The sequence below is a fragment of the Lolium rigidum genome, chromosome 5 (genome assembly GCF_022539505.1).
Source record: "Lolium rigidum isolate FL_2022 chromosome 5, APGP_CSIRO_Lrig_0.1, whole genome shotgun sequence".
Taxonomy (NCBI): Eukaryota; Viridiplantae; Streptophyta; class Magnoliopsida; order Poales; family Poaceae; genus Lolium; species Lolium rigidum.
The window spans coordinates 200,525,334-200,597,422 of NC_061512.1; the positions used below are offsets into that span (position 1 = coordinate 200,525,334).

The following is a 72,089-nucleotide window of genomic DNA, read 5'->3' on the forward strand; positions in this document are numbered from 1 at the left end:
CATTATCCACACCTTCGTGACCAGGTATAGGTCAGGTGGCACGCCCTTGCGATAGCATCGGACGTGCGACCAGGAGGCTTTGCGGGCCGTCGCTCCGAGGGATCGGGGCCGGCCGCAACCCTAGTTGTTCCCGGCTCTCTTGTGTTGCCCGTCTCTGCCCGCCAGGGGGTTTCTGACGTCAACACATTCTGGCACGCCCGGTGGGACAACCTTCGACATCCACCACAGCGCCATCTACATCCGAGATGGCGGAAAGCACTCCGGTCAAGTACGAGGATCTGCCCGATGAGCTCAAAAAGAAACATGACGAGATCAAGGAAACCCTCGAAGCCGAACTCATCGGCTCTTTCCACCGAACCCGCTCCCATGGCGTCAGGTGGAAGGGTTTCACACCTGAAGGCGCACTCGATGGAGTGGACCTGTCCGCCCCGTCGGAAGAACGCACCGAGTCGCTGCGGCGAGAGATCAACTACATGGTGGCTCATTCGCTGCACCGCCATTCCGAGAGCCCGGTGAACACTTTGGAGCGTGTCGCTCGCGCGTGGTCCAGAAATCATGAGCCACCGGTATTCTCCGTCGGGACCAGCTCGGGGACTTTCAAAGGAGAGATGCCACTCCGGCCCCAGCCGTTCGCATGGGCAGCACCGGAACCGCCGAACTCATCGGCATACGTCGTCTACAAGATTGGTGGTGATCCTAGTGACTACCAATTCCTACCGAGGCACCCAAGGAGATCCCGCACGGATACGCGTGCGCATACGTACGGACTGCAACACTCGGGCACTCTCGAACCAGGCTGCAACATCGGGGCCTGCGGAACAGCGGGAGGAACGTCAGGAGCCGATCCTGAGAAGCAATCGTGGCTAGCTAAGTACGCCACTCCGACAAACCTCCGCAGCCCAGCTCCTGCAGTTGGCTTAGAACCGGAAAAGCAAGCATGGCTGGTTAAGTATGCCACCCCGGCGAATCTTCAGGGTTCGACACCTTCAGCCATCACGACGGATCAGATTTGTGCAATCCTAAAAGATCGGTTCGGCATGATGCCGAAAAGGAAGACGTTCGGCTACACCAAGCCGTACCCCAACGACTACGAACTGATCCCGCTACCACCCAAATATCGGCTCCCGGACTTCACAAAGTTTAGTGGATCAGATGGTTCCAGCTCCATCGAGCATGTGAGCCGATATTTGGCACAGCTGGGCACAATCTCAGCATCAGACGAGTTGCGTGTGAGGTTCTTCGCACAGTCCCTCACAGGATCGGCTTTCGGGTGGTACACATCGCTGCCACCGAACTCCATCCGGACTTGGAAGCGAGTTGGAAGAGCAGTTCCATGAGCGAGTATCACTCGGAGGCTTCCGATGTTGGTATTGCCGATCTAGCGCAAGTACGACGAAGCGCGGGGAGACAGGTGTCGGAATACGTCCGGCGCTTCGGGACCATTAGGAACCGATGCTTTTCGGCTCATATAAGTGAAAAAGAAGCGATCGAGTTGGCGGTGGTGGGTCTCTCATCATCGATTAAGGACGTGGCCTCCCAAGCGAGACTACCCTTCATTGGCGCACATGGTGCGAGGCGACGAGCATATGAACGGCGCCACCCGGATGTCTACCGGGACAAATTCAAGCGTGCGGTGACCCTGGTTGAGGCGGACGAGGACGAAGGTGCTGCGGGAGATCGAGAGGTAGCGAGTGGCTGAATGGACTCGAGCGACAGGCCCCGTGACCTGCAAATGGGTGAAGCCACAAGGCCCTCCAAAAGGGTTCGACTTCGACGTGACCAAGACGGAGCAGATTTTTGATCTCTTACTCACGGAGAAGCATATAAAGGTACCCGAAGGCCACAAGATCCCCACGATGCAAGAGCTGAACGGAAAGCCATACTGCAAGTGGCATAACACGTTCACCCACACCACCAACGACTGCAGGGTGTGGCGGCAGCAGATCCAAATGGCGATAGAAAATGGACGGTTGATTTTCAACCAATACGCCATGAAGGTCGACACACACCCCTTCCCCGCCGTAAACATGGTGGAGTATACTTACCATGGAGGGTGCCAGCCGGATTTCTCGTACAATATCAACATGGTAGGACCGGGACACCACTCGGTAAGGACGGAGATGAGGGCAGCTGCTCTCATAGCAAAGATACGAGAGGAAGCCGCTCCACGCGATCGGCTCCGCCAAGACGGCAAGCGCTACGTCACAGAGGGAGAGGTGAAAAACATAAGGTATCAACGACCTCTCTCTGATCACCTCCTCAACAAGTATGTGAGTCAGTATGACCAGCGCCGGCGATTCAACGACGATGATGAAGAAGATCGTCTAGCTAGGGACGACAGGAGATGTCGTCGGCATGATCGTGATGAGGAGGAGCACGTGCGCCGTGCCAAGGAAAAGTTGGGGGAGCAAGTCGACGAGGATAGGCACTGGGACTGTCCCTTCTTCGGACACTCGTCGGGATTCGGGAATGAGCCGATTGCCCACAATCGGCAATCGCCCGTAATGCAACCGAAGAGGAAGGAGACAGACCAACGTGTCCGTGTTCAAGCGCCTAGGGCCTCTCCCGCCACAAAGTAAACGCGCTGAGTCCCCTCGGTTGAAAGATCTCGAAGATTCGGAAGACGAGGGAGAAGAAGAAGACGGTACCACCGGCCAAGGTGGTGCCCTGATGGACTCAGCCGTTCCCAGAAGCGCAGGGTTCAGCGATTGCGCGGCTTGGAAGAAGCCGAAAGGTTATACTTGCATACATTGAGGAAGGCAAGGCCTGATCTGGCCGCGAAGGTTCGGCAAACCCTGGATGAAGAGGGTCGTCCACGGAAAATGGAGTGGCGCCCCAAGCAAAGGAAAGCCGATGATGAGACATCGGCTGGCACAAACATGGTGCTCGTTCTTCCGACGAATCTTAGTGCTCCACGATTACACGATGCACTCAAGGTGGACGACAGCAAGCGCACCAACATGATAAAGTCAGAGATTGGGCTGGTTTTATCCACCTGCCTGAACGAGTAGCAAGAGCACGTCAATGAGCAAACGTGGCGAGGCTGATCCTTGTGATCGGCCCCAAAAAAAATTTATGAAGGGACCTCACAAGACCTTCACCGAGCAAGCAACGTGGAGGCCGATTCCAGCAATCGGCCAAAATTATCATCACCATCCATTCTGCCTGGGTTCAACATGTTATCCAACAGAGCCGATACCATCAATTCTCTTGACAGAATCGGCTCGGGGGGCACCCAGGTGGATAAAACACGAGGATATGCAGTAGAAGTGTCTCATCCTTTGGTGATGGGTATTGAAGTATGGGGGCCGATACATAAATCGGCCGAAAAATTCGAAATTTTTTAGGCACAGCCGATGCAGCAGACATCGACTTAAGGATACAAAAGCCGATACATAAATCGGCCGTAAAAAATTCAAAAAGTTTTAAGCACAGCCGATGCAGCAGACATCGACTTAATCAGAGGGTCAATGGAGCAGGAAGTGGGCCACGAAGAGAGACTCTAATGGAAGAACTCCTCAATGGAGTGGTTTAATGGCTCAGATCCTCTCTTCAAGAACAATGCCAAGAGCAGCCTGGACGTGAAGATTAGGTCAAGGATGGATTGTATTAGATCCGCCAAAGGAAAGGAGCCGATCTGGCCGGCAAGGTGCAGGAAGAAGCTCGGGGGGCAGCTCACCCTGAAGGTTCTCTGCTCTGGAGAGCCGATTTTGATGGGAATCGGCTGGCTCTGCATGATAGTTCTCTCAGACATGGCCTAGCCCAGGTCCATCTGTCTGGATGGCATGCCCTCGTATCTGTTCGCCTTGATTGAGACTCGGGGGGCAGCTGGCCTGATGGAGGCCCCATTTTTGAAAGCCGATTGGGTGGCCATCGGCTAGTCCTGCGCAGCGATTTTCGTCAAAGATGGTGATCTGGCGGAACTCAAGTTTATTATTCGAGAAGATGAAGGGTAATTCATGAAGACTTGATGCGTTGACATCGGCTTATTGAGTTTTGACCAAGATTCCGGTCACCCTGTGGTCGAAGAGAGAAAGGGCGGATTACGAGAGACCGATGCGTTGCCATCGGCTCATTGAGAATCGGTTCAAAAGAAATCGGCAAGACCAAATTGGGGAAATTTCTTCATTAATAAACAGGATTTCTTACAAAGGAAGAACTGATTGCTCAAAGAAGGAAGAACAAAAGAAGGGCCTATTGACCAATTTACTACTGCTAGGCCTATACTGGTAGATCCTACTCTACGGGCCATCACTGCCCTCGTCGTCGTCCTCGGAACTCTCATCGGCACTGCTGCCGATGGGCTCCTCGTCGCTACTCCCGTAGCCCTCTACGGGAGCTTCATCCCCGTCTTCATCGTCGCTGCTCGTCGTCGTCCCACCACATGCGGAGGCGTTTCGCCGACGGGTAGCCCTCGAGGGAGTCGTCGTCGTCTTCCTCTTCCTCTTCTTCGAGAGGTGGGGCAGCCGTCCCGGGGGAACCGGTCGTCCTCGCTTTCGACTCCGAGTTCCCCGTCGGCGAGGAACCGAAGATCTTCATCCCCACTCGGTCAAGGACTTGTCGTCCTCGGACCAAATGGAGGAAGCGTGGCTCTCTTCGTCCCATTCTTCTGGGGCACGGATTTCCGGCGGCGTCTCGCGGGATGAGGAGGACCCGTAGGAAAGCTCGGAGGAGGAGGAAGAAGACATGGTGGCACGAGAGGGTTTTTTGGTGCTAAGGCGAGGAGGACGAAGGAGGCGCAAGGCTGTTGAGAACGGTTAAATAAAAGGGATATGAGGGAGATTCAATGCCACGGCGGTTTCCGAGGAGATGTTGCCCAACAGGAAGATTTTGCGGCCACGTGGAGAAGTGGAGGGGGCAAGGCATCATGATGAGGATTCTGCGGCGGTCTTTTGTTCTGCCACGACATGACCCGACGAAAGAAGAGCATAATGATTTTGGAAATGTCATTTCCAAAACCAGGGGGGCATGTGTTATCACCAGAATTTGACCGAGTCAGAGGTGGGCCGCGATCAAGATGGACTCGAAGAATATATATATATGGAAGAGATACGAGAATCGGCCTTTTATACCAAGTTGGGCGTAATTGCCCGTGTATCTGTAACATATTAGATCGCATCTTAGTTTAGAAGTTAGAATCTTACCCGTGCACGGTTTAGTGCACGCCCACACTAGAAAGTCCCCAGGACTATAAATATGTATCTAGCGTTTATGGAATAAACAACAACCAACGTTCAACACAAACAAATCTCGGCGCATCGCCAACTCCTTCGTCTCGAGGGTTTCTCCGGTAAGCACCATGCTGCCTAGATCGCATCTTGCGATCTAGGCAGACAAGCCTGCCCACGTTGTTCATGCGTTGCTCGTGCTTGAAGCCTTTTTGATGGCGAGCAACGTAGTTATCTTAGATGTGTTAGGGTTAGCATTGTTCTTCGAATTACATGCTTTCGTTATGCGACCCTTGCACATCTAGCCGCCCTTACACCTATCTTAGGTGTAGGGGCGGCACCCCGCTTGATCATAGTTTAGTAGATCTGATCCGTTACGGTTGCTCCTTGTTTCATCAAGGATTAGTTTAACATCCGCAATAGTTAGGCCTTACAAAGGGTTGGAGGATCCAGCGGCGTGTAGGGTGATGTTTGCTAGCCCTAGAAAGGATGTTCGGGGATCAACCTCGTGTTGGTTTTTAGGCCCTGTCTAGGATCGGCTTACGGTCACCGTGCGCGAGCGCGAGGCCCAATCGTGAGTAGGATGATCCGATTATGCGGTGAAAACCCTAAACCGTCGTAGATCTCATTAGCTTTATCTTGATCAAGCAGGACCACCATATATTCGGACACCTCGTTCGAATCATGGGTGGATCGGCTCTTTGAGCCGATTCACGGGATAACCCGAGAGCCGATCGAGGCTCGTATTTAATGTTTACGTGTATGCCATGCAGGAAACTAAGCGAGGCATTATCCACACCTTCCCGACCGGGTATAGGTCGGGTGGCACGCCCTTGCGATAGCATCGGACGTGCGACCAGGAGGCTTTGCGGGCCGTCGCTCTGAGGGACTGGGGCCAGCCGCAGCCCTAGTTGTTCCCGGCTCTACTGTGTTGCCCGTCTCTGTCCGCCAGGGGGTTTCTGACGTCAACAAAGATATTATTATCTTTCTTATCAGTTCTTAGCTTAGTATTCTAAAAGTTAAAACTGTTTGTGCTTACAAGTAAGATGCATGATTGTTTCTATCACATGTATATTTGTTTGTTTCCCTCAACTCCTATGCTTGCTATTTAACCTTGCTAGCCAAAGACCATCGTCGAGAGGGAATACTTCTCGTGCATCCAAACCTGAACCCAAACCTATGTCAATTGTGTCCACCATATCTACCCACTCGCATGGTATTTTCTCGCCATTCCAAGTAAATACTTCATGTGCTACCTTTAAACAATTCAAAACTTATTACTTCTTATTTGTGTCAATGTTTTATAGCTCATGAGGAAGTATGTGGTGTTTTATCTTTCAGTCTTGTTAGGCAGCCTCCACTAAAGGACTAGTGGCTTCATCCACTTATCCTATAATTTTGCAATTTCATTAATAATTCTCTTCACATGTTTTGCCCTGATTCAACGGTAAGCAACTTAATTTTGCAATAGACACTCCTCCATGGTATGAGATTGTTGGAAGGCACCCGAGGATTCGGTTAGCCATGGCTTGTGTAAGCAAAGGTTGGGGGGAGTGTCATCCTTAAATAAACTAAAATACATGTGTAAACAAAAGAGAAAAGGGATGATCTACCTTGCTTGGTAGAGATAACGTCCTTCATGGGAGCCGCTCTTTGGAGGTCCGTTTGGCAAGGGGTTAGAGTACCCGCTACCGATCGTTGACAACAACAAACACCTCTCAAAACTTTACTTTTATTCTCTTCATATGATTTCAAAACTGAAAAAGCTCTAGCACATGATTTAATCTCTGCTTCCCTCTGCGAAGGGCCTGTCTTTTACTTTATGTTGAGTCAGTAAACCTATTACCCTCCATCTCAAGCAAGCATTTGAGTTGTTGTGATCAAACTATTATATTGTGATTTGCTTCATCATGTTTTTACTCTTTCTTGTTTAGTACAAGTTTTACCTGAATGAATATAGCTTTGAAAGTCATCAATGATTAATATGATTGAGTATGCAAGTTTACCATAAGCTTTAATACGAGAGCGCTGCTCAATAGATAAGTATAATCATGTTAATTGTTCTCTGACCAAGAACAAAGTTTGTCATCACCAATTATGATTTCTTATGCACCTTTATTTGTGATTACCTTATACTTGTTTCAAGTTGAGTTATATGAGGAAGTTGTTTACTATAATGTCTTGTGTGAATGAATATGATGCTTCTTGTCCGTATTTTGTTTATCGACTCTTCACTCCATAAACATGCGGTCCTGTTTACCGAGTTCGGTTTCGCTTGGGGACAAGCGAAGTCTAAGCTTGGGGGAGTTGATACGTCCAATTTGCATCACTATTTTATATCATAATTTGTCGTTATTCATTGATATATTTCATATTGGGACACAATACTTATGTTATTTCATCTATTTTGCATGTTTCATGATTATTTGGAGATCGAGCACCGGAGCCGGGATTCTGCTGGAAAAAGCACCGTCGGGATGCGATATTTCGGAAGATCAACTCGTGGAAGGAAGTTTTACCAAAAATCCTATTTTTCCGGATGACGGAGGAAGCCGGAAGGGGGAGCCAGCTGGACCCGGGGTGGGCCCACACCATAGGGTGGCGCGGCCCATGGCCCGGCCGCGCCAACATGTGGTGTGGGGCCCCCTCGGCCTCTTTCGCCTCCTTTTCTTCGCGAAACCCTTCGTCCCGAAGACCTAAGCCACGAGAGGAATCCTCACGAAGGGTTACCGCCGCCTCGCGGGGCGGAGAACACCGGAGAGAAAAGAGCTCTCCGGCGGGCCGGAATCCGCCGGGGAAATTCCCTCCCGGAGGGGAAATCGACGCCATCGTCACCGCCATCGAGCTGGACATCATCTCCATCACCATCATCATCATCTCCACCATCATCACCGCCATCTCCACCGCTGGACATCGTCACCGCTGTAGCAATTTGGGTTTGATCTTGATTGTTTGATAGGGGAAAGTCTCCCGATACTGATTTCTGCTTGTTGTTTATGCTATTGAGTGAAACCATTGAACCAAGGTCTATGTTCAGATTGTTATTCATCATCATATCACCTCTGATCATGTTCCATATGATGTCTCGTGAGTAGTTCGTTTAGTTCTTGAGGACATGGGTGAAGTCTAATTGTTAGTAGTGAACTATGGTTGAGTAATATTCAATGTTATGATATTTAAGTTGTGGTGTTATTCTTCTAGTGGTGTCGTGTGAACGTCGACTACATGACACTTCACCATTTATGGGCCTAGGGGAATGCATCTTGTACTCGTTTGCCAATTGCGGGGTTGCCGGAGTGACGAAACCTGAGCCCCGTTGGTATATCGATGCGGGAGGGATCGCAGGATCTCGAGTTTAAGGTTGTGGTTAGATTTATCTTAATTACTTTCTTGTAGTTGCGGATGCTTGCAAGGGGTATAATCACAAGTATGTATTAGTCCTAGGAAGGGCGGTACATTAGCATAGGTTCACCCACACAACACTTATCAAAACAATGAAGATTAATCAGCTGTATGTAGCGAAAGCACTAGACTAAAATCCCGTGTGTCCTCGAGAACGTTTGGTCATTATAAGTAAACAAACCGGCTCGTCCTTTGTGCTAAAAAGGATTGGGCCACTCGCTGCAATTATTTCTCTCGCATTTTACTTACTCGTACTTTATTCATCTGTTACATCAAAACCCCCTGAATACTTGTCACGTGAGCATTTACGAGTGAATCCTTCATCGAAACTGCTTGTCAACACCTTCTGCTCCTCATTGGGATCGACATTCTTACTTATCGAAGATACTACGATACACCCCCTATACTTGTGGGTCATCATGGTGCAACGCACACCTTGTTTGGTTGCAGACATGAACGTGCTCTGGTAACACCTTCCATTTGAGTGGTGAAGTTACCCAACAGTACTGCTAACTGAATAACAACACATTCAACAACATTCAATTCATCAAAAGATGCTGGTAATACACAACAACTAGTTACCGTACTTGGCGCTGCATCATGATTAATGCATCACAGGTTCATCACACGAGCGGTTGGTATATACCACCTCGAATAAGTTCATCATTACATACCGGGGATCAAGTTCAATCAAGTCCTAGCTAATGGAGGGATACGAGAGCACCTCCCAAAATCAGCAGGATCATGAAGAAGGAAGCAGAAGCACTAAGCGGGAAACTGCTTGCATAGCCAGATCCTAAGCTAGGCTGCCCTCTCTGATGCCTCCAGCTAACGGTACTCGACATACTCTTCTTCGTTGTCTGCAATGGAGTTGAGTGCCCTACCAGCAAGTTAGGTTGGTACAGCTGCGCCCTGCTGATAAACCGGGGCGTGAATATCGTTTTCATCTGAGCATAGTTCGTGATCGGGGTGTTGACGTACTCACGATGTCTCGGGTAGCGCTCCAATTCAGAAGGAGCAAGTATTAGTGCGGATGACAATGACTGTTAGATGTATGAAAGAAATCAATGAAGTTTACTACCTTTCCCGTTGCCGCCGGTCGCGTCCCTCTCTCTCCCTTTCCACGAGCAGGATCACGGGGGTACCCCTCGTGGGTGACGATACCCGAGGATGAAGCTTAGCGGGTCGTGAAGTTCGGGGATGGATCGAAAATTCCTCAGAAATACCTGAGAAGTAAACGAGCTATTCGGGAGCTTTCGGAATTTAGTCGTGGGCCGGAAATTCCCCTCCCATCCCCAAAAAATCCTAAGAAGTAAACAAGGCCCGAAGGGTGCTCCTGATGGATTCAAAGCTGTGACGTGGGTTTATGAGGGATTAATTACTGGCAATTTCATATGCAAGCTTTTATGTCGCTCGTATCTGGACTCTGTGGATGAACTTGTAATATATTTCAACATGGTACAAGAGGATGTCCAAATGTGGATGATTTATTTCATTCTTTATAAGGTATGTATGTTTTAACTGCAACTATACTGTATTTCTTGTCTGCTAAATTACTATCCAAACTTTACTCAACGTGACTGCGAATGCAGGTGTTGTATACAACAATTTGGGATGCCTTGGAGAGAGATATGATAATATAGAAGTTGATACTTCTGCTATTTGGAGTATGATGAGCAGGCTGTCCGATTTTGTTCTAGAAATGACTTGTAGTTTATACTGACCAGTTGACGTATAGGTTTAGTCAGCGGATATGATTAGTCTATTTCCGATTTTTTGAAAGTCGGAATGCAATTATACCCAATTTTTGAGGTAGTAACAAATTTTGACAATACACTGTATGTAGAAAATAGGTACATGACAGACTCGATTTATGCATTGTATGTTCCTCATCTTCTCACTGTAAGATTAACTGTAAATGTAACACTTCCTCATGTACAGGAGAATATTTTGAGACCTGTAAGGAAAATATCCAGATGTATTATACATGTATTCTCTGTAGGTGTCTTCTGCAGAAACTACTTAATCATCTGTTTTCTTGGTTCTGAATTAATCATGGGAGACCTGCTTTGAAATAATATGTAAACCTTATCTGTGTGTTTTATTCTATGTTTATTTATCTCATCTTCATCGAAATATGTAGACCTTATCTGTACAAGACAAAGTTGTACTGTACATGGTTTTAAACATATTCATATTCTATGTTTAGCTTGATATCTCTAACTCAAACCCAATTTGGAAAATGATGGACATTTTTTTAGAACACTTAAATAATGGACTTGTTATCTGAACTTAAACCCAATTTGCAAAATACTGGAAAAATAAACTCAAATTCTCTCACCAATGATGGCCGTGCTTCCTGCGCGCCTCACCTCGACCTCCCCAATTTTCCATGGCGGCAGCGGCTGCTCACCTCCTCTCTTCCCCACCCGTCACATCCGGCCTCCCTCCACGGCCTAGCCTATGCCATCACTGCCGCACCGGCACACGCCAGACCGAAGCTACCAGGAGCATATCCTGCCGCGCGACGCTTGGCGCCGATGCCCCCCTGTCCGCGCTCGCCGCCCCCGGATTGGCAGCAGCCACGGGGAGGACGTACCTGCGGGAGCACTCCTGCCTCCTCTTCCCGCCCCCGCGCGGCCGCCGACCGCTTGCCGTCGTCAAGTTTCTCGGCGGCGCCTTCATCGGGGCAGTCCCCGAGGCCACCTACGGGTAAGCGGAGCGGAGTCCATACAACCTCCGGTGCGGGGAAGAACTTTGTATTGATCTGCGTTTGGGCCGCATGGTTTGATTGCAGCTACCTGCTGGAGCTCCTGGCGCAGGAGGGCTTCCTCGTGGTGTGCGTGCCGTACAACGTCACCTTCGACCACGCGGCCGCCGCGCGGGAGGTCTTCCAGAGGTTCCACGGCTGCTACGACGAGCTCCTCGCGTCGGGGCTGCCGGAGGCCGGGCTAAGCGCAATGGACATCGCGGAGCTCCCGCTATACTCCGTTGGTCACAGGTGATCTGAGCACGAAGTAACGCACACAACCTGTTCGGTGCTTTGCCATAGAGGATGTTTGAAGCTTTGTTTCATTGATGGTATTTCTTATGCGAGTTTCAGCAATGGAGCGCTGCTTCAGCTGTTGGTGGGAAGCTACTTCTCGGAAAAGATACCAAAGGTGTGCTCTGGAAAATTCTGTTTCTTTTTGATCATTTGGGTGATTGAGGAGGATTGTTTTAATTCCTATTTTTGTGTATAGTTCCTTGATAACAGTGCTTATTGGTTGATTTTCTTTCATTGTTCAGGCTAATGCCATTGTCTCATTCAACAATAGGCCCGCTTCAGAGGCTGTCCCTTACTTTGAGCAGGTATTTTGGTCTGTGGTTTTTTGCACATTGGATCGTTATTACATTATGGTCAACAGGAGTAATAACTATTCTAATTCCTCCTTTATTGTTGAGCCTAACTGACACAATAACAAAAAATAGAGCCTTTTGTGCCAAGCAAGTTGTGTGCGGTAGGCTAGAGATGAAACCCAACAAAAATCTGTGGCAACCAAAAAGCGAAGTGAGAAAAATTAGTGAAGTATAATAAAACTAAATTGAGGTTCCGACACATGGATAGCTTATAGCTTATTTCAATGCAGTCCTATCAAGTGCCAAATCTGTAGGTACGTCCCAATCCCTCGATAAATAGTACAACTCTAGATATCTTATTTATTCTTGAAGATAGGTACTAATGTATATATCTCTTCATGGGTCTATGGATTGACACAACGCGGCCGCTCGTATCTAGTATATTGCCCCCACAAGTCGACCATGCGAGTATACATACAGCTTCAGCGACTCTGATCGAGTTTGGTTTGCTTTGGTTGGCATGAAACGCCCCACGTTCTAGGCAAAGAAGTTGTGTTGAGCTGACAGCAAGGACCTTCGATAAAAGTAAAGCTGAACAAGTGCCAACCTGACCAAGGATCGTCCCAATATGACGAATGCCAAGGATAGAAAAGGCCCTTTCCCTCCACCACTCAAGTTGAGAAGGAAATCAATGCCCTACACCGAGCTTTTGTGGCCACTTCCCGCGGTCATCATCGCTCCAGTGCAAGCATCGACTAGCAAGGGGTTGCGACATAGTGCCAACCAATGTAGTACATGATCCCTTTCTAATCGATCCTTGCATTAGAGCGATGGTGACCCCGTGAGTGTCGGCGAAAGTCTGGTGTAGGGCGTTGCTTTGCAGTCTGACTTGGGCGGTAGAGGGGCAAAGGCTGCGACCTTTTTCCCATTCATGTTGAATGATCCTTGGTTGGTCCGCCGCTTGATTGGTTTTGTGGATCGGAGGTCTTTCTTGTCAGCGCAAGCCAACTTCTTTCCTTGGGACTTGTTGTGGCTTTCCATGTTGACAAGAGTACACATATTAGCTGGGCACATGATCACAGTCATGAAGCAAGAGATCGTAGAAAGAAAGAAGGCAGGTTGAACAAAGAGAAATAATGTGTGGCATTGAATGGTTGCTCTTCGTTTGTCGTCTTGTGCTCTAGCGTCGATTATCCATGGTTGGGCATAGACGAACAAAGCGAAATAATGTGTAGCATTGATGGTTGCTCTTTGTTTGCCATCTTGTGCTCTGGCGTCGATGACCCGTGGTTGGGTATAGACGTTGCTGGCAACCGATTGCCGTGCCATGTGTTGAGGCTGTCACAGACACCGCTCTCCATCCGGTATTGCGGTCAGATGAGAAATATGCTTTAAAGAGTATGAAGGGTAGCAACAAATAAGATCGGCAAACCTGCTTTGGAAGCTGGAAACAAGGAACCTGTGATTTGTCAGGCCCTATCGCTGAAGAAAAGCTATGAAAGGTTGTGCCATTATTAATCCTCTAGAAACCTAACCGTGGTGAGAATTACAATGGCAAGATCAGAACAGCCAATAGATCATGTACAAGGGTGGCAGTTTGTTTTGGGAAATTTACATGTATCTCTAGGACAAATGTCAAAGATAATCAAAGATGAAAAATTAATTGCTGCCATTGTTCACCAAGTTGAGTCTGACATCCCTCACATGCAAACTCGGCTGAGTAGGAGCATTTGTTCGAACTGATTTTGTACATGGCAAGATCATCAAGTTGAAATACTAGTAAGTTATTCGCATGTGCATGACAATCTCGGATACGACCTCAAGATACTACCACGAGTACTTCATTACTTTCATCTACTTTGACTACTATTGTTACGAGGGCTGCGATAAAACATGTCGTCATCTTCCTGTGTCAAGTACTATACAAAAGCAGAAGCTTGTATACGTGGACCAGCTTGGGAGGCATGCATGCAAAAGCAGATCAAAGATCATCATAACATTGCATGTAGTAGGCTTGGGCCAATGTGGCTATTCTTACATGTTGCCATGCAAAGTCTAGCATGCAATCAAGTGAAGCAAATATAATCAGGCACCAAGCATCATATGGCATGTTGCGTAGTAGGTCCCAGTCTGGGCAATGTGCTCGAGTTAACTTGTACAGGGCCTATCTCGGGCAGGCCGCGGATACCAGCTTCCGACACATGCTTAGTTTGAAGGTGACTCAGAAGATGATGAGACACGATTCGACCATGACTGACTGACACTGATTATGAAGTCGAGACATGCGTGTCTTAATTTGGAGTCGAGCCTTTTTAAGGTCAGTTTGTATGTACACCTATATATATCCCCACCACTAGGGTTTAGATTTGGGTTTTGTTTAGATTATAAGTTCGCCATTGATGCAACTCCATGTACCTCGTTTGTGTCGAACGGCCAGACAAGACAGCTACAGAACCCAGTCTTTCATCTATAATTAATCTATATTCGCAATATCCATATTACATATCATTGTTCTTGCTTGTTCTTTGATTGATTGCAGGAATTAGATCTTTGATACGTAAATTTGTTTTGTGCAGATAGGCCCACTATTTAGTCAACTAATGCCTATGGTGGAGGCATCACCTGTGTACTCCGTGGCAAGAGATGCATCAGGTGATCATTCATTTATGGCTTACCTTATTATATTTACCAATTAATATTCAAGTGTAATGGAAATGTTCTGGCTTGCCTCTAACCTTCCATATCAATCAAATAGCATGAAAGAGCCCAATAAATTAAGATTAATGATAAATTTAATTGTTAATTATGATGTTCTATCTCTGGAATTCTAGTTGCTTCATGGTATTGCATCATTGGTGCTATGCCTCATGACATGCTAGAAATGTCAGTGTCAAAACATTAGTTTGATGCAAGAGTAAGTTAGAAGAAAGATACAAAAAGTTGCTAAAAAACTGTTATGGTGGCTTCACAATAATATGTGGTGTAACTTTGTAGGGGGTGTATGGAAGGCTCTATTTGATTTAGCTGGAGGTTTGATACAAGAGCATGATCGAGATGCTATGGCATCTGTGAGCAAATTTGTCGATCAGTTACCCTCAGTAATGAATCAGGTACTGTATGAATCTAAATTGTTTGATTAGAGAAATGTGCTTCTACAACATGTTCATTTATAAATATCTTTCTAATCCTGAACATATATGCTTCCCATGTTATTTTCAGGTTACAGAAGGTGTATCTGAATTCAAACCAACGCCGCCTGAGAACCGTGAATTCTGCAAGAACTCCTACAGTGTACCGAATACATTATTGGTAGTGTTGACAAACTTACTTTAACCGCGTTCTGTTATAATTTAGTGTTTATTAATTTTCCATGCACGTATTGCAGGTGAAATTCAGCGTTGATGCTATTGATGATACAGACATAATTGAGGACATCTTGCAACCTCGGGTAGAATCAATTGGTGGACAAATAAAGAAGGTCACACTGTCAGGAACACATCTGACTCCATGTATACAGGTACGGCTGGTTATAGTTTTCATCTCACAAGTGTATGATGCATCATATGCAGACTTTTAGAAGTCGGCATATTCGTGTCAGGTTCGTTTTATTAGGAATCTATGTGGTGCTATCACTAGGAAACAAGTGACTACTGTAGTTGAACTACGACCAATTTGTCATTCTCAGAATCACTAGAGCATAGTATCAAGGACTGGTTCTGATGAGGGACAGAATATAAAATAAAATAAAAATAAAACATAAGTAATATCCAGTACTAGCTTCTACACACTTCCACTATATTCTAGGTAATATGGTCCTCTAGTTATGTGTGTTGTAGTGGTTTCTGGAGTATTCTAGTATAAGTTGTAACTAGGATATTTGTAGTTCTTTCTCTAGCTTATGTAGTGTTCTCTAGAACACTCCGTTGTAAGTAGAGCTAAGTAGTGAAGGCTCATGCAGCCTATAAATAAAGGTCCAACCTCTACCTATGTAATCGGAACATGTACCCCTATTTATCAAATAAATGGAACCTTGTGTTCTGTCTTAAGATCTTGGACTAGATCTTGTGTGTTGAGAGTTTTGGATTGAACTCTTGACAGCCCCGCCCCTAGAGCGATATCTAGCCTACGCTCCTAGAGCGATATCTAGCACAACACGTTGAAGCGGTTCCTTCAACAATTGTGTTGTCCACGTTGTAGCAACACGGTGGAGTTGTTCCTCCACAACCTTGTGCTGCTTCAGGTGGTATCAGAGCCTTGCTGATCCGATCCAGCTGTTGGTCTCCTCATTGAGAGCTGCACCAAGCAATGGAGGAATTGGGAAAAAGAGTGGATGTTGTAGATCAACAAATCCAAGCGCTCCGTGAAGAACTTAACCGCAGATTTGATCAGCTAGTTGAGATGGTAAGAAAGGGTGTTCCTCCTCTTGCCAATGAAGAATCATCAAAGGAGGCAGATGATAGGCGTCGAAGAATGGGAGGTCGTATTGAAGCAAAAACACCTCATTCACGTGTTGTTCAGCGTACTTCAAGGAGGCCAATGTATGCGGAAGCTTCCGAAGGTGACGAATATGACGAGGGCCTTGAAGAACCTGATCTCCATACATATCTGAGAGTACACTGCTCTACATATGCGAGGGATACATACAAGGTGAGAGCTGAGATCCCCACTTTTAATGGAAATGTTGATATTGAGGGTGCCTTGATTGGTTGTATGAGGTGGAGATTTTCTTTGAGGTTATGGATATTCCGGAAGATCGTAGAGTTTCTTTGGTTGCATACAAGCTAAAAGGAGGAGCTGGTGCATGGTGGCATCGCCTTCAAGAAGATCGCAGGCTAAGAGGAGAACCTCGTGTGAGATCTTGGCGGCAGATGAAGAATCTTTTGAAAGGGAGATTTTTGCTCGCAGATTACGATCAGATCCTATTTATTCAGTTTCAGAATTGTGCTCAAGGAAATAGGACCATTTCAGAATACACGGAGGAGTTCCTAAGGCTACAAGTGAGGTGCCACCTTGGTGAAACTGAAGATCAACAAGTTGCAAGATACATCAATGGTCTCAATGATGCTATCCAGGACCGTTTGATGATGCAGCAAATTTGGTCCCTTGATCAAGCACAAGCTCTAGCATTAAAGGCAGAGAGATTGGTAAAGGCAAGAAAGGCAAGTAAGGCTCCATATTCTCATATGGAAGACTCGTCTAGGAGTCATTCCCACGGAATGGAAGAAGAGACCACTCAACCCGATGCAAAAGAAACTGTCCCAAAGCAAGCCAGAGGTAAGAGTAGGGCAAAGCCTGTGATAAAATGCTATAAATATGGTGAAGAGGGACATGTATCTAGCAATTGCCCATTGAGGAAATTTGTCAACATAACAATCCATGATGGCAAAGATGGCGAAGAATATGAATCTGAAGATGTAGAAGGACAAGATATTTGTGAAGAGGGAGAAGAGGTGGTATGCGTGATTCAACACCCCTTGTGCTCAACACCGCAGCCCGACAACACACAAAAAAAGAAAACATTTGAGAGCAAATGCACGGTGAATGGCAAGGTATGCAAATTAGTGATTGATAGTTGTAGCTGTGAAAATCTTATCTCTCAGAATTTGGTGAACCATTTAAAGCTTGAGACACATGATCATCCAAACCCCTACACTATTGGGTGGATCAAGAAAGGAGTGAATATGAGGGTCACCAAACAATGCGACCTGCCACTCTCTTTGGGCAAGCATTATCACGCAAATGTGTTATGTGATGTTGTTGATATGGATGCCATCCATGTTCTTCTTGGGCGACCTTGGCAATATGATGTGAATACAACACACAAAGGGAAGGAAAATTCTTACTCTTTCACTTGGAACAAGCGGAAGATCATCATTCTACCAAATCAATCAAATCGTAATTGCTCCAAGGAGAATGAGAAAAGTGACCGCAAACGGAGACTAAAATCATTCCAGGTTGGTGATAAGGTGATGGTATACCTCCGGAAAGAAGGACCACCGTTAGACATCAAAGAGAAACTTAGATGGTGGAAATACGGACCCTTCTCTATTCTAAGGAAGATAAATGATAATGTCTACATGATAGATCTTCCAGCTGAGATGGGAATATCCAACATATTCAACGTGGCAGACTTGGCTCTTTATCATCCAGAACAAGCACTCTATGAAGATAACTCGAGGTCGAGTTCTAAACAACCAGGGGAGAATGATGAGGGACAGAATATAAAATAAAATAAAAATAAAACATAAGTAATATCCAGTACTAGCTTCTACACACTTCCACTATATTCTAGGTAATATGGTCCTCTAGTTATGTGTGTTGTAGTGGTTTCCGGAGTATTCTAGTATAAGTTGTAACTAGGATATTTGTAGTTCTTTCTCTAGCTTATGTAGTGTTCTCTAGAACACTCTAGTTGTAAGTAGAGCTAAATAGTGAAGGCTCATGCAGCCTATAAATAGAGGTCCAACCTCTACCTATGTAATCGGAACATGTACCCCTATTTATCAAATAAATGGAACCTTGTGTTCTGTCTTAAGATCTTGGACTAGATCTTGTGTGTTGAGAGTTTTGGATTGAACTCTTGACAGCCCCGCCCCTAGAGCGATATCTAGCCTACGCCCCTAGAGCGATATCTAGCACAGCACGTTGAAGCGGTTCTTTCAACAATTGTGCTGTCCACGTTGTAGCAACACGGTGGAGTTGTTCCTCCACAACCTTGTGCTGCTTCAGTTTCTCTGTTTATGTGTAATATCATTTATGTACACGACATTGATATTCATGTGTACCAGGCATTAACTATAGCTATACTACAGGATGTTAAATGGCAGGCTGGTTCACAATACACTCCAGCAGATGCTCTGGCCCAGGGTTTAAAATCTTTGGCTCTCAATGAGACCAGGGTCCTCTCAAGAACTATCGCTGATTGGTTCAGATCCATTTAGAAGCTTAGATTCTTAATTATTGCATGACCATTGAAGTTCAGAATGCTGCTTACGGAGGTATGCAATACTACTGTACCTAGAATCCATATATAGCCTGTCAATTTACAACCATTCATGGGCTTTGACACTGCCGTGGAACTTATGTGGTGTAAAAAACTAGGATCATTGCTTGCGTTACTCACGCAGTTACCATATCGGAGATCCTTTCACACTTCAGATCCAGAACTGCAGAAACATCTGTAGAATCTATAGCACTGTACGGTCTCCATTCAGTTAACTTTGGATCATGCATCAGAAACATTTTATTGGTTCCTGCAGAATTGGCTGGGTTTGGAGGTTGCCAACTTGCCATTGTAATAGTACTAAAAACTAATACCTGATCAAGATTTGGAGGTTGGGGCCAAGTGTTGGGATTCCGTCAGACAATACAATGCATTTGATCCAGATACCAGGAGAACAGTGATCTAATCTCAGGTATGGCACCAACAAGGCTGAGTCGGCCGTATACACCTTGCAGCAGGCAGGCAACCCTGTCCATGCTCGGCCTTCTGGTGGTTGGCAATTTATGTGCAAAGTGCAATACAATATTTTTCTGTATAGGTGTTACATTTGGGACAATTTTGGTGTACCTTGATTAATTGTGAGGATGCTTGTAGTGAGCACCTGATGTAAACCAAAGCTGTCTAGCATTTTCTGGTTCTCCAGAATATATACTGAATGCATATGGTGTAGAACGATCTACACCAGACAAGAATATTGAAAATGCAGCAACTGTAAGTTATTGATCATTGAATGGTGCCATTGGATTAAGCTCAGTTAAATGGTGCCGGTGTACCGAGGCGCCCTGAGCCCACCAAGGCACCGATTCTCTAGTGAACATCTTCGCAGTTCAGGATTCGCTGGGACTGCTATCTCCAGGCTCTGGTCAGAATGAAGATGCATATATTGTTTTTGAGCAAATGTTGTGCAACTTTTCTTCTGCCTTGAGTGGTGAAGTAAAAACATATAGTACTCCCTCAGTTTATCTATCTAGAAGCATTTTAGTAATTAGACAATTCTATAACACTTATTTCCAAACAGAGGAAGTATGTCTTTGATCACATAACTGTGAGTTTGTTGTCTAGGCGGTGTATATCATGTGTTCTTTTAGGGGAACTCTACTGTATACGTGTTGGATGGCTAATGTGGTGGGGACGTCGAGGTGGCATAGCTACATGTTAAAAGAAATATGATTATCGATCTCTTTGATTTGAAAAAATAAAGTAAAATAATTGAAATTCTAAAAACAAAATCATTCGAGATGTGGATCCAAGATCCCCAGTTCTGGATCTAGCCATGGAGCCTCATCCTACAAATGTTTGTTTGATAATCCTAAGTTTCCTACTCTTATTTTCGTGAGCTTTGTTCCTTTGGTTTGCAAAATTCTCCGCCCCTCTCCTATTTCTCTCTTCAGTGGTTGGGACCACGCTGACGCCCCTGTCGCTACCTGATCCCCTACCCGCCGACCTTCCCTTCTCGCTGGAGAAGGTGAATGGGGCAATGCCATGCACGCCGTCACGGTTCCCTGCGCCAACGGAGTGCTGGGACGAGGCTGCATCTGCTACAGTTTCAACTTTATTTTGCAGTTCAGGGCCTACCCAAGTCATGTTCCCGTTTATTACTCAATATTTAAGCGATACATTGCACATGAATACTTGTCACGGTGAATTCAGCTTGCGCATCTTGGCAGATGCTATGCTCGCTGTCCTTCTCTGCTGCAACGTTGTTCACGTCAGACATGAATGGACAACCTAACGGCATGGTGATGCTCACGAATCTGAGATACATGTGACACTGAAGCTGCACACCAGTTGTCCCAGCAAGCCTAAGGTACATGCTTCGATTAGGAGTAGCAAGGGACCTTTCGTTGAGATGTGATCCGTTCCTCTTTTCCTTTACTTAACGTCTGGTAAAAATCAAGAATTTAACCTCTGGTTTGAGATCGATGTTTATTTATGCAACAGCTTCGGTGTAGACTATGGCAATTGCTTCAGATTCTTATAATTTTCTTTAGCTGACCAAGTGTGTAAATAATAACACTTCTCTGCATGGGAATCTCTCATACAAAATCACTCCCAGTTTGCATATGAAATGGACTGTTAACTGAACTTGCAGAGTAGCTGATTCTACCTTAGTAGCACATAAGGTTCAGGTCTGAGTCCCACCTCTGACCATACAGGAGCTAGCAATGCAAACCATGTTACACATATCTAGCTTAGGCTACGAGCAACTTCAGTTACACATATCTGATATCTGAGAATACAATAAGCACGTCCTGGAAAGCTGGAACTAACACTTTACTTGATTATTTATTCTAGGGAAGTAGCTCATTCCTGTAAATAATATGTGTGTTTATGCCAGGAAGACTGGCAAGTTCGTGTTGTCACTAATCATGGTTTGGCTAAAGGATCATTTTACAAAAAAATGTTGAACCTTGACAATCGCATGTACCTATTGGATTTAGTGATCGATAGTGTTTTTACTGGGAGACTTTTAGCTTATGTTTCGTCCCCGATCGCTGGTGCCAGCAGGTTCCGCAACAAAAACTAGATCCGGTCGTGTTCACGTACAAAAACATCAGCCCAGCCCAGTTCACGTAGAACGGCCCAGAAACTTGCACCTCTTGTGCAATTTAGGGAGATTGATGTACTGGAGAAACCGAGCTGTTATTCGTACGAAATATACTCATGTTTTAGTCCCACCTTGCTCCCTCTCACTAAGTTCTACTGGTTTATAATTTTATATACATCCGTGAGTTGCTTGGACACAAGGTGACTTAGAAAGCGACATATAGCAGCAAAACGATGGATTGTGGGCTAGATGCCACATGCATGGTGCATTTCAGTATTAAACGAAGTCCCGTGTGGAGGAGAAGGATGGAGAGGAAAGAAAAAGATCCCTGAAGCCTAGCGCCGTTGAACAATTGAGAGGAAGCAAGCAACCCAGAGGTGGCTGTCGCTAAACAAATTAGCAATTACTGGGGTAACCAGAACTGGCCGTCTTCAAGAGCTGGTGTCGTTGCGGCCGATTGCGAGCGCAGGTGTACTTGTCCTAAAATTGCTCGTGGCACGTGCGTGAATTCTTCTTCGTATAATGTTTTTTACTTCAATGGAAATTAATTTGTTATGATGGTAACGAGTGCAATCATGGCAATACACATGATTTTTTTGAACGCCACATGCAATACGAAACGTGCTTCACTGGGTTATAAATTTGGCATCCCTTCAAAGAAGAGGGCTTGAAGAAAATGAATATGCATGGACACACTACAGCTCCTCTTCGTCTCGCCTACTACCTCACTCGCAAAAGGGCTAGCCGGTGTGTGGTCCCTTTCAAATAACGGGTCAGGCCGGAGGCAACCTCGGGATGTGAGTAGCCCGGGACGAAAGGGAGGCCTCGTAGTAACCGACCTAGGGTGGCAGCGCAGGGTGACGGCCACTGGTTCATCGAAGCATGACGATGCGTGTTGAATTTCACTGGGCCCCGAGATAGGTGGCACGAGGTGAAGGCCACGGTTCCCCTAAGTTGGATGACACGGGGTGAAGGACGTCATGCCCGATCCAGGGATGCACATGGGTGAATAGGAGGGAAGGGTGGCACGATATAGCAGAATGATGAGAAGGGGAGGTTGTTGACCAAGAAAAGAGGCGTGAATAGAAACATGGGTGGAGGCATCCACTTGTGGAAGATGGAGGATAAATTTGTCAACGTTGCATGTGCAAGTGATGATTGACTTTGAAATCCATAGCATCGCACGGGCACTTGTGCTAGTAATTGAAATTCTAAAAATAAAATCATTCGAGATGGATGATTATGTGTTAGGAAAATTTATAAACATTAATTTTGATATATTATGCAAAATGACGCCATCTTTCGGCAAAACGGTTTTTCTGGTTGCATAAGTCCTGCTGAAAAAGCTTTTTATATGAAAATGTATCTACGGAAAATTTTACATCCAATTTCAATGGCCAAAATTTACCGACCTTTTATATTCCTCAAAATCATAAATGAAATAGGAGTTTTCTGAGGTTTGAGATTTTGATGAATTTTTTTAAACTTTTTTACAGTCGGCGTACAACCATATTAGTGTGCCGGCGGTAACCTAGCCTATGTATTGAAAACCGTTCGGCTCACCTTCTCCTTCTCTTCCACTTCTCCCTTATCCTCTTTCATTTCTCCTCCTCCTCCTTCTCCTCTTTCTTCCTCTGGCTACCTTCTCTTCTCCTCCCCTTTCCCTTCTCCCTTCTCCTCCTCCTCTTCCTCCCTCTAGCCACCTTCTCTTCTCTTCTCCTCCCCTTTCGCTTCTCCCTCCTCCTCCTCCTCTTCCACCTTCATACCCCTCCTCCCTCATCACCCTCCCTCTGGCGAGCACCTCATCAACGGTGACCATCTCCTCGACCTCCCTCCGACAATGGATGCCTCCGGTCGACCTCCCTCCGGCGAGCTCTTTGTTGTGATTGCTAGATAGACAAAGTATGTAACGAGAGATTTATGATGACAAGATATATTTTCTCATTTTTTACATAGACCAAAACATATTGGTTTTTCGTGAAACTTGACGAACGCACATGTATTGTGGAGATGTAGATGTAGATTCTTTTGTCAAATTTTTCGACACTTCAAAAAATATATTTTTGGGTAGAGAAAGCATATTCACCCGAGGGCCGAATTGAATTTCTGAAATAATATCATGTATGATCATCAATAAACATGGCTCGGTCGAATGCAAAAATGCAAATGTAGTGGCTAACTATTTTCACATGTGCTACACTGGCTAAAAAGTTTAAGGTATTTCATCAAAACTTTGTTAAATTACAGTCAAGATATGTTATATTTTGTCAAGATGTGATGCGTAAACACGTAATTTTGTCATATTCCTGCTGCTGCCGGCAAGGCGCCGATAAAGTAAGTGTGTTCTTTTAGGTAAAAATTTCTTTCACCGTCCCTGCGTGATCTGGTCTCTCATCTTTTTATCCCTACATGGGGAAATAGGGGCCCGGAAAAATAAAATAAAGATATCTCCGTGGAAACATAACGTGTAAACACGTTCACATGGGTTCCATCTTCCATAGTGATCAGAGACATCATATAGCCCACACGGAGTACTACTTTGTGTCATATAGTTCCAAAAAGTTCACAAACATGAGCTTTTTCTAACTTATACATAATCTCTACGAATGTCGAAGCAGATAATATCAGTGTCCAAAGTATCTAAAGAAGTTAAAGGTGAATCTTTTCTCAACTAAGCAATGCTGAAACTAAGATAATGTAGCTCACAAATGTGAACACACGTTTTCAAAAGCTCGCTACTGCAGAACCTGACGGAACCCGATTAAACTTGCTCTGCCACTAAGTTTCATAGTTACCCGGCCACTAAGTTACAAATTTTTTTAGGAGGGAGAAGTTTCCTTTAGACAGTTCATCTGAAACTTGTTATTTTTAACAAAGCTAAATACTTCCAAATTTTGGTATGAAAAAGGCACGCACTTAAATACGTGCATCCTCTACATGCAAAAAAAGTGATTTTTTTGAAATCTGGAAATACAGATTTTCAGTCCACACAGTAAACGGTTTCTGTTGGACCCAGGTGTCACTGTGTATTTCTATCACAAATGTAAGATCCCAGAGATTAATTTGTTCACATTACAAATATAATAAGATGAATGTTAAAGCTCAACCAAGCTGATAATAATCATGACATAATCTCGCACTCCCTCCGTCCCACCGAAAATATTTCAACTTTAGATACATTCAAGTTTTGATAAAGTTGAGACGTTTTTTGGTGGGACGGAGAAAGTATATTGTTTGAAGCAGACATAATGCATGCCCTTTTATGTGGTCTTCGTCCAGTTCTCCTCGGTTAACTGCGCAACGCTAAGCCTCCTCTGCTTGGGCTCAACCCGCCTCCTCCGCTTGGCCTACCTCCTCCGCTCACGGACCATTCTTGGTATTTCCTTCCATGTCTTTGGATTAAATGCCATTACTGCATGTATCACAAATGATGTAAGAACAAACTTGTACAAAATATTGTAGTACTAACATGAAAATTTACGCCACATGGCATTACAAATGGAGATCTTAGGCAAAACCAGAAAGAACAATTGTTGTTCGTTCGTATTGGATTGTAACATGCCATATCTCGAGCTAACTCATTTAGTAAACACTCTGTTGCTGCTACTTGAGAAATAAATACCCTCTACTGCTACGTCCATTATTACAACTTCTTATGTGATCTGCGTTTATAAAATTTAGTACTCCCTTTGATTTAAAATAATTGCCTAAAAATAATATATCTAAGTTGCTTTTGCATTTTGGATTCATAGGGGGACATATACTTAGTGTCTATTTGTGGTGATTTGACCTTTAGAGCAAGTACAACAAGTTTTATTCAGCTGGCTACAAGGATTAAAATAACATATTTGTGTCTAGTTGGAGGGGAGAGAAGAGGAGAGAGAATGTAAGTGGACTCTTATGCAAGTAGTTTCATTCTTATAACCATCTATTATACTTGTTGGCTACATGTTAACTATAGATATGTTAACTATAGATGACATGGCATCTTTGCTTATAGTCAACAACCGGCTATACTATTGGAGTTGCTCTTGTACAAGTTTGTTCTTACATGTGTTATGTGGCGTCCGTGTTCCCTATTGTACTCCCTACACTTGGTGGCCATCTAGTGCTCACCTATGAGCGAAAAGTTTGTGTTCCCTATTATACTCTTTACACTGCCAGCATGTATTCAAATACTGTTCCCTATAGTAGTAAGTGAGTGTCTGACGATAGCATAATCAATGATATTAGTAAGTTAATAACTCAACCAGTGGCCCTTTTCGCAAAAAAATTATACAATAGTAACTCAAAGAAAGAAAATATAGCCAGAAGTTTCAAAGAACCGGAAATATGCATGCACGTAAGCTAGGTAGGCACACACATACATGTTAAATTTGGTGCAAAAATATGATAACTTTTGAGGAAGAGAGGAGATCACAAATTAAATTAATGTAAAACAAGCTGAAACAATGTGAAGCAAAAGTTACAGTACGTTACAGTTCAGGGATGATCGATTCGCTACACCAAATTTTGCATACATGTGTTTCTACCTGATCTATTCATGTATGAATGTTTTCACTAGTTTCTAAAACTTACAGATGTAATGTTTCACTGAGAGGCAAATATCATAATAGTAATCACGTAACATTGCGGTCAGATTGCTACTTCTTGACTTGAAACAACACAATGATAATGCAGACGGAAGCTGACGTATTGACGTAGCACATGGGATGTATGCTTGTATTTGTTGGTGAAATATGGCAAAGAGAGAAAGAAATAGTACATGCGTACCTTCATATTGAGCATCCAGACGTTTGAACACTTTAATGCTGCCTAGTTGCTGCCGCAGGCATCTAGGGAGCTTCTTTATGGCACGACAGTATGTAATGGAAAGCCTTTGCAGAGACATGTATGCATGCGGCTCATTTGGTAGGGATGCCAGGGTACTGCAGGCATGAAGCAGAAGGTATTTGAACGATGGGGGCTCTCCCCCCAGAGGCTCCAACGATGTGAACCCACTGTTTGTAATGCTCAGGTCCGTGAGGGACTTGGGCAGGCAGAGAATCCCGCCCAACATGTCACAGGACGATATTTGTAGAGTTGTGAGATAAGGAGGGAGTGAATGCTCTCTAGTTTCTGCTGATGGCTCTAGTGCATTTATGGAAGCACTGACTTGTGATCTTGGAGGACCATCCAGCTGACATGACAGGACTTGAATACTTCTGCACTCCCAAATAGTTATGGTCTTTAAGGATGGTGGAAGATTCAGAACCGTTGGTAAATTTTCACAGCCACGTAAATGCAGAGATTCAAGGCATGGACAAAAGTGATTCATGGGTGATGATGACAACTCTGATACAGCTGTACGTGTGATTGCCTCAATGCAAGAAGACCCTTGAACAAACTCTGACATGCCCTGCTGCTGCTTGCTAAATATGGACTCAACCTTATCGCACTCATAAATAGTCAATTCCTTGAGAGATGCCGGGACATTCAACATCTCTACCAAACTGTCACAACAACACACGGCAAGAACCTCAAGACCTGGCAGGTGTTGACTCCTTTCAGATGCTGATGGCTCAAGAGGAGCTTGTGCATATCCAGTCAGATTTTTGCATCTTACAATCTGTAAGCTCTTCAAGGATATCAAGCTTTGGAACACTTTCTCAGGCCAATGGACAAGCACATCACATCTATCAATACACAAATCTTCAAGATGTATAAAATAGTTCCACGGCTCTGGTGCAAATGATCCAAAGAATGAGTTGCAGCATCCTAACTCCATAAATATAAGAGGAGATTTCTGGAACCATTTCTTGTTGATGTCCACCGGTGCAATTACAGTGCACTCAGCCTCTGACGTTGTATCTCTGTTTTCTAGATTTAAAATCAGCTCGGTCAGTGAAGATACATATCTGTCTACCAAATGGAAGATCTCTTGCTTGCCATCTTCAATTTGTAATAAACTAAGTTTTGGTGCTTGAGGTAAATCCATCAGCTTTGGGCAATTCTTAATTGATAGTTTCTCAAGCTGAGGAAACAATATTTGTTCCCCTCTGGCTGCAACATCCCATCTCTGAAAACTCTCCAAGTGTTCCAATTCGAGTACCTGTAGGGCTGGAAACGCTGAGCGAAAACCTCCACATGATTCATGTAGCAATGGTGCTTCGGGAAATGCTATTAGCTTTCTACAATGCCTAAGAAACAACTTCTCGAGAAGAGGAAGTGGTGACCATACTAATCTATGACCTCCACTACATGATTCTTGAACCAATGGTGCTTCAGGTAATGCGATCAACTTTCCACAATGCCTAATAAACAACTTCTGAAGCACAGGAAATACTATATGTCCTTCTTGCCTCTCATTTATTTCCCACCATCTCTTAAGATCCAACAGTTCTTCTAGCCTAAGCTCGTTCAGTTTTGGAAAAGTGAAGGATGTACCACAGCTGAACAAAACTTGCAATCTTTCACACTGAAAAAGATGGATCTTAACCATGTTTTGCAACATACCCATACACTTTCCACCGTAGGAATATATCTTCAGAACCTGCAGCCCATCATGAGGTTCGAAATTGTTGAGCACCTTGCTGTCAGAAACAGAAGTCCATCTTAATCTCAGTTCTTTGAGATTCTTCTTTTTTCCCAGGTTTGCCACTTTTGCCCCTGCTTCTCTAACATTTTCTACCTGACATAACTCCAGCTGACCACCAAGGTTTAAATGCTCCAGCTCTGCAACATCACTGCAATCAGGTCCAGTAACCGCTGCTATAAAATATGTAAGAGTCTGCAGCTTAGTGAGATTTCCAAGTTCTGGAGGCATGCTCTTCAACCCCAGACATCCATGGGTGTAGAGGTGACGGAGGGAAGTCATATACTTCATCTGCCTCGGAAGACAAGCAAGTTCTCTGCACTTGGAAACGTCCAACACATGTAGGTTATATAGAATACTTATATCTTCAGGAAGTGCTTTCATATAACTGCTTGAGAGATCAAGGTACCTCAGCTTATGCAGATACTTTGGTTTCAGTACAGATGATTTCCCAGATGTATAGAGCTTTAATGCATGCAAAGAGCTGTACTTTGACAGATGCTGCAATGGGCTCGACACAATACAATGGCATATCAGTGTTTGAATAGCAGGAGATCTTTTCTCCATAGAACTATTCAAAATAACTTCTGCTTCTCTACATGACAAAAACAAATGCCGAACAGTATCTGAAAACCACTCGGTTTGATTTGGTTTCTCAGCTGCAACAACACATTCTTTCTCCATAACAGACATTGCAATATCATGCATAAGATCATGGATTTTACATGTTGTCCTAGAATAATCCACCACATCATCATTAATTTTTTCTATGTCAATAAAGAATGACCTTGATGCCAACTCATTGAAAATATGTCGTCCATTTGTTTCATTGTGTTCTGGGATAAATCCATTTGCTATCCATAGTTGGATAAGTTTTTCCACATCAATATTGTAATCCTTGGGAAATACAGCACAGAAAGCAAAGCACTGCTTCATGTATGATGGCAAGTCATTGTAGCTAAGCTTGAGGATTGGCAAGATTCCAGTTTCCTTGGTGCAAATACTGATGCTACATGATACAGCCTTCCATTCTTCCACGCTGGTCTTGGCACGAAGTACAGAGCCCAGTGCAGTTGCAGCTAAAGGAGAGCCAGAACATCTCTTCACAATCTCACCAACTAACTCGACTAGCTCGGTAGGCTTTTCTTTCTCAGGAGTGAATGCTCTAGCCACAATAATTTCCTTTATGAAACTATCATCCAAAGCATTGAGAGTATGGGTTGTATTTGAACCCATGATTTCAGCAACTTGTTTGTCACGAGTTGTTGTCAATACTGCACTACCCGTGCCACCATGCTGAAGACACATCTTCAGCATGTCCCACTTATGGGTCTCTCTGTTCCAGACATCATCCAATACAAGGAGATACCTTTGTCCGCTTAACAATTTCTGAAGTCTATCAAGTGGTGAATTTTCAGTATCATCATTCTTCTTGGGAGATGCTTCAACTATACACTTAGCCAAGGAGTTCACATCAAAGGTATCAGAAACGCAGACCCAAATCAGCAATTGGAAATGCTTCTGAATTTCATGTTCATTGTATATGAGCTGCGCTAATGTGGTCTTTCCAAGGCCCCCCATTCCAACGATGGGAACAACTGTCAGATCTGCATTGTTAGCTTGACGAAGTAGTGTATCAACAATAATCCTCTTATCTTTGTCTCGAGATCTTCTGGCAATTTCATGTGGGTCGACGATAGCACAATTTGTCTGCCTCCACTGCTTGGACAGGGATGGCTGTGGTCGGTACTTGAACCTAAAGGCATGCATCTCTGCTATGAGGACCTCAATGGCTTGCAGAACCCGGCTAAGCTTGCTAGCCATTCTGTGACGAAACACAACACGGTTGTGAGTAGGGAAGAGTTTAATTACATCGATGCCAAGCTCGGCGTAGTGACCCTTCTTCTTGGCTTCACGACGTAGTGCTTCGTAGTTGAATTCATCAAAGACTTCATTTGCTTCATAGGCCACCGTCTTGAGCTCTTGGAGCCATGCTTTCGCCCCTTCTCTATGTGCCGTCGCCTGCTCCTCAGCATCGGTGATGACGTCAAGGATGGCTGGAAGCTTGCGCTTGAGAATCTTGTGCTGCTCTTCCATTCCCTCCATCACCTTGTACTGGTCAAGGAGGTAGCTAGACGCCTTGTCCTTGAGCATGGACATCAGTGGCCCGATGGCCATGGAGACCACAAGTTCTGCCATTGGAACACTCGGAAGAAACTCCACCAACACACGTGGCGGAACACAGGGAACACAAGTGCACTGTAGAATCAAGAAGAGAATGGTGTGAATAAGACACGTATAGAGATTATCTACAACATAAAACAAGGGGTGTATACAGCTTCTGATCTGTTATCGAACGAATCACAGGTCAAATATCCAATCTTTCACAGCTCAACACAGAGCTTTTTTTTTTGCGAAACACTGCGCACTTTTTGTGGCAGACACGTATAATAAGACCAACTAGCACTAAAACTAGCACGGGGTATCTTCATTTCTTAACATGGTACAGAGAGAGAGAGAGGCATGCTAACCTTATGCTGAGACTGATGCAAGTTGCAGTTACACACCCTCCTCACTTCGTAGGATTAAATGTTAAATTTTAGTCTGTTGACATATCAAACAGACGTAGACTGTTAGTAATACTAAGATGATGAAGATTATATGCATCATCTTTTCGAATGAAATGGTATTGAATAGCCCTGTTAATATAAAACAGAAGAGCTGCAGGAAAGTGCATGGTAGTGATGTACTGATGTGAATGGGAGATAATTGCACAGTTGTGAATGCTAGCAAAGGGTACAAGGGGAAAGTGAAGTATAAAGAGAGCCCTGCTAATATTAACAGAAGAGTTGCAGAAAGGGTATACAAAGGGAAACAAGACACAGTAGCGCTCAAATAAACCAAGTTTCAGGTTTTTTTTAGTCAATGCTTGATCGAGGCACAGAAAGTCATATGAGACAATGTCCCTTTTATTCACATGTTTGTTGCCAAAGACGAGAAAGAAGGTTATCTTCACGAAGACACATGGTTTCATTCCTTCCTACTAACAGTAGTTATGTAAATGAGAGATAAATGCACATGTTTGAATGGTGGTGAAGTGAATGATGAATTGACGAATCGAGTCTCATAAGAGATGGATGAAACAGAATAAGAATTACCTTGTGTTAACAAGGAAGCTGGATTGAATGCATCAATATAGATCCTGCTCTACAAGAAGCTGAGAAATCTCCTTGTCGACACCATCTGCGACAACAAAAGTGAAATCAGAAAAGACTATAACAAATATTTGAGGGAAGGAGGGGAAGGGGAATGAATTACTACCTTGAGTTGTGGTGGTGAGGAGAGGCAGGTGGGGGCTTGGAATACAAACACACTGAAGAATGGAGAAAGAGAACGGTGTGAGCAAGACATGTATAGAGTTCGAGATCTGTTCTCGAACCAATTACAAGTCAACTATCCAATCTTGCAACTGGGCAATCTCGTGGGCTGACATTTATAATAAGAACAACTAGCATGGGCATCTTTATTTCTTAATAGTGCACACAGAGAGAAGCATGATAACCTTAGGCTGAGACTGATGAAAGTTATAGTTACACAGTCCTCAGTTGTTAGGATTAACTGTAGAGTTTTAACTTGTTGACACATCAAACAAAAGTAAGCAGTAGCAATAGCTGTGACGATCGGGGTTGTATGCATCATCGTTTGCCCTATATGAATCATCTTTTGCTCCAGATGCATCACCTCTTGCTAACGGTACCGGAGAGCCTTGCTAGGAGTATTTACACAAGAGTAGCAGAAAAGGATATACAGTGCAAAGAAAAGGGGGGAAGAACCAGCCAGCCATATACACTGAGCAAACAAACCAAGTGATGCAGGATTTTAATTAATCAATGGCTCTATCGAGGCACTGTCAGATATATGAGCCAATGTGCACTGCAATTAAAAAACATGGATTTGCAGGTAGGAAAATACTTATTTTATTGATAGGTTAAATGCATCACGTGAATAGTTACATGCTTGTCGCCCAAGACGAGGAATACATCGACGTGGCCATCAAAATATAATCCTGCTTGTCTCTTAGATGGCAGTATTGAGATTTCAACTAGGGTGGGAGCAAGACGTGTATAGAGATTGACACATACGGTATACATCAATGGTCGCGTACAGCTTGAGATCAGTTCTGGAAACAATCGCAAGTCAGCTAACCCAGCTTGCAACTGAGCATTCTCTTTGGGCTGACAAGTACTCTAGCTGGGAGTATCCTCATTTCTTAATTATTATGTCAGAGGTTAGATATAACAATGAACATACTCACACGTCTAAATCAAAGCACATGAGAAATCAAATGGCACCAAAATGCGTTGTTCAGCTATTGCATCAAACAGGTAGTGGGCAGTCCACCGAAATTGGCTCATACTGTATGATCAAAGCAACCGAAATTCAAGGGAGATTGCATTATTACCTGGTTGGAATTCCAGGCGCCCTCCGCCGGTGGGCCTCCTGGTAGCTTGTTCATCTCTGCCCGGAACACGCGCTGTGGGTGTCGCCTTCGGTTCGAACGGCAGCCGCCTGATGTCGGGTTTTTGAAATGAGCGACCCGTTGGGCGGCGCTCGGTGCCCGTCTCCGGTGAGGCTCTCGCCGGCCGGTCTGTGCTCGCGCCCCTCCCCTGGTAGTGGCCCGGGCGGACGGTTTGGGGCTCTCGCGACAGTGGTCACCGACGATGCGGCGGTCAGCGTGGCTAGTGACACCCCGGCGTCTCCTCTGTGCGCGCGCGGAGAGGCGATTTTCCCCAACCTTGGGAGACTTCCTGCGGGCGGCGGAAGAGCTTGGGGCCTCTCTCCGCTCCTCACGGAGGACGGCGCTCGCGCCTGGGGGCCGAGGTTCCCGGTTCTCGTCTTGGGCGACCGGCGGCGCTCGTCCCGGCAGGTGCGGCACACGACAGCGCTTCCCGGCAAAGGGCCGACAGCGAGGGGAGCTCCTCGCCACCGACCTGGTCGGTGGGTGGAAGGCACCGCACACCCCCCACGATCCAGTAATTTAGTGGGCCGCGGCCCATTGCATCAGGTGAGTTTTTTTTCCTTTTTCTTCCTTCTTTTCTGTTTTTTCTTTTCTGTTTATATTTTCGTTTTTTAAAATCTAACACTTTTAAAAACTTTTTTCGAGAAAAAGTTTTTCATAAAATTTGAACAGTTTTCTGAAATTAAAAAGTTTTTAAATTTGAACATTTTTTGGATTTGAATATTTTTCAAAATTCGAAATTTGAACAATTTTGTAACTCGAATAATTTTCAAAATTGAACGTTTTTTTGAATATGAACAAATTTCGAATTTGAACGATTTTTCGATTTGAACGATTTTCATACTTGAACAATTTTCAAATTTTCAAATTTGAACGGTTTTCGAATTTGAACATTTTTTAATTTAAACATTTTCTCAATTTGAACAGTTTTTAAAAATCAAAATTTTCGAATCTAAAAAAAATATAAACAAAACCGAAAACAGAAAAAAGAAAAGAAAAATGAAACCAGAAAAGATAAAAAAGAAAAAAGAAAAAATGAGGCTAAACAGCCACAAATGGGCCTGGCCCATACCCGACCAGGGGGTGTGCGGTGGCCGGTAGCCACCGACCTGGTCGGTGTATAGGTTTTGCCGACAGCGAGTCCGTGACGCGTAGGTCAGGGGAATGGGTCTCTCCGCTTGCACCGGCCGTCAGGTGAGGCCCGGGTTCGTGAGAGGCGTCGCGGTCGGTCGCCGGGCGGAGACGGAGATAGGGCCCTCCATTCTGGACTTGGCCAACGGACGGGCCGTGGTTGGTTCAGGCCCATGAGGGCTTGTTTGGCTGTTGGGACCAAAATTTCTGGGGAAAATATTCCCGACCGGGAATAGACTGAAACGGGAGCAAAACACCGGGATTATATTCCCGACCTCCGGACTAGGGGAAAAATCTCCCCGGGAAAAGGCCGGGAACCCGCCGGGATTCAACTAACCAGGGCTTGTTTGGCTGTTGGGACCAAAATTCCCGGGGAAAATATTCCCGACCGGGAATAGACTGAAACAGGAGCAAAACACCGGAATTATATTCCCGACCTCCGGACTAGGGGAAAAATCTCCCCAGGAAAAGGCCGGGAACCCGCCGGGATTCGACTAACCAAACAAGCCCTAAGGTGGAGTTTTGGTCCCCTAAAAAAATGAGGGGGAGTTTTGGGTGCCTACGAAAAGGGTGGGGGCCAAGGGTGATTCCTATTTGACGCCTTTCAGTCTGTTATCACGTCAACGCCTGAGGCTTGTTCACTGCTGGGCCGGCCCGAAAACATCCACTAGAGCCATGTGGTGACCGTGGACATGTCTCCAAAAAAATGTAGTAACCGTGGATCAGGAAGAATTGAAGAGTCAATTAGGCCAATGAGCACTCCGTTCACCTAGTTTGGAAAAATTAGACCTAGCGCTACTAGGGTTTTCTGCCTTCACCCACCGGTCTTTGATCGACGTTGGAGTTCGATCTGATCCTCTCTCTCTGACTGATCTCGTGAGGGGTTGGGTTCTCCTAAGGGTTTTTTTTCGCTTGGCTTCGCGCTCATCCAACCCCATCTAGGGTTTTGGTGTAGTTTTCTTTGTTCTCATGGCGGCTTCGTCAGCGAATTCCGACAATTGGCCGTGCGGATCGAGTAAGCAGAAGGAGGAAGGAATCAATGACATGATGCATAGGCCGGGGATTGGCGAAGACGATTTCGATGATCTGGTCTTTAAGGAGGTTGAAGGTGCTGCAAAGGAGGTAATGAAGTGGGTGGCTTTGGTGAGTGTTCGTACAACCAATTACTTCAGCCCGTCTACCTTCGAACAACACATGCGAGTGGCATGGAGTCCTGCTAGCGAGATCAAGTTCCAGCACATAGAAGGAAATTTATTTACAGTGCAATGATCTTGTCTTGGGGATTGGATAAAAGTTGAGAAGGGGGGACCTTGGCTGTTCAGTCAATCGATCGTATGCATTGAGTCGTACGACAGCGTGTCGGATCCTGACCTAATTGATTTGAATCACTTCACTACATGGGTGAAAATCTAGAAGCTCCAGGTGGGATATCGTAATAATCCTCTGATTACAAACTTGGTAGAGAGGAAGGTTGGAAAGGTAGTGGAGATCCAGACGAACGTCCAAGGTGCTGGAAATTTTGTTCGTGTCAAGGTAAAGTTAGATATTCGTAAAGTGCTAGAGAGATTCGTCTCCATGAGTAGAGAGGGCAAGAGAGAGAGAGAGAGAGAGAGAGAGAGAGAGAGAGAGATCTTCCAACTTAAATATGAGAAAATGCCGAGGTTCTGCGGGGCTTGCGGTTTCATTGGGCAATCGCACCTGGAGTGTGGGACTGGTGAGCACTTTGAAGAAGAATTTAAGTAGGGGGAGTGGCTTAAGGTGAACTAGGATACTTGGCATGGACGTGGAGGACCTGCTGGCCGGGGAGGTAGAGGAGTCCGATTTCACAGAATTTAGTGGTGGTGGTCGCGATAGAGATCAATTTGGTCGTGGAACCAATAATCTCATGAGTTGGAGACATAATGCCTTGCCTCATGGTGAGGGCACGATAGAGATTGATCCCTCACTAAAAGATACAACCTCTAGCCCACTAAAAGATAAGGATATGTATATTGATAATGGAGGAAATCCCTCAGTAGGCGCCAAAAGAAACTTGATTGATAAATTTTCAGAAGAGGCAGATCTTCCTGGTTTAGGCGGCAATGGTTTTGCTGAGGGAGCCATTTCAGCTGCTATGATTTCTGAACCTACTCCTTCACTAGATTCAGGAGTGGAGAAGAGTGTTGATGTGAACAACAACAGAACCAAGAGAACAAGAAGGATGGGGCAGACTCCTCTTCAATAGGATCGGTGAGTTCCCATGATGAACTCGTTCGGTCGCAATGAAAACACTTTCTCTGAACTGTCAGGGTTTGGGGAACAACCCGTCATTTCATGTGCTCTCCGGCATTCGGAAGTGAGTTGATGCCGAGGTTGTATTTTTATCGGAGACACACCTAGATGATTATCTGGCTGAATGTCTTAGGAGGAGGTTATGCGTGGATTTTAAATTTTTTAATCCAAGCGATGGGAAGAGTGGAGGTGTTATCATGCTTTGGAAGATAGATGTTGCTATTTAACAACTTTTCTCCGCACCAAAATATATCGATGTTAAGGTGAATGAAGGAGGGGGGGAGAATGGAGACTAAATTGCATGTATGGTGAACCCCGTTGGCAAGATAAATACAAAAGATGGGCAAATTGAGACAACTTAATGGATAGTACAATCTGCCATGGTTGGTAATTGGTGATTTGAATGAGATTTTATACTCACATGAGAAGGATGGATGCAATTCGAGACCACAACATTTTATGCAAGCTTTTAGAGATTGCCTTTCTGATTGTAACCTACCACCATGATCTACATGAAAAAAGGGGACAAATTAGTTGACAAGAACCGGGCCTCCCATTTTACCGAACACCCCGCGCGCGGGGCTATCTAAGGCCGTTGCGACCAACGTTGCGGCCAGGTTGCAGGGGGGCTAGGATCTCTACCTCTACAGTCGGCACTGAAGGTGGAAACGACAACATTTGTTGTTGCTGCTCTGACGGCGGCGTGGAACTGTTGGCGGACGACGTCGACTACGGTCGCAAATCGACGGTGGTGGCCGCGGGGCAGGAGGGAGGATTGGCTGGGAGGGTTAGTGAAATGGGAGACCAACAAGCGGGCTAGGGGAGGACAAGGGGAGGACCGAGACGCCTCCACTTGTCGTTTGAGGCCACGCCAAGCAGATCCAGATCTGGGTCGGCTTTGGATCTTACCGAACGGCCCAGCAATCTCTTTTAGGTTTATGTTTAGGTTTGTGTTGACGTATTGGACCATGATTTTATCTGGCTAAACCTATCTAGATGTGCACGGACAGGATGGGTAGCCGTGTTGAAGATGGCCCTCACAGACGTAGAAATTTGGCTGCATCACCATGGATGTATATGCAGTCCGGTGTAAAAGGCCACGACCCCAGAGACACGCGCGACGGTGTGGTGTACGTACGAGCAGCCATCTGCAAGTTTCCGTGTGCCTGCCTGAGCGAGATCCATCGGTGCCATTCGCCCCCGCCCGGCCCATCGTACGCACGAGGTGGCCGATCGAGAATTAGGGAGAGGACGGAGAAGGACTAGTCCAATAGGCCATTGCTACTTCGTGGGAGCTCCTATTGCCCGCTTTAAGCGGGAGCGAGCCTCCCTCCCGCCTGAAGCAGCTTGTTTGTGGGCCTCCCTGCTGCGGCCCAATAAAAGGTAGTCCCTCTTTTTTTGTTCCCTTTTTCTTTTTTCTGTTATCTATTTTTTGTTTTAAGGCATTTTAAATCTGAAGTTTTAGAGAATTGAATTTATTTTTGAACAAAATATATTTGAACAAATTTTTCGAACAAAAAATATATTTGAACAAAATTTATTTTTGAACAAATTTTGAATTCTTGCAAATTTCAAATTCTAACAAATTTCAAATTCGAACAAATTTCAAACATGAACATTTTTTAAATCTGAACAAAAACGGAACAAAATTCAAAATCGAAAAAATTAAAAACCGAAAAGTTTAAAACAAAAGAATTTTACATCGAACAAAAAATATATTTGAACAAAATTTATTTTTGAACAAATTTTGAATTTGAACAAATTTCAAATTCTAACAAATTTCAAACATGAACATTTTTTTAATCTGAACAAAAAAAATATGAACAAATTTTGGAATCAGTAAAACCAAAATAGCAAAAAACCATCTAAGAAATCATCCAAAAACTCAAAAAACATGAGAAACCCTGAAAAAAAACGAAAAAACAAACGAAAACCGTACGTCCTAAGCGCTAATGGGCCGGCCCACCCAATCCGTCGCTTGAGCGGGAGCGAATCGCTACGGTGCTATATTAAATTAAAAAATGAATTTTTTTTTACCAAGTGTGGAGAAATGTCAGAGTCTTTCACAATTCAAGACAGTACCTACTTAGATCGCTACATATAGTTTTTCCAAGACCTTTGTTGAGCAAACTATGTAAACTGATTTTTATATAGATGTATTTTCTCATAATAAAACATAGATATTTCTATCAAATATAATCTCTTATGTTTTCCAAGTCGTTTGAGGGGGCGTTTTTTTTCCGTCCATGACACACGTGACAAGTCATCATTCTCTTAAATTTGTGCACACATATCAGCTCTATTGTTGCTGCACCTTCATAGTTCTTTGTCTTCATTATTGGTGAAAAAGTTGCCATGGTTTCTGTCTAAATTATTGATCACGGGGCTCATAACTGATCCTCATAATTTCGCCCCATGGGGCATCTTAATCCTCATAAATTGTTTCATTCTGACAATTACTCTTGCAAATAGAAATCACATGTTCCTTTTTTTTCGAGGATGCCTTTCTTTTCTAGTGAACCCAATCTAAGAAATATATTTTATTACGTTAAATATTGTGCTCCCACATGTTCTTCGTTGCGCGTAGAATTACTCATCAAAGATGCAGCAATATGATGAACTTGGTACCACCTGTTCACGTGTATCAGATTATCCCAATTCAGATTTGAGCGTTTGGCAGCAAGATCAATTGGCCAATGACATGATTTAGAGATCTCCATGGAACTATGAGCGATTGAGCACGCCCACTGTTGGAGATCATGGCGTGGAGCATTACATCCAACTTAGAGGCATCGTCAGGAACTCTCCACCAAATCGAATCGCATACAGATTCAGGTCTCCATCGTGTGCAGATTAAGAACAACCTGCAACAGCACACTTAGAGCATGTCTAACAGGCCCCGTATAACCCGCCCACCCCGTAAAATTCCGGCGGGATACGGGGCCGGAGCGAGTTTGGGCGTCTAGCAGGCCCCGTATCCGGGCCGGCCCATTTCGGCGGAATACGGGGCCCAGGAAATCGGCCCCGTCGCCCCGTACTTATAGTGGGCGCAGGTGCGAGTGAGGGGTTAACCCCTCACTCGCAACCCTAGCTCCGCCGTGCGCTGCCGCCTCCTCCTCCTCGCTCCGGCGAGCAATTAGTCGCTCCCCGCGCCGCATTCCACCCCGCATCCGGCATGGACGCCCGCCGCCGCAAGATGCCGCCGCCGGCGAGCGGATCGAAGCGATCCCGCTCGCCGGACAACGTGGAGGATGCGTGGCGGCGCCAATGCAAGAGATCCGCCGCCGGGAGCCGGCGTTTGGCTCCGCAGTACGCCGGCGCCGCGTACGTCCCGCCGAAGCTCGTTGACTTCGCGGCGGGCGGGCGCTGGTACAACGAGGATCCGCCGATGAAGCCGATGAGCGGGCCCAAGTTCGACGAGTGACGCGCCGACTGGGAGCACCGCCGCTGGGCGAAGGAGGCTTGGAGCAGCGGGAGCACCAGCGCTGGAGGAGCTCCGCTCGCCGGCGATGAGGAGGAGGCCCCCGACTTGTTGAAAGAGCTACGACAGTTCCTCAAAGACGACGCCAAGAGGAAGAGGGCGGAGGAGGAAGAGGTGGCGGCGGCCATCGCCGCCGCGAAGGAGGCGGAGTTGCGGGAGGCGGAGGCGGAGGCGGACTCGTACCTAGTCGACCTCCCGAGTAGGATCGCGCATTCTGGATGTAGAATCGTTGATCCGTATGTATGATCCGTAGTATGATCAATGAAATTGAACTTCCCGGGGTTTTTATTTTTGAAAATACGGGGCGAAATACGGGGTCTGCTAGATGAAATGGCTCTTTCGTTAGCAACTTTTCGATACGGGGGGAAAAAGCGGCGGGATATAGGGCAGAAATATGAGGGGCCTGCTAGACATGCTCTTATCCTGTTGACAATCCCGTCGATTCCTCCAGAAACGACCTCAGTGCAGACATCCGTCTGAGAACAACAAAAGAGCTGACGAGGGAGAGGAGGCGTCGGAGTTCCAGAGAGGATACAAGCGTACGCCATTGGTGACCTCCACCCTCCCTTGCACCAGAACTCCAGGGTACGCATACGCCATTGGATGTCAGGACGGCTTCGACGCACAGCCAACCAGCCGGTAGCCGGAGGTCGACGATGGTCAGATCACGCACAAAAGGTATACGACGGCGGCCTAGATGGTGGGAATCAGAGCTGACATAGCTTGGGGAGGTTGTCAAGGAGTTAGAGCTCAGAGCGGTCGCGCTGGCTGGATGCGACCCGTGGCGGAAAGCTGACAGATGTCGGTGCGGCCGCTCAGTCTGGAAGCATCGGCGGCGGCCTGCCATGGGAGAGGACGAGGTCCGTCTCCGTCCAATCTAGTATACGGGTTCCTGGGCGATGGCGGCGAAGCAAGGCCGAGGAGGCTTTTACGCGTTCGTGTGTATCTTCTCTTTCTTATAATAGATAGCCCCATTTTGCTGGTCTCACAGCGAGCCACGTCACCTGATTAAAAGTTCGTACCTCTCCCGCTTGGTTCCCAGCCATACAGCACCAATCTGCTCGCCAGACCGACACGCCTGAAGCCACCGAGTCGGCCAGACCGACGCGCCTGGACCAGATGGGCCGACACCAGCCCATGACCCGTCCGACTCTGTTCCTCTTCCTCGCCTACTCGCCCCATCGATCTCTCCCCCACCACGACCTCCGCCTCGGTTCGTCCTTCATCCATCGCCACCGCTCCCACGACCGACGTGGGCTGGAAGACATGGGCTCCGTCTGCGGGCTACGTGAACCTTCCGTTCGCTCGCAAACTTGATTCGCTCGACGTGCTCCACGCGACCATGTTCGTCTTCCTCCACCACCGCCAGTATCAGTGCTCCGCACCATGAATGTGCGTCGGCGATTTAACACTCATGAAATCAACCGATGAATTCGAGCATTCAATGAGTGAAAACTGCTCCATGGAGCTCATCCGCCACCGCCATTTCCTCCAGCTTAAAAAACAGGGCATGGTGTCATCCGCCTCCACACCAATCACCGCAGCCTACTCGCGCCGTCACCACTCCCAGAGGCCTCACGCTGGTACATAGCCACTCCCCACGCTAATTCCTACTTCCTTTTTTACAATCCCCAAATCCCTCAATATATCTTCCCAATCTGGCAGGTTCATCCCCAATCTGGTAGGTCGATCTCCGTCAGGAAAACCGCTCAACGTTCTACACCTGCACCAGATTCAATTGGGTTTTTTTTTCTTCTGCTACCTCAGGCACTCCGGATTTATTTGGATTTCGGATTCTCAGTTTGGTCTCTGTATGTTTCTTTCGGTTCATTGACTTCTCGGTCTGCTGGTCATCGTCGCATGAACTACCTGCTGACACTACACAACACCTTCTTTCATTGGTATGCACACTGTAATCTTCTCCTCTTAAATTTTAATTTACATTGGCTGAGCACATGCACCTTCTATTTCCCAATCTTATTGTACTAACCAGACACACCTATCACTTTGTCGTCGATGCCGTTATCTCAGTGTTCTTCCCACGGCCGCTTCAACCTTGCTGCCTCCCTGTCCGGCACCTCTTTTCTTGCAGTGGTGTTATATAGAGTATAGACTATTTCATTTTTCTGATATCGTACTTGGATCAGGGGTACACAGATATGTACTTTCGATTACAGTGTAATTTCGATCTGTTGTCCAACATAATGGTTTGGTTGATTGTTAATAGATATGTGTGTTTTTCTCTTGCTTTTTCAGCAAAACTACTGATTTATAATGGCATGATGATAATCAATTGTCAATCACAATGACAATCGGGATGTTTTATATTCAACAGTAATGGCTCTTTCCCTGAACCTGGATTTATGTTGGTGGTGACAATCCAGATGTTGTTATTATTCAAATTTGATTCTACGCTGGTTTCCTCTTGATACATATGCTACTAACCAGCGGATCTTGGGCTTGGTATCACTCTGACACATGTTTCATCAAATTGGTGAAGAATATTTACTCTCTTTTGCTATCTAGGTTAATACTCCCTATCTCTATACAGTAATATTAATTCAGCTGTATCAAGCATTGCTTTAATCGGATTATTGAAATGGTTTACTTGACTGATTGTAATGCCGTAGTATTAGTATTTTTTTGCAATATTTATTAATTTGCATTATTTATTTGCAGCATGTGGGTATAGCATTGAGCAATATACGACAAATTAAGGATGAGTGTGGGTATATCAGGTACGTGCTAATCCTTGATTACTGATATATTTTATTGATATATTCAATTTGACATGTGATACTCAGGTAACATTCCTCTAATATTTGTTGTAGTGTAACCAAATTTGAAACAGGTAAAACAATCTCAGTTTGTTGATAACTAATTCAGTCACTTGGGGTCTTCATGTAATGTGTGTCACTCAAAAATGCCTGCTGCAGATTGTATTTAAATATTTCAGGCCCTTCTGGTTGATATTAGAATGACCAGGTATAATTATTTTCTCCTCTGTAGTATTCTATTGGTATTTAAATATTTTAGGCCCTTCTGGTTGAATGAAGGGGGCAAGGCACAGGGGTGTCTAACCAACAGTTAAAATATATTAAGGGGAGAAAACTGAGGAAGTATGCTCCAAAAAACATTTGCTTGATTAAATGTGTTTAGATATTGTAGAAATAATGGAAATTGTTAAATCTACTAATTTTTTTCTCACTTCTATGCATCACTGTATGGCTTTCTGCATGTGCTATTTGATATAGCTTCATTTGTTTTTCACAGGTTATGTGCAAGGTGTCTTACTTTGTAGTAGAATTGCAGTTTTACACCTACCTTCTCGGAGAAGATACATATGCACTATACTTATTATAGGATGGATGCGTTTTACTTTTAGATGGAACTGACACTTGGCCGTTCTATTTATTCTCATTGTGGTCATGTCTTAAATAAATGTAGAATGTACATAAGACTTAATATTTCAAAGGGCTCAGATTTGCATCGTGTGTGCTACATCGGTGAGCTGGGCGGGAAGGGACGGGTATATATGCTTTCAAGCTATTGCCAGCAACAGATGTAAGTTTTCTTCTTTGCCTTCGATCTCCTAGCGATGGTTTGATTTCACTCTTCAACCACAGACATATTATCTGCTCCCAGATCTCTTTGAAAGATCTACAATGGCATGCAATTTTTAGACTTAACCTTTAATATCCAAATTTCAAGTCCAGGGATGCAAGCAAACACGTCGTTCTCCCTTGGTTTCTTTGTACAATCGTTTCAGGTTGTCGACCTCTGGTTGAAATAGAACCACTTATGTTCAACATCTTTTGTGTATTTAATATTTTTTCATAAGGTAACATTCTATATTCATTTACACTTATCTATTCAGTATTAAGGTTATTAATATAACAGAACAGAACTCATTATCCAGTACTTATACCGACCACTAACAGCAGCAAAAAGAAAATAGCATGATATGCTTGTGGAATGTTTTAAAGGGAATCGAATGCCCGATTAAATCCTATCAGGCCATGGTGATTCCTTGGTATTTTTCTCTGGGTTTGGTCTTGACTAATTTAGTACATTTGTCTTGCCAACTGTTATTTCCCATTGACTCTCCCGTGGGAAAAGAAGTTTCAATAATTATGTACAGATTATGGTGCATACTGAATCTGTGTGTTCATCTTCCCACCATCATGAATTGGCATTGTACCCTCTATTTTTTTTCTTACTCAATGTTAACATTTCCCCTTTTCCTGAAACTCATTGGTTATTTTGTCACTTCCTGGAAGTGTGATGTGCCCTCAGAGTGTTCTGAATAGCATTTGATTGATAGTTTCATTAAGTACTTTTTAGGATGATAATTTCGCCCAGGAATCCTTCATTGTACTTCGTGTGCCGTGTGCGTCTAATCCCTTTCGAATGTTTTCTTTTAATTCTGGTTGGCAGAAATTTGTAGTTCCCCCCGATTAGCATGTACTAAATCCCCCCCCCCCCCCCCACCACCACCACCAACAATCAAATTGGTCTTTACTAATATTCTCATTTTTGCTAATCATTTAAGGAGAGCTATAGAGTAAAACAACAGTTTTAAACAATAGTTGCCGCAGCAACGCGCGGGGCATCATCTAGTTTTATTGAAACGATCGAGGGCAAAGACAGATCGGATGGATCGTGAGCGGATTCCGACGTGGTGACGAAGCAAAAAAACATCACGGACAGACGTACAGATGCATGCGCACAGGTATGCATGTGTACGTACTGCCAGGACCAGGCGGCTGCGACTTCCTTGCGAGCTCCCACATGTTAATTCAACACTCGATAGACTGACCTGATGGAACTACACTTGCTTAGAGCATCCCCACTCGTCTCCCCGATTTGGTCCTCGAGCGCCGTTTTTCTCATCCGGATGGCGAATTTCGGTCCAGTCGCGCCCCCGATTCCTCTTTTTCTCCGGATTTGGGCCAAAATACATCCGGCGAGCCCACGCCATTCCCGGTCCCCCGAGGCGCGCTCGGGGACTCCGGACGAAGCGAAAGCGCGCGAAACGCCGAGATTTCTCTCCCGCGCTTTCGCTTCGGCTTCCGCGCGAGAGATGGACCCGACCGGTCAGTGACAGACGCATCGTCTTCCGCGCAGAGTAAAAGGCTGCCGCCGGTCAGCTCGCCGCGGACGCGTGGCATCCACGCGGCATTAAATCGCCGGCTCCAGCCCCGCCTAAATACCCCGCTCGCCGCGACGCGTCGCACCATTCCTCTTCCTCTTCCTCTTCCTCTTCCTTCCCTCGACCCTCGACGAGATCCATGGCCTACAACGACGAAGACGGCGCGGCCAACAACGGCTTCACGCGTGGGAGGGGCACCTCCTCCACCAGGCGGGGTACCCCTGCCCGCCGGACACGAGGCCTCCCGGTGGCGGGTGGCGGCTAAGTGCGGGCGGCGTGCCAATCCTGCCGCCATCCCAGGGACGCGCCCTCGAAGCCGCCATCGAGGAGGTCCGACTAACATTGTCGGACCAGGACCGCGCCGAGCCACGCTACCACCCCGACAACCTGACGGCGTGGAACTCCTACTTCCTTCGCCGGTGGGAGCGAGGAGCTCGCCGCGTACGACGGCCCGCCGCCTCCGCCTCCGCGCAACAACACCGCCGGACGCAAGCGGTGGTGGAGCGTGCCGGGCCGGACGCTCGAGGCCGTCCTCGAGCACATCGAGGGCGGCAACTTCCCCCTTCTGACGATGCCCCCGTTGTCGAGGGCATCGGCCAGCCGCCGCCGGGTAAGTAGGCCGGCAGCCACGGCGCATGGCCGCCGGCTCCTCGTCGTCCGGTTCGGCGTCGAGGTCGATCTCCAGGTCGGCGCCATCTTGGGCGCCGGTGAAAAAGGAACCGTCTTCCCCGCCGAGCACCCGCGCGCGCGGCAGCGTTGGGATCGTCATCCGCGAGCCCTCGACGGCGCAAGGACGGCTCCGCCCCAAGCGCGAACCCGACACTTCCGGCGAGCGGAAGCGCAAGCCGGCGAAGGTGAAGGTGGAGGAGGCCGAAAGCGCCGAGGACGCCGCCATCCTCGAGGCCGTCATGGTGAGGTCCCTCCAGGACCTCGTCCCCGCCGAGAACGTCATGCCCCTCGACCAGGCCTGTCGAGGGAGCAGTGGGAGAAGGAGGAGGCGGAGCGGCAGGCGAGGCTCCTCGAGGACGTCGCTCGCTACCGCCGGCCTGCGACTCCTCCATCCGGAGTCGCCGTCCCCGTCATCGACCTCGAGGCGTCCGACAACGACTGGTACAAGCCATCGCCGTCTCCGCCTCGCACCAGTGGCCGGTGGGGAGACGCCGGCCAAGACAGCAGCCAGGCGGCGCCGCCGCAGTTCTACGACGACGGCTCCGACGATGATGGCGCCGGCGGCGACGGCGACTACACGGTGTTCTACCGCCATCACGGCATATAGAGCGCCGTGTTTTAATATTTAGAGTTGTATTCCCCTGGACGAATTCGAAATATAGTCGAATTCGGCCCCTATATATGAACTTCGCCCTCTATATAGTAAATATCATTAAAGTTAGTCTAAATTCAATCGTTTTTTGCCGTATTTTGTCAAGTTTCCATTTTTCAAATTTAGATCAGCATCTTCGCTGAGATCGCGGCTGGAAAACTAGTCCTCCCCACGCCAAATTTACGTCCAATCCGGACGTAAATTTCCCCGGATTTCGGTGTGGGGAGGGCAAACGAGTGGAGATGCTCTTACACAGATCTAGCTACCCGTTGGATCGATTATCCACACAATCGACGGGGCCATGCATGTAGCGGCACGATGGATCTGACCACGAGCTCTCTCTCGGAGCCTAGCTAGTACGACGACTCTTCCGAGGGACCGCGCAGCCCCGACATAAATAAGCCGCGGCGGCGCAACTGGCCGAAAGCCGGCTGAACGCGCCCTATCGCGCGCCCCGCCCGTGCCGCCCGCGTTACAGGCCGCGCGCACATGCCCCGTCGCGATACACATCTACGCCGCTACATCGACGGTTCAACGGCAGCTGAAAGCCCCGTCGAGCTGCAGCGATCAGGCCCAACTGTAGATGGACTCTCACTCTCCGGTGGCGGTGGGCAGTATAGCTAGCTAGCAGCACGTACTGATCCATCCCGATTTACTTCGATCGACTTCATGTGGCTGCGCAGAGATCCGGGGCCGCGCGCTGCTGTCCTCCGCCGGCCGGTCTTTTTCATGAGAATTCCAATGCTACTGCCGCCGGATCCAAATATATCTCTCCTCCTTTTGTTTGGTTCGTCATGGCGTCGCCTTCCACTACACCAGCTATCCAGATTGCCGGCACAAAAAAGTGCCAGCAAAGGTACCAAAAGTACCGGTAAAGATTTTTCAAGGCACAAAAAAAGTCTATGCGTTTATTCCAGATCGAGTGTAGGCTTCTGCCGGCACTTTTAGAAAAGTGCCGTTAATTATATTTTAAGGCACTTCCAAAAATGCCGCTAGTTAGTATTGCCGGCACTTTTGAAAGATGCCATGGAATCTTTTTGCTGGCACTTTCCAAAAATGCCATAAAATCTTTTTGCCGGCACTTTTCGAAAAATGTCACGAAATGTTTTTACTGGCACTTTTCTAGGGATACCATCTAAACTTTTTGCCGGCACTTTTAAAGGTTGCCTACAATTACTTTTTTGGGCTTTTAATTCCGGTGCCGCTGATTATTTTCTTAGGCATTTTTAAGGTTGCTATACTCGCCCGCAAACATTCAAGCAATCTACAATCAAGCATACATCACACTCAAGAAGTCAAGCAATGTTTGAAACCAACATTTTGAACATTCAAGGATTCACAATCCAGGCATCTAATTAACTTCCATGACCAACAGTTGTTCATCTCCACATCATGAACATCATGGTTTGAAACCATTAGATAAAATACACAACAAGGTTCATCTAACATGGTTCATCTAATTGGCTTCCATCTTACTTGTCTAACCAACAGGGTTCATCAAGCAGATCTGGAACACAATCACACATCATACTGTCTTCCATTTGCTTGTGGCTTCTATCCCATGTGTCTCTTCACAGCCTACTCGCAGCCCAATGCCCAGGAGGAATATTGTTTGCCTAAATTGTACAAGCACCCGGAAAAGACAATGATCCTCTACAAGAAGATGCAGATCTACTCCAAATCCCAGCAGTTCCAGTAATTTATCCTGACAAAAAAATAGAGTAAAGCAAGTAGTCCACTTTAATGCAAACACACTTCGATTCCAATAATGCAAGTATACATACAGTAATTCATGGACACATAGGCAAACAATATTTAGAGATTTGTTGTGTATGGCTTTGATGCCCATATACGCTAAGTTTTGTCAAATATATGCTTATTAACGAAATATTGGCCATACACATGTAGATCTATATCTGTCCAACAACCTTATGCAGCAGAAACTAAAAATGAAATTTTATTCAGTTCTCCGAATGCCAAATGGCTGGTTTTACGTGATTGTGTGCACAACTTTAAAAACGGTGGGTTCCCTAAATAACCACACAAATTCTAATCCTTTCCGTCTCCAAAATCCTTACTGTGACTAAAAAAAGTAACCGTGGCTTAGAAAGACAGAAAGTAGACGGTTGTTGTAGGGCAGAAAGAGGAGGCTGCAGACGTGCCGCACGTGGGGTACAAAACCACTGCAGCGTAGGAGACGTCAAAACGCAACTTCAGACCTAATTCAATACGTATGTGGAGACTCAATCAGACCTGTGGAGGCATAATTTTCTTATCAGATTTCTAATGAGACCATATAAGAAAATGCCACGGCACTATTGATGCAATAGATGAAAACCTGCAGCGTTTAATCTTTCTAGTATGATTAAATCAATGGTGATTACAGAGGTTTAAATTATGTGATGAACATTGAATTTGTAACATGGATAGGCCGTCTACTTTGAAAAAAATCACCATGTTCCCCTTAGTTTCTGAACCTATCAAATAAGAACACTTAGCTAACAATAACAAAAAATTAACCTGTAGATAACTTAATACAAAAATTGACCTGATGTATCAAGTACTCAGTTATATCAGCTTCAGCGCACGGGTTAATGCAACATGATGAAATTTGAGGATATAGATATTCTTATGGATATTATATTGCTCTTGTGTAATGTCATAAACCTTATATAATTTTGTTAACATTACATGGGAGACAAATATTTGTTGGGAAAAGTCTAAATATGCATGAACTAAATGTTAACCAATCCATATATATTAACAATGTATCTGATTTACATTAAATCTTACACCTATTTTCACCTATAGGGGTTTCCCTTTCTCATATAAGTACGGATGAAATCTGAACATAAAAACATAGACGTAACCACTGACTAAATGCAGTGACACATTTAATTACTAAGTCCATCAGTTCGTCATTTATTTTGATGCTGAGTTGCAGCCCACAATTAATTACTAAGTCGATCAGTTCCCCGTTTATTTTTATGTTGAGTTGCAGCCCACAATTAATCCTTGAACTTATTGATATTTGTTTTTGACCTAACAATATCCCATGGCTTCATAGGAGGCCAACTGACAGTAAATCATCAAATTAACATTAATGTTTAAAGTCATCCAGGATATATCTGATCATAGCAAGGAAAATACTTACTTGAACAAAACCGAGCATTGCCCATTTTGTTGGATAGGTGTTATATGCAGTGGCCCTCAGAACTGGTGTAACCTGGTAAATAAAAGAATTCACGATTAACTCAACCTGAAGCGTGCATTGATCTCCATATTTTGTGTGCTTTTGGCACTGCCGTACCCACCCATACTGTATCAACAAAAGATCTGATACGAAACTAACCTATTCCGCTGGTTCCAATCTAGGTGGTTTCCCCATTGAAATTCTTATCGGTTTGTCATCTGTTGCCCATGTGCCGTGAAATCTAGAAAACATTACAGATAAGATAATGAATGTAACCGGTAAGAACTCATCTATACAGATAAAACGTACATGAAGTTGAGCACTGGATGCAGCGAGTTATAAGCAGTTTTAGGGATAACATGTGAACTGAATCTTCGATGCATTCTGTTCAGCCACAAAGAAATTGTAGATATATAAAGATTTTAGTGATACCTCATGTAGCTTGCCACTCGCTGACCCAGGGGCGGCAGCGGGATCAAAGGGCAGGCATTGACGCTCGAACCAACCTCCTATAGTTTTCAAGCAGGAGAAGTGATCCAGATCTTAATCAAAACATGCACACTACAAAACAATGGAATAATATCGTATTAACAGTTGGGTCTTAAAAGTATACTAACTACCCATTTAAATTTCCTTCTTCTGGATCATATAAAGAATGTTTAAATCACAACTGTTAATAGTTGGGTCTTACTAACTACCCATCTACAGAAGATGCAACTTACAAATATTCATCAGACAACCATAGAGCTTCAAGATGAAGAGCCAACATCTAGTGCACAGAGATCTAACAAAGGTCGAAATACTGTCCATATAGTAAAAGAAGATTACAAATTACGTAAACAGTTGCACCAGCCCAAGTAAGTGTTATAGCTTTAGAAATTCCCTTTACATGTACCTGAATCCCGGAATCATATAAGTGAATTACTGAATCAAGCCTTTTTTGAAAGGCCATCTTTAGTTTCCAGATCTAACCAAGAATAAGGGCCTCAACTTCAGGGCAGAGTGACTAAAGTTGGAAGCACACACACAGTTTTATACTTTCGATTCACTTGGCTGAGATATGCACTAGTATAGTCAAGCTAGCAAATTCAAATATAAGCAAATTATCTGAATATCAACTGATCATGGTCTTTTAATATTTATTAGTGTAACTTTAGGCTATACCAATCCTATGATATTAATCGGAATCAACCAGTTGGTATAGAATGTGTAACCTCATAATAAGCCACAATTCTGTGAACTTGTTGTTTTGAAAAGTTGTAACCATGAGTGTAACTTCAGGATAAAGAAATATTTTTGTGAACTTTAGGTAGTTTCTCTTATTCTCTGAGCTGACCTCTCTATGTGTTTGTATCAGTTTTCTCATCACATGGCTCACTCTGTGTTTCTTCTGTATTCTGTACAATTTGGGAAGTATGAATAAAGAATGTGGTATTGTTTCATGATTTATAGAACAATTTATACACTCAATCTTTCTGACTAAATGCAATGAGTGCACAAGCAAAGTTTTTCAGTAAATTATAAGCCAAGGACCACTATCATCATATAAGGTACACAGGAATAAGCATTGGCACACGACCTGGTCACATCTAGAAATTGCCCACTCCGTTTGATTTTTACAATGTACTAATGGTTCCAGTAATGTGTATTTATTTTGCACCAGTGGTGCATTTTTACATACACTCTATGTAGTCACCCTTTATGCATGACTATCTTTCAGGTTCAGTTTTGGCAATCTGTGCAAATTTGATTCAGTTCATACAAATTGTAACTTTACAGAAAGCTAACAACAGGAATGCTTACCCAATGACCCAATGATCATATATAATTTTAAAGCATATCTTGTGTGCAAAGTATCCACTAATTCCTGCTGAAGATTTTTTTTTTTTGAATCATATGCCTGAAACCATCATAACTTTGGACTCGTTGAAAATTATATTAATGGAGGGATCGAATAATTATATGGCGATGTCGTTGTACACTTCTATACGTACCTATGCTCTAAGACTAATAATTGCAATATTCAATTTATTTCTAGTAGGCCTGAACTCAAGTTTTACCTCCTCAGTTCTATCCAGGAACTAAAATCTAATGGGATTGTACCACCGACAATGCTGTCGTGTGCAAGGAGGAAGCCATTAGCAGGATGATACAAACTATATGCTATGGCTTCTACATTTTAATAATAATACAATTTGATGAATAGTGGAATTGGCATAAGAGCATACCTGTCCATTGTAATTGTAATGCTAATAGCGCGAGAATCCTGCACTTTGGCGAGCTGAATAACACACTAATAATGATTCTGGTTTCGCCATTCCAAACAACAATCACCTAATATAGAGAAAAAATGGAAAAATCTAAGCTAAACATCATATATATCTTATACGACATATCAATATGCATACAACAACCATCAACAATTAGCTGAATACCAACATAGTAATGGAGATACTAGCAGAAAACCAGAATTGTAACGAAAAGCATTGTTTAACCCTCGAACTACCAAAACATGTGAGAACCAATTTCCCTTTTACCTTACAAATCGTTATGCACATAATTTCTACTATGGGAGTATATCATATAAATTATATGGGGGATTAACAGAGGCATCATGCCTCCAAACATAACCTAGCTGTCAGGCATACATTTGCAGTTACCAGAGAGTGGGTACCTCGATTATACTCTGTATAGGAAAGAACAAGACACAATAAAAATGTGTCTTGGGGGTTAGAAGGGCCTAAATAAACGTTTGTTTCCACAACAGGAAGCAAATAATAATCATTGGCACAAGTTAGAACCTGTTACATATTCAACTACGAAAAATCTAAGCTAATACAAAACTTGACATCAGGAAAATGGATACGAACTTAGACCGCCGAAGTCCCAAAATTGAAGGGTAAAGTTCTCTAGACAGGCATGTGAGCTTACAGTATCTGCTGGAGTTGAATCCTTGTGAACTTGATTGTTATGAATTCCTTCGAGCATCTTGAGCAACATTTCTATCTATATCGCTAGAACTTTAATCCCTGTAGTTGTATAAAAGGGTTAATACCACACCATAAGAAGAAGAAAAATTGGAAACATACTTTACTAAGTGGAGACCAAATATCTGGCTGTATAAGGAACAAGAGGAAAAACCGGCAAGTAACTTTACTGAACATAAGAAGCAAGGTAATAAGATAAAAACATGTATATAGATGACCGATGCATAACGATTTGAGAGATAACAGAAGAGCCGATTAGAACTGCAGCGTCAAATTTGAATAGCTGAGCTGCAGCATCCTACAGGCATCTTAATATGGTTTGGGGGAACATCGAATTTGAATAGTTGAGCTGCAGCATCCTCCAGGCAGGCATCTTAATATGGTTTGGAGGACAATTTAGAAGCTCGATTTTAATCACAAAAGTCGTTCCCCAACATTTAATATAACCAATTTTGCTTCTCCAAGCCAAATCTCTTCTCCGCACTAGCTCCTCGTAGACCAATCAACCAAGCACAATAATACAGTACATCTAGGCAGCTACACCATCACCCACCCAAACACCCCTAGCTTCGAGCCGAATCAAACCATCACATCTCGAGATTGAGCGGGGATAGATATAGAGCGAGCGTACGTACCCTGTCCTCGGGGTGGAAGCAGGGGTGAATAATCCCGTTCATGTCGAGGTAGAGGTTGTCGTACTCGAGGCAGTTGGGGTTGGGCCTGGAGGTGTCGACGGGCACCTGGACGCCCTCGATCTCGACGGGCTCCTCCTCCACCACGTCCACCACCACCATGGGGTACTTCTCCGCCAGCCAGCGGTAGAACGCCGGGACACCCATCTCCGCCGCCGCCGGCGAGAAGGGGAGCTCGCCGCAACCCTAACCCTATTATTGAGCGAACGGACGCGGGGGAGGCAGAGGACGAGGGGGAGTGAGGCGCCAAACCCTAAAAAAAGGAGGGACGCGGCCGGCCTCCCTTCCCTCCCGCGGTCGGTGGAGGACCACGGGCGAACGGGGTTTGGGGGCGGACGACGGACGACGGAGGAGTGGGAGCACGGGGGCGCATTTGGGAAGGGGAACGAAGGCAAATCTTCTCTTTCGGCTATTTGCTGAAAGGTCCCTGTGTTTCTCAGTTAAGCACTCTACGTAAGGCTTTTCTGAAACTCTGCAATAAATTAACATAGAACTTTGGCGGCATCCAACAAAGTGCCGCTAATCATCTAAGCTTTGCCGGCACTTTAGATACTGCCGCTAATTCCTAGCTATGCCGGCACCTGATACTGCCGTTAATCACCAAAACTTTGGCGGCACTTCAGAGAATGCTGCTAATCACCAAAAATTTAGCGGCACTTTCAGTTATGCCTGTGCTTGCCCAGCTTTAGTGGCATTTTTTTAAAACGCCGGTAATTAGGTAACTATTAGTGGCACTAATTAAAATATGCCGCCTAAACCTACCATTAACGGCACATTGGAAAAATGCCAGCAGCAAAGTGCCGTAAATTGGCATACGTGACATAGTGTTCGGACGACGCGATCTCTATGGATACGCTTTATTGTTGGTTGCCGCCTGACTGCACTCGACCCGTCAACGCTGCATGCGTTGGCGATTTACACAAAAATAACCCAAAAGTGAAAGAAAAGCACAGACTGACCCTCCGGCGAAACTATTTCACCAATCTAACCCTTTTGTGTGGCGCTCCTCCCACGGGCGCCACACGTGCCCATGTGGCTCCCCTCCTGCCGGCGCCACACACCCAGCCGACGTGGCACCATCGACGTTGAGCTGGTGCGCCCATCCGACGTGGCAGCATGTGTGGCGCCCCTCCCAACGGCGCCACACATGCACTTGTAATCCCCCCAGCCATACTGTGAGACAATTCCTCTGGGACTTAGCCGTTTTGCGAGGCTCGATGTGTGGCGCCGATGCCAAGGGCGCCACACTAGCATGTGTGGCGCCGATGCCACGGGCGCCACACATAGAGGCTCGCGAAAACGGCTAAGGACTTATCGTCCGGAGCCCCTGGATGTTTTGGACCCAATAGTTCATATAAGTTGGCATGTGTGGCGCCGATGCCAGGGGCGCCACACTAGCACTTGTGGCGCCAGTGTGAAGGGCGCCACACATGGACTTGTGTTGAAAACATGAAAAAGCCTACCAAACTCCAACAGTTACGAGTACAACATTGGACACAACAAGTAGCAATTTCATGACATACACATATAACACTTCATAGGTCACATTTGTAGCACGTAGATTCAAACAACAAGTAGCATTACGGACCATGGTTCGAAATGACATAGGGTTCACAAATCGATACTTATGAATATAGAGTTCGGAACAACACGTAGCACATCCTAGTAGCGTCCTCGAGTGCCGTCCTCGTGGGTCGCTTCCGGACGGCCATCCTCTTCGTCCGCTGCCTTGGCCGTTGTTGCTGCTCGCTCCTCTCGCTCCTCGCTCCTCCTCGCTGCTCCTCCCTGCTGCTCCTCCCGCTCGCTCCTCCTCCTCATCCGAAGAGAACGGCTCGTCGTTCCTCATCCTCGACATAGCTGATCTCCGCGGCCGCCCGTCATCCTCCTCGGTGACAACCTTCTTTCCTCGGTTGACATAATCTTCCGGAGTGTACCGGTTTGGAGCCTTGCCCCTTGGCTTCAACCGGTAAGCCGACCGTTGCTTGGAGGTATGCTTCGGAAGTATGCCTTGACTCGAATTAGGTCGTCCTCAGGAGGAATCTTCACAAACATGAACACATGAGATTACAAAAGTTGAAATTAGTAAGAACATGTTTCACAGCAACAAAATAGTCCATACATGTTCTTCAGAAGAGGAGGATGTAGGGATTTCGCCTTCGCGGCAACCTAGCAAGTTCGCTAACCGCCGCATCTTTCGTGCGAGTGTTCGCGTCATGAAACTCATGGTTACAAAGCCACCGAACATAATAGTGTACATTCAAAGTTGGTGATCATACCTTAATGAAATTCCGCAACGGTCCGACGAGCTTTTCATCTCTCGTGGCTCTGCTCCCACATAACCTCGCACTCCTCGACTGTTTTTGGATCTCCTCTCGCCGTGACAAACATAGCATACACAATTTAAGCGAGCACATGGCAATCTAGATGATGTACTAGTTAGTGAGAGAATCCATTACCACGAAGTTCAGCTCGGAAGCAATAGAAGTCGATCTCCCTCTCGCGAGCAAAAGTGTCGTGCTGGCTTTGCCCAACCTCATCGAACTGGATGGGGTCGTCCAAGATCTCTTCACGATACGCGCGCTTCACTAACTCGATACGCGTGTTCTGATGGAACCACTCGAGGTAGTTGTTGAAAGCGGTGAAGTCGTGAGTCATTCCACTAACAAAAATGAGCAACACATACATGAGAATATCCAAATACACGAGAGTTCATATCCAAATACATCACACATATGAATTTCGTAAGACATACCATTCCTAGGCACATAATAGACATATGTAAGACAATAGAATGCATTTGCTAAGCTCCAATTTTGTCTTTCACCACATACATACATAAGGTTCCATACACACATACATTCATATCTAGGGATAGAACACCATATGAGTTATTCCTACAAATACACATTCATGAAATTTGATGCCTAGGGTTCCTCCACAAATCTAGGATACATAGATTCAACACTTACATACCCATTTCAACACATACATAGCCATTTCAAACATCTTTGGATACAATGCATACAATCTAACAAAATTTAACATCTATGGTTCAAACACATGCATACAATCTATGGTTTCAACAAATCTATGGTTCAACACACATGCATACAAATCTATGGTTCAAACACAACCAACATTTCCAATCTAGGATGAATCGAAGGGGAACGAATTAAACCGGAGCAAATCTTGGATGAATCGAAGGGGAATGAAGGGGAATACCTTGAGGATTGTATGGGGATGGATTTGGCCGGCCAGATCTGTCCAATCCGTGGAGGATTTGGTGGGGGGCGGCGGAGAGGCGGCCGGCGGCGGCGGTTGGAGGTGAGAAAGAGATGAGAGAAAGAAGAGAAAGAGAGGGTCGGGCTGGGCGCGGGCGCCTGATACGTCTCCGACGTATCGATAATTTCTTATGTTCTATGCCATATTATTGATGATACCTACATGTTTTATGCACACTTTATGTCATATTCGTGCATTTTCTGGAACTAACCTATTAACAAGATGCCGAAGTGCCAGTTCCTGTTTTCTGCTGTTTTTGGTTTCAGAAATCCTACTAACGAAATATTCTCGGAATTGGACGAAACGAAGACCCAGGGGCCTATTTTTCCACGGAGCTTCCAGAAGACCGAAGAACATACGAAGTGGGGCCACAAGGTGGCGACACCACAAGGCGGCGCGGCCAAGGGGGGGCCCGCGCCGCCCTATGGTGTGGGCCTCTCGTCAGGCCCCCGACTCTGCCCTTCCGCCTACTTAAAGCCTCCGTCGCGAAACCCCTGATGCGAAAAACCACGATACGGAAAACCTTACTGAGACGCCGCCGCCGCCGATCCCATCTCGGGGGATTCGGAGATCTCCTCCGGCACCCTGCCGGAGAGGGGATTCATCTCCCGGAGGACTCTACACCGCCATGGTCGCCTCCGGAGTGATGAGTGAGTAGTTCACCCCTGGACTATGGGTCCATAGCAGTAGCTAGATGGTTGTCTCCTCATTGTGCTTCATTGTTGGATCTTGTGAGCTGCCTAACATGATCAAGATCATCTATCTGTAATTCTATATGTTGTGTTTGTCGGGATCCGATGGATAGAGAATACCATGTCATGTTAATTATCAAGTTATTACATATGTGTTGTTTATGATCTTGCATGCTCTCCGTTACTAGTAGAGGCTCGGCCAAGTTTTTGCTTTTAACTCCAAGAGGGAGTATTTATGCTCGATAGTGGGTTCATGCCCGCATTGACACCTGGGACGAGTGACGTAAAGTTCTAAGGTTGTGTTGTGCTCGTTGCCACTAGGGATAAAACATTGGCGCTATGTCCGAGGATGTAGTTGTTGATTACATTACGCACCATACTTAATGCAATTGTCTCGTTGTTAGCAACTTAATACTGGAGGGGGTTCGGATGATAACCTCGAAGGTGGACTTTTTAGGCATAGATGCAGTTGGATGGCGGTCTATGTACTTTGTCGTAATGCCCAATTAAATCTCACTATACTTATCATGTCATGTATGTGCATTGTTATGCCCTCTCTATTTGTCAATTGCCCGATCGTAATTTGTTCACCCAACATGCTTTTATCTTATGGGAGAGACACCTCTAGTGAACTGTGGACCCCAGTCCATTCTTTTAATACTCGAAATACAAATCCGCTGCAATACTTGTTTTATCGTTTTCTCTCGCAAACAATCATCTTCCACACAATACGGTTAATCCTTTGTTACAGCAAGCCGGTGAGATTGACAACCTCTCTGTTTCGTTGGGGCAAAGTACTTTGGTTGTGTTGTGCAGGTTCCACGTTGGCGCCGGAATCTCTGGTGTTGCGCCGCACTACATCCCGCCGCCATCAACCTTCAACGTGCTTCTTGACTCCTACTGGTTCGATTAAACCTTGGTTTCTTATCGAGGGAAACTTGCCGCTGTGCGCATCACACCTTCCTCTTGGGGTTCCCAACGGACGTGTCAACTACACACATCAAGCAAATTTCTGGCGCCGTTGCCGGGGAGATCAAGACACGCTGCAAGGGGAGTCTCCACTTCCCAATCTCTTTACTTTGTTTCTGTCTTGCTTTATTTTATTTGCTACTTTGTTTGCTGCATTATATCAAAACACAAAAAAAATTAGTTGCTAGCTTTACTTTATTTGCTGTCTTGCACTCTATATCAAAAACACACAAAAAAAAAAGTTTACTTGCATTTATTTTATCTAGTTTGTTTTATTTACTACTATTAAAATGAGTAATCCTGAAGTTGAAGTTCGTTCATTTAAGCAACAAGGGGGAGAATGTTTAAAAGATGCTTGGTATAGAATTAGTGATGCCCATAATAGGTGCACTAAGAAACACTCCACCACTATCCTACTCGGGAATTTTTATGTTGGTATCTCTAGCTGGAATAGATATGTTCTTGATTGTCTCGCGGGAGGTAACTTCCTAGGCGCTCCCGCTTTAGAAGCTAGCTGCATTATTGAGAGTTTATTTGGAACACCACCTGTTAATGAAACTAAAATTGAAACCTCCCTTGAGGATGTTATGAAAAAATTGGAAACCATAGAGAAAAATTTTCCGAGTGTTGAAACTAAGTTGGAGATATTACTTGATAAAACTCGATGAACTTGATAAATCCTTAGGAGGAATTGATGAAAGAATTAGTGTCCTAGGAACTTGTGTTGACCATGATAATCAAATTAATAGGATTGGCGAACTTGAAAAAGCTATGGGAACCTTGGGTTCAACCTTTTCATCTTTACGAGTTTAGAGAGAAAGCTTATGTGGGAAAGGAGCAAAAGTTTATGTATGTCTCTAAAGTGCCTAAACCAAAGAAATATTATTATAGGCCTAAAATTGACAAAGCCCCTAGTACCACTACAAATGGGGGAGCTTATGATATCAATGCTTCATCTCGCGATAATACTTGAGATACACTTTCTGCGCCTAGCTGAAAGACGTTAAAGAAAAGCGCTTATGGGAGACAACCCATGTTTTTACTACAGTATTTTTGTTTTATATTTGTGTCTTGGAAGTTGTTTACTACTGTAGCAACCTCTCCTTATCTTAGTTTTATGTTTTGTTGTGCCAAGTAAAGTCTTTGATAGTAAAGTAAGTACTAGATTTGGATTACTCGCGCAGTTCCGCATTTCTTTGCTGTCACGAATCTGGGTCTATCTCCCCGTAGGTAGCTCAGAAAATTAAGACAATTTACGAGCATGATCCTCAGATATGTACGCAACTTTCATTCAATTTGAGCATTTTCGTTTGAGCAAGTCCGGTGGCCTAATAAAATCCATCTTTACGGACTGTTCTGTTTTGACAGATTCTGTCTTTTATTTCGCATTGCCTCTTTTGCTATGTTGGATAAATTTCTTTGATCCATTAATGTCCAAGTAGCTTTATGCAATGTCCGGAAGTGTTAAGAATGATTGTGTCACCTCCGAACATGTGAATTTTTATTATGCACTAACCCTCTAATGAGTTGTTTCGAGTTTGGTGTGGAGGAAGTTTTCAAGGATCAAGAGAGGAGTATGATGCAATATGATCAAGGAGAGTGAAAGCTCTAAGCTTGGGGATGCCCGGTGGTTCACCCCTGCATATTATAAGAAGACTCAAGCGTCTAAGCTTGGGGATGCCCAAGGCATCCCCTTCTTCATCGACAACATTATCAGGTTCCTCCCCTGAAACTATATTTTTATTCCGTCACATCTTATGTACTTTGCTTGGAGCGTCGGTTTGTTTTTGTTTTTTTTGTTTTGTTTGAATAAAATAGATCCCAGCATTCACTTTATGGGAGAGAGACACGCTCCGCTGTAGCATATGGACAAATATGTCCTTAGGCTCTACTCATAGTATTCATGGCGAAGTTTCTTCTTCGTTAAATTGTTATATGGTTGGAATTGGAAAATGCTACATGTAGTAACTCTAAAATGTCTTGGATAATTTGATACTTGGCAATTGTTGTGCTCATGTTTAAGCTCTTGCATCATATACTTTGCACCCATTAATGAAGAAATACTTAGAGCTTGCTAATTTGGTTTGCATATTTGTTTCTCTAGAGTCTAGATAACATCTAGTATTGAGTTTTGAACAACAAGGAAGACGGTATGGAGTCTTATAATGTTTACCATATGTCTTTTATGTGAGTTTTGTCTGTACCGTTCATCCTTGTGTTTGTTTCAAATAACCTTGCTAGCCTAAACCTTGTATCGAGAGGGAATACTTCTCATGCATCCAAAATACTTGAGCCAACCACTATGCCATTTGTGTCCACCATACCTACCCACTACATGGTATTTATCCGCCATTCCAAAGTAAATTGCTTGAGTGCTACCTTTAAAATTCCATCATTCACCTTTGCAATATATAGCTCATGGGAAAAATAGCTTAAAAACTATTGTGGTATTGAATATGTACTTATGCACTTTATCTCTTATTAAGTTGCTTGTTGTGCGATAACCATGTTTCGGGGACGCCATCAACTATTCTTTGTTGGATATCATGTGAGTTGCTATGCATGTCCGTCTTGTCTCGAAGCAAGAGAGATCTACCACCTTTATGGTTGGAGCATGCATATTGTTAGAGAAGAACTTTGGGCCGCTAACTAAAGCCATGATTCATGGTGGAAGTTTCAGTTTGGACATATATCCTCAATCTCATATGAGAATAATAATTGTTGTCACATGCTTATGCATTAAAGAGGAGTCCATTATCTCGTTGTCCATGTTGTCCCGGTATGGATGTCTAAGTTGAGAATAATCAAAAGCGAGAAATCCAAAATGCGAGCTTTCTCCTTAGACCTTTGTACGGAGCGGCATGGAGGTACCCCATTGTGACACTTGGTCAAAACATGTGCATTGCAAAGATCCGGTAGTCCAAGTTAATTAGGACAAGGTGCGGGCACTATTAGTATACTATGCATGAGACTTGCAACTTGTAAGATATAATGTACATAACTCATTTGCTTTATTACTACCGTTGACAAAATTGTTTCATGTTTTCAAAATAAAAGCTCTAGCACAAATATAGCAATCGATGCTTTCCTCTTTGAAGGACCATTCTCTTTACTTTTATGTTGAGTCAGTTCACCTATCTCTCTCCACCTCAAGAAGCAAACACTTGTGTGAACTGTGCATTGATTCCTACATACTTGCATATTGTACTTGTTATATTACTCTATGTTGACAATTATCCATGAGATATACATGTTACAAGTTGAAAGCAACCGCTGAAACTTAATCTTCCTTTGTGTGGCTTCAATACCTTTACTTTGATTTATTGCTTTATGAGTTAACTCTTATGCAAGACTTATTAATACTTGTCTTGAAGTACTATTCATGAAAAGTCTTTGCTTTATGATTCACTTGTTTACTCATGTCATTACCATTGTTTTGATCGCTGCATTCACTACATATGTTTACAAATAGTATGATCAAAGTTATGATGGCATATCACTTCGAAATTATCTTTGTTATCGTTTTACTCGCTCGGGACGAGCGTAACTAAGCTTGGGGATGCTTGATACGTCTCCGACGTATCGATAATTTCTTATGTTCTATGCCATATTATTGATGATACCTACATGTTTTATGCACACTTTATGTCATATTCGTGCATTTTCTGGAACTAACCTATTAACAAGATGCCGAAGTGCCGGTTCTCGTTTTCTGCTGTTTTTGGTTTCGAAATCCTAGTAACGAAATATTCTCGGAATTGGACGAAACGAAGACCCGGGGGCCTATTTTTCCACGTAGCTTCCGTAAGACCGAAGAACATACGAAGTGGGGCCACGAGGTGGCGACACCACAAGGCGGCGCGGCGAAGGGGGCCGCGCCGCCCTATGGTGTGGGCCCCTCGTCGGGCCCCGACTCGCCCTTCCGCCTACTTAAAGCCTCCGTCGCGAAACCCCCGATGCGAAAAACCACGATACGGAAAACCTTACCGAGACGCCGCCGCCGCCGATCCCATCTCGGGGGATTCTCGGAGATCTCCTCCGGCACCCTGCCGGAGAGGGGATTCATCTCCCGGAGGACTCTACACCGCCATGGTCGCCTCCGGAGTGATGAGTGAGTAGTTCACCCCTGGACTATGGGTCCATAGCAGTAGCTAGATGGTTGTCTTCTCCTCATTGTGCTTCATTGTTGGATCTTGTGAGCTGCCTAACATGATCAAGATCATCTATCCGTAATTCTATATGTTGTGTTTGTCGGGATCCGATGGATAGAGAATACCATGTCATGTTAATTATCAAGTTATTACATATGTGTTGTTTATGATCTTGCATGCTCTCCGTTACTAGTAGAGGCTCGGCCAAGTTTTTGCTTTTAACTCCAAGAGGGAGTATTTATGCTCGATAGTGGGTTCATGCCCGCATTGACACCTGGGACGATGATGAGAAAGTTCTAAGGTTGTGTTGTGCTGTTGCCACTAGGGATAAAACATTGGCGCTATGTCCGAGGATGTAGTTGTTGATTACATTACGCACCATACTTAATGCAATTGTCTCGTTGTTAGCAACTTAATACCGGAGGGGGTTCGGATGATAACCCGAAGGTGGACTTTTTAGGCATAGATGCGGTTGGATGGCGGTCTATGTACTTTGTCGTAATGCCCAATTAAATCTCACTATACTTATCATGTCATGTATGTGCATTGTTATGCCCTCTCTATTTGTCAATTGCCCGACTCGTAATTTGTTCACCCAACATGCTTTTATCTTATGGGAGAGACACCTCTAGTGAACTGTGGACCCCGGTCCATTCTTTTAATACTCGAAATACAAATCTGCTCGCAATACTTGTTTTACTCGTTTTCCGCAAACAATCATCTTCCACACAATACGGTTAATCCTTTGTTACAGCAAGCCGGTGAGATTGACAACCTCACTGTTTCGTTGGGGCAAAGTACTTTGTTTGTGTTGTGCAGGTTCCACGTTGGCGCCGGAATCTGCGGTGTTGCGCCGCACTACATCCCGCCGCCATCAACCTTCAACGTGCTTCTTGACTCCTACTGGTTCGATTAAACCTTGGTTTCTTACTGAGGGAAACTTGCCGCTGTGCGCATCACACCTTCCTCTTGGGGTTCCCAACGGACGTGTCAACTACACGCATCAGCGCCACACTTAAGTGGATGTGTGGCGCCCGTGGCATCGGCGCCACACATGCTAGTGTGGCGCCCGTGGCATCGGCGCCACACATCGAGCCTCGCAAAACGGCTAAGTCCCAGAGGAATTGTCTCACAGTATGGCTGGGGGGATTACAAGTGCATGTGTGGCGCCGTTGGGAGGGGCGCCACACATGCTGCCACGTCGGATGGGCGCACCAGCTCAGCGTCGATGGGGCCACGTCGGCTGGGTGTGTGGCGCCGGCAGGAGGGGAGCCACATGGGCACGTGTGGCGCCCGTGGGAGAGGCGCCACACAAAAGGGTTAGATTGGTGAAATAATTTCGCCGGAGGGTCAGTCTGTGCTTTTCTTCCACTTTTGGATTATTTTTGTGTAAATCGCCGCATGCGTTTCCCTCTCCGCTGGGCGCTGGCTGCTGCTCACAGTCTCTCATCCCCACATAATATTAATAGACAATCTTTTGGGGAGTGGTGTTTTGGAACATGGGAGCATATGCTCCCTATATTTTAAAATGCATCTTACACATATTTTAAATTTTAAAAAAATTGAAACAAAAAATTCGCACGTACATATTCATGTGCTACGCGCTCACAAAGTCGTTTCATAAAAAATGAACTTATCATGTGACGTGTGTAAAAAAGACAAAATTCAGTGCTTAAAACAATGCTTTTCACCGGATAAGTTTTCTCTTTTTTACATAGGTCACAAAAAATATTATTTTTTCGTGAAACTTGACGCGCACACATATATTATGGAGATGTACATGTAGAATTTTTTTTCAAAAATTTTCCACACATTGAAATATGTTTTGTTGGTAGAGGGAGCATGTACACCCGGGAGCCGAATTGAATTTCCGAATCTTTTGTGGATAATAATACTCGCACAATTAGTTTGTCCTAATTAACTTCAGTTCCTGCCCTGATCTTAACTACTATCTCTGTTTATTAAAAGATGTTGAAAGTTTGGTTAAATTATGATGTATCTAGACACTTTTTTGTGTATACATACATTCGGAATTTAGACAAACCTTTCACATCCGCTTATAGACAAAGGGAGTAATACTAACTCTAACTTCCAGTCGTCTTCCGCACGCATGCAAAAGAGATGATAGAAATACTTGACGACGGTCAGCTGTTATACAAACTGCTGAATGGAGACAGGGATGTGTCTGACGGAGCGACGCGTCCCCTGCGCAGCCGACTCGGGCGGCGTCTGGGGAATGGATAGGGTTGCTTTTCTCCACGCTTGCCGTCACTAGCAGTAGGCCGCCTCGTGTCGTACGGTGATGCTGGAGGCAGCGAACTCTTCGACGTGCTGGGCTAGGAGGAGGACAACGAGGCGCTCTCGGTGGGGAGCGGAACAGATGAAGAGGCTTTGTGGCGGGCGGATCTGCTGCAGATCTCCCCGCCGCCGCACTCTAGGGAACACGCCGTTGCAGGCTGGTCTGCAGCGGGTGCGTAGGAGGAGGGATCCCTCCTATCCTCGGTAGGGGTACTCGCGGCGACACCGTCATCTCCCCGTTTTGATTCATTCCTGGATTTCCCTCCTCTCCCGTCGTGCATGTTCGGAGTCGCGCATGTGGGTCGGGATCCGCGGCGGCGGTAGTCCTGGCGCCTTCAGCGCTCCTCGTGGGGGCGGTGGCGGTGTCCATCCCTCGACTGCCATTGGCGGTGCCAGACCGTACGCTGGTGGGAGGTAAGATAACGTTTCCTGCTATTGGAGCGGGGCTAGGCCATGACCGGGCTGGTTCTGCTGGGCCGGCCCAGTTTGGACATCCTGTCTCTCCCCGGCGAGCGGGCGTTGAAGCGTTGGATGTGAGCCACGTGGATGAGGGGCAAATGTCGACGGCTCGGATGTGGTGGGGGTCTGGTTGGGAGGGGTAGGACCGTCCTACCCCTCCTGATGAGGTACTTAAGTGGCTTTGGCTGATGGTTGGAACCCTAGTTAGGGTTTCAAGCCGCTACTCGTGACATTCGTAAACACCGTTCAAAAGCAAAATCGCTCGTCACCTCTGTCGTCCCACTCTCTGGTGAGCTCGTCTCGCGGCTCGTGCAGATGGACCGGGAGCGCAAGGAGAATAGGTCGTTTGAGGAGATCTGAGGCAGAAGCTCGACCGCAGGAAGTAGCGCAAGCGTGATCGCGAGTTCCAATGGAGAAGACAGGCTGAGGGGAGGTCGTTTAATCGCAGAGAAAGGGAGCAGCAGCTCCCTCCACCCCCACTGCCGAATCAGCAGGGGCGCGATCCCGGTCGGGTGACGGCGCGCGCACATGGCCCTGCTCGTGGGGAGCGGGCCGTTCAAGCTAGAGCGACTCCGGAGGGATCGTGCCTGGCAGGGAGTGAGGCCACTCACATCATCTTCTACAACTGCAGCAAGCCTGGCCATATTCAAGCTGAGTGCAAGGATGAGCCATTCTGTATCAAACGTAACAAGGTGGGACACATTTCTGCTATGTGTGCTTCCTTCAAGAAGGCGTCCGAGCCGTTTTGGGCTCTCTTTGGCTTTGATGGGATCGGTTTTCCCTGTTGTGAGGTACAAAGGGATGAATTGCTGCCACCGGCCCCAAATGCGGCCATGGTGATCTAAGAACAAAGATCGCTCTCTGCATATCAAATGGAAGACGAGCCCACGGATTTGGTGGATGAAGACGGGGAGTGGAGGGTGAAGAAGTTGAATGACTCTGACTTCTCCATGTTCTTCCCCTCCAAGGAAAGTTTGCGCATGGCCATCCTGGGTGGTGGCCTCACACTCATTTCTAACAAGCTACATGTGATTGTGACTACTTCCTCCAAGGATCCTGCGGCTGTCGAGCATCTTTCGGAGGTTTGGGTGAAGCTATACGATGTTCCACCCCCTACCGGCAGGCTGTGCGCATCTTGATGGCAACGCGTGAGATTGGTAGGCCCATCGTGGTGGACGAACAATCTTTTAATTATCCTATGGAACCAGTGTGTCTGTTGTTCGGGTGTAGGGCACCCGTGCGGCTCCCACCTCACATCATGATCTTCGTTAACTCTCAAGGCTACAAAGTGCGGGTGCTAGCTCATCAGGGGCATGTTGGAGAGATGTTTGATCCTCCACCACCGCCTCGGAAGGCCCACAAGGACAACGACGACATCATTGAGGAATCAGAAGAGGAAGGTTGGGATGGTCGGAGGGGCAACCATGCCATGAAATCTGAAGTTGCAACAAATGGAGGGACGAGCTCGACCTCGGAGCCCAAGCGCATATCGGGTCTTCTGACCTCGTCTGATGGGCCATCACCCTCAGGACCAAAAATTCCGGCCACAACACTGAGTTAGTATGGAACTAACCTTTCTGAAGCTGGCGCCATCTTCCATGTGCTCGCAAAGATCATCACTCAGGCCACCGGCCCACAGGTTCCATCTAGGGAAACAGCGGACTCAGGCTAGCCTCCCCCATAGCCTTCGCTCATCACTGACTCTCGGCCACCCCTGAGGGAGGGTCGGCCTCAGTGCGCAGTCACTTCATTGTGGAAGGCTCAACGACTTTCTAACGCGGATCGCAAGGAGGCGGGCATCTCGAGCCCTACAACTTGGAAATATGACCCAGACACGGTGAGGACCCGTGAGCGCCGTATCAAGTTTAATGCATGCGGATCGTCCCTCCAAAGTCCATAGTCTAGTGATCAAAGAAGTAGCTAACCAGCTGGATTTCTCGGATGACCCGAGTCTGAAGCTTCAGGGGCCAGGCGAAAGGGTGTTGGGTGGCACGGTGGTGGCGGAGCTGGTGGCTCCGGTGGCCAGGGCACCCAGGAGAAAGGCGCCCCCTACTTCAACAAGGACTAGTGCGCGTGGGGCTATGATACGTCTCCGACGTATCGATAATTTCTTATGTTCCATGCCACATTATTGATGATATCTACATGTTTTATACACATTATATGTCGTAATTATGCATTTTCCGGCACTAACCTATTAACGAGATGCCGAAGAGCTAGTTGCTTCGTTTCTCGTCGTTTTTGGTTTCGGAAATCCTACAAAGGAAATATTCTCGGAATTGGATGAAATCAACGCCCGTGGTCCTATTTTTGCACGAAGCTTCCGGAAGACCGAGGGGAAAGGAAGTGGGGCCACGAGGCGCCGACACAACAGGGCGGCGCGGCCCGGCCCTTGGCCGCGCGGCCCGGCGTGTGGGGCCCTCGTGTGGCCCCCGCGTTGCCCTTCCGCCTACTTAAAGCCTTCGTCGCGAAACCCCCGCACCGAGAGCCACGATACGGAAAACCTTCACCGTGACGCCGCCGCCGCCAATCCCATCTCGGGGATTCGGAGATCACCTCCGGCACCCTGCCGGAGAGGGGATTCATCTCCCGGAGGACTCTTCACCGCCATGGTCGCCTCCGGAGTGATGAGTGAGTAGTTCACCCCTGGACTATGGGTCCATAGCAGTAGCTAGATGGTTGTCTTCTCCCCATGTGCTTCATTGTCGGATCTTGTGAGCTGCCTAACATGATCAAGATCATCTATCTGTAATTCTATATGTTGTGTTTGTCGGGATCCGATGGATAGAGAATACTATGTTATGTTGATTATCAATCTATTACCTATGTGTTGTTTATGATCTTGCATGCTCTCCGTTATTAGTAGAGGCTCCGGCCAAGTTTTTACTCTTAACTCCAAGAGGGAGTATTTATGCTCGATAGTGGGTTCATGCCTCCATTAAATCCGGGACAAGTGACGTAAAGTTCTAAGGTTGTGGATGTGTTGTTGCCACTAGGGATAAAACATTGATGCTATGTCCGAGGATGTAGTTATTGATTACATTACGCACCATACTTAATGCAATTGTCTGTTGTTTTGCAACTTAATACTGGAAGGGGTTCGGATGATAACCTGAAGGTGGACTTTTTAGGCATAGATGCATGCTGGATAGTGATACGTCCCCGACGTATCCATAATTTCTGTCGTTCCATGCTTGTTTTATGACAATACTTACAGGTTTTGCTTGCACTTTATAATGTTTTTATGCGTTTTCCGGAACTAACCTATTAACAAGATGCCACAAGTGCAGTCCTCGTTTTCTGCTGTTTTTGGTTCCGGAAAGGTCTGTTCGGGCAATATTCTCGGAATTGGACGAAATCAACGCCAAACCTCCTATTTTCTCCGAAGGCTCCGAACACCGAAGAAGAGTCGGAGAGGGGCCGGGGGCCACCACACCACATGGCGGCGCGGGCCGGGCCTAGGCCGCGCCGGCCTAGGGTGTGGCGCCCTGAGTGCCCCCTGCGCCGCCTCTTCGCCTATATAATCCCTTTCGACCTAAAAACGCATCACCAATTGACGAAACCCGTAAAGACTCTGTGGGCGCCGCCACCGTCGCGAAACTCCAATTCGGGGGACAGAACTCGTCCCGGCACCCCGCCGGGACGGGGAAGTGCCCCGAAGCCATCTCCATCAACGCCATCGCCTCCATCATGCTCCGTGAGTAGTTCCCCCATGGACTACGGGTTCTAGCTGTAGCTAGTTGGTATTCTCTCCCCCATGTACTTCAATACAATAATCTCATGAGCTGCCTTACATGATTGAGATTCATCTGATGTAATCGGTGTTGTGTTTGTCGGGATCCGATGGATTGTTACGTTATGATTGTCTATCTACAAAGTTTATGAAGTTATTGTTGCTGCAATCTTGTTATGCTTAATGCTTGTCACTAGGGCCCGAGTGGCATGATCTTAGATTTGAGCTTTATAATTATTGCTTAGATTGTATCTACAAGTTGTATGCACATGTCACTGTCCGGAACCAATGGCCCCGAAGTGACAGAAATCGGACAACCGGAGGGGATGGTAGTGATGTGAGGATCACATGTTTTCACGGTGTGTTAATGCTTTGCTCCGGTACTCTATTAAAAGGAGTACCTTAATATCCAGTAGTTTCCCTTGAGGCCCGGCTGCCACCGGCTGGTAGGACAAAAGATGTTGTGCAAGTTTCTCATTGCGAGCATGTACGACTATATACGGAAAACATGCCTACATGATTAATAAGCCTGATGTTCTTTCTTAATGCTTTATCAATCCTATCAATTGCCCAACTGTAATTTGTTCACCCAACACTTGTTATTGGAGAGTTACCACTAGTGTAGATCGCTGGGAACCCCGGTCCATCTCTCATCATCATATACTTGTTCTACATGTCATTGGAAGTAGTATCAACTATCTTCTCGTGCCATTGCTCTCATATTGCTATTACTCGCTGCCGTGTTACTCGTTACTACTGCTCTCATATTATCGCTACTTTCACATCACCCCGTTGCTAGTGCTTTTCCAGGTGCAGTCTGAATTGACAACTCAGTTGTTAAGGCTTATAAGTATTCTTTACCTCCCCTTGTGTCGAATCAATAAATTGGGTTATACTACCCTCGAAGACTGTTGCGATCCCCTATACTTGTGGGTCATCAAGACTGTTTTCTGGCGCCGTTGCCGGGGAGGCATAGCTCTACTCATAAGTTCACCTGGGGAGTACACTCCACCTCTCTCTCTATTTTATTCTATTTTGTTTTGCTTAGTTTACTTTTGTCTAGTTTATTTGTGCTTAGTTTATTTCAGTCTAGTATTATTTTTCTTAGTTTACTTTTGCCTAGTTACTTTTTGTCTTGTTTTACTTTCCTCATATACCCAAAAATCCATAAAAATTTGAAAAATCGAAAAATTAAAAACTGCTGTTATGGGAGAACCAACAACCTACTTGGAGCTTATAGAATGTTATAATTGTTATAGAGAATCAAGAACTGGTAAAATAATGAGTGCTATGATAGAAAAATTGAATACAATTGCTAAAATCTTGCTTGAACGCCATGATATAAACTGTTGCTCTCAACAGGATACTAAACATCTTAAATTTCAATGTGGCTTTAGTGAGGAATTTTTAATTAAGAGCTATAATCGGAATTGCTATATTCATTATGGGTTCGAAGAGGTAGAACAATTTGTCTTATTTATGGGAGCCTCCGAGATAGAATCCTTCATGGTTGAGAATTATGAAACTTGTGTTGTTTGTAAGGGCCTTAAAGATTATGTCTCTACTATCCTTAATTCTTGCATAGAATGCTACAGTAGGAATCCTTATATCCTTGATTATAAAGAGAGACACATTAATGCACAAGAATGCACTCACAATTTGCGAGGAACCTCGTGGAAGAAGAAACTGATGAACCTGAAAGCTCAATGGATGAAAAAGAGGAGGAAATTGATGAACCTGAAAGCTCATTGGATGAAAAAGAAGAGGAGAGCGACGAACAAAAGGAGGAAGAATGGATTAGCTACCCATGCCAACCTTCTAATGAGAGTAACTCTTTATCTCTTACACTATTTGATTGTCCTCCATGCTTACCGGAAGAGGTTGAATGTTATGTTCCTCGTGGATTCTCTTGAAATAGTACCTATGAGTAATACTTGTGAGAATAATTATGCTACTGTTATATATGATAATCCATGCTACTTTGATAAATCTTATGATAATGCTTTGTTTGTGCCTGATGTCGAAATGCACGGTACTAAAGAATTTTGCTTGGCAAATGTTTATGATAAAGCTCTAGATGATGGTCCTATGTTACTTGATACTATTAATTGTACTACTAATGAAAATGGGATTGGAGAATTCTTGACTTATTCTATGAGTCCCATATCTCTTGAGATTGATCAACTACCTTGTTATATTATTGATAAAAGTGTGTTTGAAAGTTTTAATTCCACTATTTTTGAGATTGATAAAAATTATATGTTTGGGAATCATGAAAAGTATGCTGCATGTGATAGTTATATTGTTGAGTTTATTCATGAAGCTACTGAAAATTATTATGAGAGAGGAAAACATGGTGGTAGAAATTTGCGTGGTACTAAAACACCTCTCTATATGCTTAAAATTTTGAAGTTACACTTGTTCTATCTTCCTATGCTTGTTACTTTGCTTTTCATGAACTTGTTTATTTACAAGATTCCTTTGCATAGGAAGCATGTTAGACTTAAATGTGTTTTGAATTTGCTTTTTGATGCTCTCTTTTGCTTTCAAATACTGTTTCTTGTGAGTGCATCATCGAAACTGCTGAGCCCATCTTAATGGCTATAAAGAAAGAACTTCTTGGGAGATAACCCATGTGTTATTTTGCTACAGTACTTTGTTTTATATTTGTGTCTTGGAAGTTGTTTACTACTGTAGCAACCTCTCCTTATCTTAGTTTTGTGTTTTGTTGTGCCAAGTGAAGCCTCTAATCGAAGGTTGATACTAGATTTAGATTATCGTGCGAAACAGATTTCTTTGCTCGTCACGAATCTGGGTCTAATTCTCTGTAGGTAACTCAGAAAATTATGCCAATTTACGTGAGTGATCCTCAGATATGTACGCAACTTTCGTTAGTTTTGAGTTTTCTGATTTGAGCAACGGAAGTATTTTATTAAAATTCGTCTTTACTTGGCTGTTCTGTTTTGGCGATTCTGTCTCTGTTTTTTGCATTGTCTCTTGTGGACTTTAAGCGAGGTTTTCTAGACGTGGAGAGCTGTAGCTAATGTTTTATTGAGTTCTTGCAATGTGCCACTACAGGACCAAGGTGGATTCAAATTTTTTGAGTACTAACCCCTCTAATGAAGTTTGTGAGAAGTTTGGTGTGAAGGAAGTTTTCAAGGGTCAAGAGAGGAGGATGATATATGATCAAGAAGAGTGAAAAGTCAAAGCTTGGGGATGCCCCCGTGGTTCATCCCCGCATATTTCAAGAAGACTCAAGCGTCTAAGCTTGGGGATGCCCAAGGCATCCCCTTCTTCATCAACTTATCAGGTTCCTCCCCGAAACTATATTTTTATTCTGGTCACATCATATGTGCTTTACTTGGAGCGTCCGTGTGTTTATTTTCGTTTTGTTTGTGTTTGAATAAGATCGGATCCTAGCAATCCTTGATTGGGAGAGATACACGCTCCGCTTTTTCATATGAACACTTGTTCTTCGTTTTACTTTTAATGTTCAATGATAAAAGTTGGAAGCTACAATACATATTGGTTATTTGGTTGGGAAAAGAAAATGCCTCATATGTTGTGGATAATTTGACACTTGGAAATTGTTTTGAGCTCTCAAGTAGATCATAAGTTTTTGCATGTAGTTTAAACCTATTAGTGGAGAACTACCGTAAAGCTTGTTAAAATTGGTTTGCATAATTGATCTCTCTTAAGGTCTAGATATTTTCTCGGTAAAAGT

The 72,089-nt window shown here is 45.1% G+C and overlaps 3 protein-coding genes and 1 long non-coding RNA gene across 5 annotated transcripts; 2 read left to right on the top strand and 2 right to left on the bottom strand.

The window, feature by feature from the left end:
* The first annotated feature begins 10,914 nt into the window (after positions 1-10,914).
* LOC124653018 lies at positions 10,915-18,929 on the top strand. The gene is made up of 9 exons (XM_047192073.1): positions 10,915-11,282; positions 11,368-11,571; positions 11,674-11,731; positions 11,859-11,921; positions 14,486-14,561; positions 14,904-15,019; positions 15,129-15,218; positions 15,295-15,426; positions 18,722-18,929. Exons 1-9 carry the CDS (start codon positions 10,963-10,965, stop codon positions 18,848-18,850), a joined length of 1,188 nt encoding a protein of 395 aa, XP_047048029.1. The 5' UTR covers positions 10,915-10,962; the 3' UTR covers positions 18,851-18,929.
* A 5,878-nt stretch (positions 18,930-24,807) lies between these two features.
* Positions 24,808-30,600, bottom strand: LOC124654960 (putative disease resistance protein RGA4). Its single transcript, XM_047193933.1, has 3 exons — positions 30,566-30,600; positions 26,234-30,293; positions 24,808-24,872 (listed from the first exon to the last, which is right to left on the bottom strand). The coding sequence occupies exons 2-3, from the start codon at positions 30,231-30,233 to the stop codon at positions 24,808-24,810; spliced, it is 4,065 nt and encodes a 1,354-aa protein (XP_047049889.1). The 5' UTR covers positions 30,234-30,293; positions 30,566-30,600.
* A 10,564-nt stretch (positions 30,601-41,164) lies between these two features.
* LOC124654623 lies at positions 41,165-42,487 on the top strand. 2 transcript variants are annotated; one of them, XR_006988398.1, is made up of 4 exons: positions 41,165-41,337; positions 41,693-41,962; positions 42,116-42,174; positions 42,288-42,487. It is a non-coding gene; the product is annotated as an uncharacterized LOC124654623 (long non-coding RNA). The 2 variants fall into 2 exon arrangements; XR_006988397.1 differs by having other exon boundaries at positions 41,165-41,962.
* A 4,947-nt stretch (positions 42,488-47,434) lies between these two features.
* Positions 47,435-53,139, bottom strand: LOC124656934. The gene is made up of 5 exons (XM_047195581.1): positions 52,725-53,139; positions 52,034-52,131; positions 51,331-51,436; positions 49,535-49,611; positions 47,435-47,614 (listed from the first exon to the last, which is right to left on the bottom strand). The coding sequence occupies exons 2-5, from the start codon at positions 52,100-52,102 to the stop codon at positions 47,435-47,437; spliced, it is 432 nt and encodes a 143-aa protein (XP_047051537.1). The 5' UTR covers positions 52,103-52,131; positions 52,725-53,139.
* Between the last annotated feature and the right edge of the window lie 18,950 nt (positions 53,140-72,089).

Excerpts from the sequence above, each read along its gene's own strand:
- LOC124653018 (XM_047192073.1), top strand. The coding sequence starts at position 10,963 with ATGGCGGCAGCGGCTGCTCACCTCCTCTCTTCCCCACCCGTCACATCC. Across the intron at positions 11,283-11,367 it reads GTCCCCGAGGCCACCTACGG|CTACCTGCTGGAGCTCCTGG; the intron begins GTAAGCGGAGCG and ends GTTTGATTGCAG. Across the intron at positions 14,562-14,903 it reads CGTGGCAAGAGATGCATCAG|GGGGTGTATGGAAGGCTCTA; the intron begins GTGATCATTCAT and ends GTAACTTTGTAG.
- LOC124654960 (XM_047193933.1), bottom strand. The coding sequence starts at position 30,233 with ATGGCAGAACTTGTGGTCTCCATGGCCATCGGGCCACTGATGTCCATG. Across the intron at positions 24,873-26,233 it reads TCTGGATGCTCAATATGAAG|TAATGGCATTTAATCCAAAG; the intron begins GTACGCATGTAC and ends TGATACATGCAG.
- LOC124656934 (XM_047195581.1), bottom strand. The coding sequence starts at position 52,102 with ATGTTGCTCAAGATGCTCGAAGGAATTCATAACAATCAAGTTCACAAG. Across the intron at positions 51,437-52,033 it reads ATTCAACTCCAGCAGATACT|GTGATTGTTGTTTGGAATGG; the intron begins GTAAGCTCACAT and ends TCTCTATATTAG. Across the intron at positions 47,615-49,534 it reads CGAGTGGCAAGCTACATGAG|GATAAATTACTGGAACTGCT; the intron begins GTATCACTAAAA and ends TTTTTTTGTCAG.